Below are 72,089 nucleotides of genomic sequence, written 5' to 3'. Positions count from 1 at the left end.
AGTGACCAGAACCACTGAGGGCCCCCCTGAGGAAAGTTAACATGGATTTGTCTCATGGTGTTTCTTTGGTTTGGGCTACCTGGGAGCAGGAGGGTTAGGGGCATCAGGCTGGCAGGGGGAGGGGAATGAAAGCAGGAGAATCCTCACAGATGGGAAAAATGAGTAGAAGTTGAGAGTGGGAGTCATGATCAGGTTAAGGGCTGACTTAGTGGGAGCAAGGGAGCAAAGTAGGTTGTCCCTAGAAGGGAGAGTGTATGTTCTTAGTTTGAGTTCCAGGTGAGGCTGTTACAAATTTTGGTCAAAAGAGAGTGATGCTTGAAAAAAGTGGAAGTGAATATCTTCAGAGCATAAAGAATTAAGTAGTTGCTAAGCCGGGGTGTGATTACACATATAGAAATTGAAAATGTCATTGTGGACAGAAATCTGTGTGGAAGGAAATATTAGAATCACAGAGTGGGGGGTGGGACATGGGGTGAGTGATACTAATATGGAAGATGAGAAGTTGAAGGTATACTTGGACTACAGCAAGAGCTTCAAAAAGTGGCAGATGAAGGAAGGTGATGGAACAATGGAAGGCAGGCAGCTGAGATAAGCAAGGAGAAAGCAAACTGTGGTCTTGCCCTGAGAGAACAAGGAAGAGGGACATCTTCTTGGAATGGTCACAAGGGGGATCCCTGGGTGGCGCAGCGGTTTGGCGCCTGCCTTTGGCCCAGGGCGCGATCCTGGAGACCCGGGATCGAATCCCGCATCGGGCTCCCGGTGCATGGAGCCTGTTTCTCCCTCTGCCTGTGTCTCTGCCTCTCTCTCTCTCTCTCTGTGACTATCATGAATAAATAAATAAAATCTTTAAAAAAAAAAAAAAAAAAAAGAATGGTCACAAGGGAAGCAGAGATCTCAGGGGAAAGCCAGCAAGCAGTAGGTAAATCACAGGGCAAAGGGAGTACTCTGGGGGAAAGGTAGAAAATATAATAAATGCTATTGACAGTAAAGAAAAGCTACAGAGGGTACAACAAAATAGACCAGAGAAACTACAGAAAGCAGAGGAATGTGACACAAAAGGGAATGTACCAGGTCAGAGATGGCTGGAAATGAAGCAAAACTAGGTTTGACAGTTTTGTTCTGTGAGTTAGACTGATAGGAATGGGAACGAAGAACACACAACACCAAGACTTCAAACTGGACTCCATTGAGGGAAAGGCAGTTCTTGCCCTAGGAGGAAGGAAACTGGTGTGATTGATAAGAGGAAGCTAGAGATCCCATGAGATCTTGGTGAGACTGAGGGCTGTGCCAGTGTTTAGAAAGGCATTGATATACTTATCTAGGCTCTTGACTAATGATGACAGTACAGCTTTTTTGAGTTTTGACATCCCGCATCAAAGACCTTTATTCAAGGAGAAACGCACAAAGTGTTCTATAATTCCTGGTAATGAATGGATTCCCTATCCCTGTGGATTGGCAGTGCCTCCCAATGCCTTTGTATGAACATAAATAAAAGAGTATTTTCAGAAGTACTAGGGGGGGGAATAGGAATGAGAAAAATGAAGCAAGCTTATTTTAGGTTTCCCTCTGAGCCAGCCTTGGAAAATAGAGACATGGGGCAATTGTTCATCGTACTTGGTATTTCCCTGTCTTTCCTCTAGGTGGCCTCATTGTTGCCTGCCCACACAGTGGCAGGGCCCTCTCACAGTTTCCTGTTTAACCCAAGTTGCTTGTAGTAAGTAACCAGCCCTGCTCCAAACTCTGGCCAGGCTCTGCTCTAAAATTTTTCCCTTCCTTTATTCTAACACTAATTCTTTGCCTTCAAGGCCTTACTCTCTTCCTCCTAGGGTGTTCCTCTGGTAGCTATTAAGTGAATTGGTGCTAGGGGAGTTAAATCTAATAAGAAGTTAATGTCTTCATGGTCCCAGGGGTTTTTCCATTTCACTTACCCTAAAGAAGAAAACTGACTGTAATCATGGGAATTGGAAGCTCTAGAATAGAGGAAGGAAAGTAAGGAAAGGCTTCTTGGACCTCAAATTAAACCAGCAAGACATACAACGGCTGCTAGTTTCATTGAGGTGCAGACCTGATTGTGTTTCCAGAATACTTGGAATTAGCCCTGGTTCCCTGTGGCCTAGAATAAATGACACCCAAAATTTCTTGCTACAACAACTTGAAAGTTCTTGAGTTTTTACTTTCTGGCCCATCCACTTAGGCCTGTGTGAATTGTGCGGTTATTTTTTCTCTTCCTCAGAAACTTTATACTCCAGCCTGCTTGAGGCATAAATAAGCTAAATCTTGCTTTAAAAAGGTACTTCTCCCTAAAGCCAATGAAAAGAAGCCTTGAAAATAGACCCATTAAGTGGTTTTAACTCTGCATGAAAAACTGTATAATCAGATAAATCTAATTCTTGCACAGACTGAAATCTGAGTTTTTCCATCCATTTTATTTCCTCTAGCCAAAGAATTTCAGGTGCTCATTAAGGAATGTAAATACCAAGGTAGGCTTTTTTTGATATGCACCTTCCAGGGAGTAGGGACTGTGTCAATGGCCCTCTTGGTTTCAAGCAGTGTCTGGGGCCCTTGCCAACAATCACCGACCTGAGTGCTCACCATCTGCGGAGTCTAAAGTGGCACAAAGCCTTATCCAGAGCCAGCTAAGCAGAATGGAGATACTTTACTCTTTATTCAGAATATCTACTTAATATCTGTTGCTCAGTGTGCTGTCTCTGTGTTTCCACGTAAGAGTTGTCTGTTCAGAATGGTAAAATCTTAGGAGAATTGTTTCCATCTGTGGATTTCCCAGACTAACTTTTTCCTCGTCCAACTAAAAACCAATTTGACCATCTGCTTCACTTTCCACTTTCAGGCACCTTATACATAGAGACATTTACAAGCACACTGGCCTTTCTTCTTCAAGACACTGAATGCCTTTAGCCACCCCTTAGACAGCTCAGGGACCTCTACCATGTCCCTGGTTATGGATTTATTGTACTGCATGATATTCTGTTCTATCCAAGTATCTGCCTGCTGGCCACTATCATGTTGGAAATCAATCTGGCAAATTAATTTCTGCTTAGGTTCTAATACCTGGTAATTGCCAAAGTATGGCTTTTGTTCTTTCCCTCAGGCATATTTGTATTTGAAAAGAAAAAATTTTAAACCACAAAACCATTTTCCAAGGGATGATTCTTTATGGTATTAATTTTGGACATTGATTCTTTTAATAAATATTTAATACATGCCTACTATGAGTCAGACATTGCATTAGGTACAATAGGTATGATAATAATAAAATGTAGTTCCACTCTAGAAATTTATAGTACAGTATGAGAGATGAACAGTGGCAAAATAATTTCAATGTAGTAAGTGTTATGAGAAAGGTATTTTTAATTAGTTCATTCAACACATACTTATTGACTACCTACCATATGTCAGGCACTGTGCTAGATACCAGAGAAATAGCAGTTAATAAAGGAGGCTGTCCCCTTCCTCGTTGAGCGCCCATTCTCCTGTATACAAAGCAGTCTGGTTCAACACAAAAGGAAATGACTTACCATTCTCCTGTATACAAAGCAGTCTGGTTCAACACAAAAGGAAATGACTTAACTGGGAAGGTCAGGTGGGTTTACACAATGGTCATGGCTTTTGAGCTAGATCTGGAAGGATATAGAAATTCATCAATTCCATGAAATAAAAAAAAGTTGTGGGTGGAAGCAATATCAGGTATAAAAATGCAAAAACATGAAAGATAGATATATTGTATCTTTGAAAAAGGGTGAATCATTTGGGTGTCTGGAAATGCTAAGATTATGTAGCAGAGAATCATGACAATGAGGTTGGGAGGACTGGTTAGGGGAAGTGATAAAGATAGCAGTGATATAACTCTGTGGCTCTGGATCAGATAGAATAGGTTCAAATATAGGTAGCTATGTGACTTTGGGCAAGTTATTTAATCTCTCAATATCTTGGGTTCTCACCTGTATAATAGGGATAATAATTGTATCAACTTCATAAGATTGTAGCAAGATTAATTTAGGTTAGGTATGATTGTCAAGCATTTGGTACAAGGCATGAGACATAGTAAATGCTCAATAAGTTGTAACTATTATTCTTATGTAAAGGAAATTGAATTGTATAGGTAGGCATTGGGGACCTGTTGAACTTGGGTTCCTTTTTTTTAATTTATTTTTTATTGGTGTTCAATTTGCCAACATATAGAATAACACCCAGTGCTCATCCCATCAAGTGCCCCCCTCAGTGCCCATCACCTAGTCACCCCCCACCCACCTCCCCTTCCACCACCCCTAGTTCGTTTCCCAGAGTTAGGAGTTTCTCATGTTCTGTCTCCCTTTCTGATATTTCCCACTCATTTTTTCTCCATTCCCCTTTATTCCCTTTCACTATGTTTTATATTCCCCAAATGAATGAGACCATATAATGTTTGTCCTTCTCTGATTGAACTTGGGTTCTTGAGAAGAGGAATGACTTGATCAGATATGTATACTTTGATTTGAGAGAAGAGTAGAGAATTTAGGGGTTAGAGACTAGAGGTAAAATGCATGGTCAGGAGATTGGTACAACAATTAAGGAAAGAGATAGCAAGGTCTTGGCAAAATTGGAACAGAGTGACAAAGACTTTCCCCTTGACCAAACTAGTTAGGCTCCTCTGAGTCCTATCCTTGACTAGGCTTTGATCCTTGGACTTACATGTATATCCTTGCTGAATTTGGTTTTAGCAGGGATTCTGCTAAGTTAGTTTGGAGAGAATCCCTCACCCTTGATATCTGGTTGCCCTGGCCTGTCTTCAGCAAGAATTTCCCCTACCCTTGATGTCTCCTCTTAGTAGTTTCCATCCGTTGAGCCCCTCATTCTGCTCATAGATGGAAACCCCCAGCTGTCTTTGCTGTATTTGGGGGTGAGTCCCATATTTCCCCTTTATTACAGTATCTCTATTGCAGTAGTTTTGAATAAAGTGTCACTTACTGTATTGACAAGTGTCAGAATCATCTTTTATTTAACAAGGAGATGAGGATGGCCTGAGGGAATGGTGTTCAATGGAATTTAGAGGATTGTTTTCTTAGTTCTTGACTCCTAAGTCTAAGAACAATTATGGTCAAAGATGGAATCATAGATGATTCTGAGTAGTTAAAGGGAATGGTGATGTCTTTAACTAAAATGGAGATTGCCAGACTGTGGAATGTTTTTGGTGTGTGTGGAGGTGCTAAGTCTGTTTTAGGAAGTATTGTCAAGTTTGCATGTTTTAATAATATATTTTTACCTCTAGATGTTGGTTTAGCAAACAGAAAGAGGTGGTTGTTGATGAAAATATGGTAGATGAAATAGTACTAGGAGAGATTATCTAACAGGAACATATAAAACTATAAGAAAAGAGGACTGAGAACAGACTCCTGAGGATACCAAAATACTTAACAGATAGACAGGAAAAGAAACAAACTAAGAAAACTTAGTAAGAATAGTTAAAGGCATGGAGTAAAAATAATTAGGGCTATGTGTTATCAGGGCTAAGGAATGAGAATTTTAAGGGTGAAGGAGAGGGAACTAATCTCAAATGCTTAGATTACACAAAGTAATCTTGAATAATCAAGATTGAGAGGTCCAACTCAATTGCAAATTAGGAGGTTCCCAAGAACCTTTCCTAGAGCTGCTTTTATTGGAGAAGTGAAGACAAAAACCACATTGTTTGGGTTGAGATGTAGCCTTGACCTTTCTACACATCCTACTCTATAACAGGCAAACGGGATGAGATTACCATTAATTTGGGAGAAGGAATAAGACTTGGGTCTGGTATACATATGCAATCAAATACTCTACTGCTTTTGTAGTGGGACTGCATCACAGGTACTAAGGCTTGTGGCTTATTTTGATGACCCTTGCAAACAGTGACTCAGTAGTTGTATAGACATATTCTAGAAAAAAATCTAAGAGTTTGAGGGAGGAGAGTTGATCTTTTCAATTTATAATTCAATCAAATCAGAAACCTATTGGTTATCCTTGTTAAAATGTAGTCATAGATTAGTGTATTCTACTTTCCTTCAATGAAATGAAGTTAGCATTTTCATCTCTGAATAATCCTTTATAGAAATTTGCTGCTATATTTGCCTTCCTGAGGAAATCAAAGTTATCTCTTATCTGACTCACACGTGAGGCATAGAAATTCATGTGCAATGTAAAATTTTTCTTTTTTTTTGAACATGTATGATTTTTACAGCATCTAGATGCTTGCATAAGAGAGTGTAGACTGTATCCTTCTACCCCACCACCTTGCTATCCTTCCTTCATTTGTATTGAAACAAGATTTCTACTTTTCTTGTCTCTTCATAGTATATTAAAGAATATAAACAGAAGGAAAAAAGAACTTTCTAAAGCTACAACTGCCTTTGCCTAAAAGAGAAACGATTTTGCAAAGGACCATTGTGTAGCCGACTTAAGGTACTTATTATAATAGATTTTGGATATCAGCCTTAAAATTCATTTCTAAAAAGAAATAAAACCACTCAATTCTAGCACTTGTCTGAGAACCCCTAAGCAGAGGGGAAATTGGCCAGCAGATATGCAGATATGGGGGTCTGTGCTACCTAACTGCTGAAGTCTGGGATGGATCTTAATCACAGAGGAAGTTTGTAAGCTATAGAAAAGGCCTCTGTGGAGGCTCTTCAGGTCCCAAAGCTCATTTTACCCTAAGAATATAAGGCCCTGGAGCCTGTGTGTTCACAAGCAGTAAAGCATTCGAATTCTTCCCAAGTTGCTAAAAGAGCACACTAAAAATGATGCCTTCCTCAGCACTTCCTTTCAAATGGTTCAAGAAGAAAAACCATGGCATCTTTTCTAATACCCACATCCTATTTTCAAATCTGCCAAAAATAGTGGCTTTAATTCACAGACTTTAGACAAGAGGGAAAAATGCACTCAAAGGGACAGCTTGATTTTCTGCTAATCTTAACATTTTATAAAAATAAGTTTACTGTGAAGGCAATGGTCTTTGATAGAAAGCAATCTAATTGAGATGCCCAAGATCTTCAATTTGTTTGCTTTATTTTTGTACTTTTTTTTTCAACTGAAGTAGATGTATTTCACCAAACCATCCCCATGTCCTTAGCCCTTTGTGAGCAAAGAATCTGCTTTGCTAAACTATTGAGGGCTGGAAAGAAGGCATGGAAATTAGAAATGAAGAAGATATTGGTGATTGCCAGTTGTTTTTTGTTTTTTTTTTTTTGCCAGTTGTTTCATTAGCACCTTTGGCATATTTTCTAAAAGACAGTATAAGAGATCTGTAATAGGTGTGTACATTGAACCCTAAACTAGTGTCTCTTGGGCATAGTACATAATGTATATAATGTCAGGAAATTGCTGTTATTTACTGATTAACTGGGACAATGAAAGTGTTTGGGCTTTGCTTCAGGATAGTAGTCAAAGGACAAGCTGAAGAAATTGGCCACCCTGAAGAATATCATTGCTATTGGCCAATAGGGAGAGGCAAAGAATAGAGAAAATTAAGCTATTACCTGTGTGGATCTCAGTTCCCATTTTTCTACTTTAGAACACTATCCACTCCTCTGTTCTGGGGAAGGGGACAACCAGATGCTCCAAGAAGCTTCAAGGCTCATTCTCATAAAATCTTTTCACTGACCTGTGAATGGAACCCTATTGTAAGAGACTGGCCTGGAAGCTGACATCTCTCTCTGGTTGGTGTAGTATTTCTTTCTCAGGATTGTGCAAGATTGGGCTGCCAGACTGGTACTGCAATGTTGACTTGGGGCAACTCTCACACATTGAACACAGGATGAATTTTTTTTAAAGATTTTATTTATTTGAGAGAGAGACATCATGGAGGGTGGGAGGGGCAGAGGGAGAAGCAGACTCCCTGCTTAGCAGGGAGCCCAACTTGGGACTCCATCCTAGGACCCTGGGATCATGACCTGAGCTAAAGGAAGACACTTAACTGATTGAGGCACCCAGGAACCACACAGGATGAATTTAGAGCACTGTTGACCTATGCATTGGTTCTCTACCATCTGCATCTTAACCATGAATCAATTTTCTGCCTATATTACCAGATGGCAGTGAGAGTAGCTGCAGGCATCTTTTGACCCCCTCTGTCACTGCTGGCACCCAAGACAGTCACCCAATCTCTTTCCACAGCCTCTGTGTCATGTGTTACAAAGTTCTCTGTAGATGATCACACCTATTTCCTCTCAGGACTTTTGAGACCATTGATGTGGACTGCAAAATGGTTCTTCCTATTGATGTTCTCTCTTGGCTCTGATTGATTTGGTGATGTCATGTTTTCTGAGGCTGATATTAAGTTTTGTCAGATGAGGGATAGATGTTCTTTGCACGAATGCCACTGTTCTCACTTTTCCTATTGTTCCTGTGCCTATCCTCCAAGTGGTGGGGATATATGAAAATCAGGGGTATAATCAACACTGAAAGCAATCATATTCTAGGAATCCAATAAAGGTGACCTAAAATATTCAAAAGAAGATATGTTTGGAAGATACATTGTTCTATATTCTATAAAATCTCAGATGGTAAAAGTTTAAAAAAAAACAGGAGACAAATCATCATTCATATTTTACTGCATACCCTGGGCAAGCTTTCAATTTGTGGTCTTTATGAAGAAAACACAATAACAATTTCTGAAGGACTATGTGGAAGCCAACATTAATGGGGAGTGGGCCTTGGATGAAACAACATCATGAATAATGATATACTCACCATTAAATAGATGGTATTAGGGAACTGTAGAAACAAGAAGATCTATATCATTTCAATACAAGGAAATTCTGAAGAGCCATGGCACTGTGAATAATAACAGTATTGCTATATTTTTCTCATGGTAGCCAATATGAAGTTAGCCAAAAATGTCATATTTGACAATGAAGCACATGAAGAGATGGAGCCCAAACATTAAGAAGAATCTTCATGTGCATAAATTAGATAATAAATGAATATATAAGTACCGGGATCCCTGGGTGGCGCAGTGGTTTGGCACCTGCCTTTGGCCCAGGGCTCGATCCTGGAGACCCGGGATCGAATCCCACGTCGGGCTCCCGGTGCATGGAGCCTGCTTCTCCCTCTGCCTGTGTCTCTGCCTCTCTCTCTCTCTCTCTGTGACTATCATAAATGAATAAAAAAATTAAAAAAATAAAAAATCTTTAAAAAAAAGAATATATAAGTACCTATTTTTAGGAGGGCATGTGATGTGATGAACACTGGATGTTATATGCAACCGATAAATTATTAAAACTACATCTGAAACCAATGATATACTCTATGTTGGCTAATTGAATTTAAATTTAAAAAGTACCTATTTTATACCCAGCATTCTAAGTCTTCATTGATAAGTACTATACTTCACATGGACCCATTAATTTTATAACCCATTTTTCATGTTTTTATTAAAATTCCAGTTAGTTAACCTACAGTGTAATATTAGTTTCAGGTGTAGAACTTAGTGATTCATCATTTACATACAACCCCCAGTGCTCATCACAAGTGTTGCCTTAATCCCCATCACCCATTTAACCCATTCTCTCCCCCTACTTTCTCTCCCTGCCCACCTCCCCTTCAGTAATCATCAGTTCATTCTCTATAGTTAAGAGTCTGTTTCTTAGTTTGCCTCTCTTTCCACCTGCTTTGCTCATTTATTTTGTCTCTTAAATTCCACAGATGCATGAAATCATATGGTATTTGTCTTTCTCTGACTTATTTCACTTAGCATAGTATTCTCTAACTCCATCCATGTTGTTGCAAATGGCAAGATTTCATTCTTTTCTTATGGCTGAGTAATATTCCACTGTGTGTGTGTGTGTGTGTGTGTGTGTGTGTGTATACATAAACTACCTCTTCATCCATTTATTAGTTGATGGACATTTGGGCCCTTTCCATAATTTGGCTATTGTAGATGATGATGCTGTGAACATCAGGGTGAATGGATCCCTTCAAATCAGTACTTTTATATCCTTTGGGTAAATACCTCATAGTGTACTTGCTGGATCATAGGGTAGTTCTATTTTTAATTTTTAAAGGTATCTCTATACTGTTTTCCTGAGTGGCCACACCAGTTTGCATTCCTACCAACCGTGTAAGAGGGTTCCCCTTTCTCCACATCCTTACCAGCACCTGTTGTTTCTTGCATTGTTGATTTTAGCCATTCTAACAGGTGTGAGGTGATATCTCATTGTAGTTTTGATTTGCATTTCCCTGATAAAAAGTGATGTTGAGCATCTTTTCATGTGTCTGTTGGCTATCTGTAAGTCTTCTTTTGAAAATATCTATTGATGTCTTCTGCCCATTTTTTATTATTTTTTTCTACCCATTTTTAAATTGGATTATTCATTTTTAGGATGCTGAGTTTTATAAGTTCTTTACAGATTTTGGATATTAGCCCTTTGTCAGAGATGTCATTTGCAAATATCTTCTACCATTCCATGGGCTTTGTTGATTATTTCCTTTGCCATGTAGAAGCTTTTTATTTTGATGAAGTTCCAATAGTTTATAATCCATTTTTAAGTCAAATTGTTCATATAGACAGTCCCATAACAATTTTTTATGTTATATAGATTGCCCCATAACAATTTTTTTCATATATTTTTCTACCCCAAAAGTGGCTCTGACTGAAGAGTTAAGACTTTGACCACTTGTTATCCTCAATACTGCAATTTATTTCCCAAAAGGGTCTTTACCTGCAAAGAGCAGAGTTGAATAAGAAAGTTATAGTTCCTTTAGGTTTGTAAGATATTATCTGGAGCTCAGCCTCAAAACTGGAAACTTAGTTAGGAACTTAGTTATATACTTTAGCAAATAACATAGACTTAAGTTTCATTTTTTTAGGTAAAATCATCTTATGCTTATTTATTCAATAAATTCTGAGCACTTTGTCAAACATTTAGATATATAGTGGTGAACAAAATAAATAAGATCCAAACAAGGACCTCACAGAGCTTAGAGAAGCTGGGCAGGCAGGCATTAAGTAAAAATACAAATATTATTACAAATTTTAATACATTATAAGAAGAAGAAGAGGAAGATTCTTTGTGAGTCAATGATAAAAAGAGTCTTGCTTATATAGGAGGTTGAAGATATTTCTCAAGAAGATGACAAACTGAAACAAGAGAGGCAGGAGAGAAGATATCCTGGCAGAATAAACAGCATGTGCAAAGCACTAAGATGGTTATTTGTAAGGGATGGAAACATTTAAATATTGAAAAGAATGATATAAAATGAGGTTGGAAAGTTTGACAGAAACTAGATCATGTAGTGCTTTGAAGGAGTTTAAATTTGATCCTAAAAGCACTGGTAAACCATTGGAGAGTTTTATGTAGGAGGGAATGTGATCTGATATACATTGTTTGAAGACCACTCTGTGAAAAACTTATAGGGGTGGGACTAAGAATGGAAGTAGGATGACCAGGTAGAGGATTCCTGGATAGGTCCAGATGAGAATGATACAGGTGAGATGGAGAGAAAGAAACCAATTGGGCATATATTTTAGAGATAGAAAATTGACAAGAATTGCTGATGAACTGTATTTCTTTATTCATCTAACAAATATTTGAGTACCTTCTCTGTGTCAAGCATTTTTGTAGGTACTGAGCATACATCAGTGACCAAATATAATTTCTGCCTTCATGAAGCCTGTAGTTTAATGAGAAGATACATACAATAAATAAACAAATAAAATATAATATGTCCAATGGTGATAAAATGGATGGACTTTACTAAAGCAGGGGAAGACATAAAGGGAATATTAGGATGAGTTTGGGGTTCCTGTTTTATAATGAATGGTTAGAGAAAAGCGCTCTGAAAAGGTCACATTTGAATAGATACTTGAAGAAAAATAAGGTAGCAACCTACATGGTTATCAGAGAAAGTATTTTAGGTAAATATAATATCAGGAATCAGGAATGTAGTTGGTAGTTTGAGGGACAGTGGAGAAGCTTGTGTGGCTGGAATAGAATGTATGAGGCTGGGAGTGTTAAGGAATATTAGAGTGGTTCTGCAAAGCTCATGTTGGACTATTTTAAGAGACTTGGTTTCTAAAATAGTGAAATGGGAAGCCCTTGGAGGATTTTGAGCAGAAGAGTCATATAAGGGCTCATATTTCAACAGGAACATTCTGGCTGCTATGTTGATAACAGACTATAAAGGGGCAAGAGAGAAAGCATAGAAATCATATAAGAGGACATTTCAATAATCTAGGCTAGAGATGGTGGTGGCTTGGATTTGGGTGGCAGTAAGTGGAGGTATTATGGAGCAGTTGGATTCTATATTCATTATGGAGGTAAAGTCGATAGAACTTACTGATTCATTACCTGTGAGCATAGAAAACCAAAAAGACTCCACCCCAAGATTGCTAGAACTTGTACAGCAATTCAGCAGCATGGCAGGATACAAAATCAATGCCCAGAAATCAGTGGCATTTCTATACACTAACAATGCGACTGAAGAAAGAGAAATTGGGGAGTCAATCCCATTTACAGTTGCACCCAAAGGCATAAGATACCTAGGAATAAACCTAACCAAAGAGGTAAAGGATCTATGCCCTAAAACATACAAAACACTTCTGAAAGAAATTGAGGAAGACACAAAGAGATGGAAAAATATTCCATGCTTATGGATTGGAAGAATTAATATTGTGAAAATGTCAATGCTACCTAGGGCAATTTACACATTTAATACAATCCCTATCAAAATACCATGTACTTTCTTCAGAGAGTTGGAACAAATCATCTTAAGATTTGTGTGGAATCAGATAAGACCCCGAATAGCCAGGGGAATATTGAAAAAGAAAACCATAGCTGGGGGCATCACAATGCTGAATTTCAAGCTGTACTACAAAGCTGTGATCATCAAGACAGTATGGTACTGGCACAAAAAGAGACACATAGATCAATGGAACAGAATAGAGAACCTAGAAATGGGCCCTCACCTCTATGGTCAACTAATATTCAACAAAGCAGGAAAGATTATCCACTAGAAAAAGGACAGTCTATTCAATAAATGGTGCTGGGAAAATTGGACAGCCACATGCAGAAGAATGAAACTAGATCATTCTCTTACACCAGACACAAAGATAAACTCAAAATGGATGAAAGATCTAAATGTGAGACAAGGATCCATCAAAATCCTAGAGGAGAACACAGGCAATATCCTTTTTGAACTTGGCCACAGCAACTTCTTGCAAGATACATCTATGAAGACAAGGGAAGCAAAAGCAAAAATGAACTATTGGGACTTCATCAAGATAAGAAGCTTCTGCACAGCAAAAGAAACAGTCAACAAAACTACAAGACAACCTACAGAATGGGAGAAGATATTTGCAAATGACATATCAGATAAAGGGCTAGTATCCAAGATCTATAAAGAACTTACTCAACTCAACAGCAAAGAAACAATCCAATCCTGAAATGGGCAAAAGACATGAAGAGAAATGTCACAGAGGAAGACCTACACGTGGCCAACAAGCACATGAGAAAATGTTCCGCATCACTTGCCATCAGGGAAATACAAATCAAAACCACAATGAGATACCCCCTCACACCAGTGAGAATGGGGAAAGTTAACAAGACAGGAAATAACAAATGCTGGAGAGGATGTGGAGAAAGGGGAACCCTCTTGCACTGTTGGTGGGAATGTGAACTGGTACAGCCACTCTGGAAAACTGTGTGGAGGTTCCTCAAACAGTTAAAAATAGAGCTACCCTATGACCCAGCAATTGCACTGCTGGGGATTTACCCCAAACATACAGAGGCAGTAAAATGCCAGGACACCTGCACCTTGATGTTTATAGCAGCAATGTCCACAATAGCCAAACTGTGGAAGGAGCCTCGGTGTCAATGCAATATTACTCAGCCATTAGAAAAGACAAATACCCACCATTTGCTTTGACATGGATGGAACTGGAGGGTATTTTTCTGAGTGAAGGAAGTGAATCGGAGAAGGACAAACATTATATGGTCTCATTCATTTGTGGGATATAAAAAATAGTGAAAGGGAATAAAGGGGAAAGGAGATAAAATGAGTGGGAAATATCAGTGAGGGTGACAGAACGTGAGAAACACCTAACTCTGGGAAACGAACAAGGGGTAGTGGAAAGGGAGGTGGGCAGGGGGATGGTGTGATTGGGTAATGGGCACTGAGGGGGGGGGCACTTAATGAGATGAGCACTGGGTGTTATGCCATATTTTGGCAAATCGAACTCCAATAAAAAATATACAAAAAATTACCTGTGAGCTTTAAGACAAAGAAAGGGGTCAAAGATGATTCTATAGTTCAAATAGCTGGAAGAAATTAAAATTGCAATATACTGAGATGCAGGAGGCTAGGAGCAGTGGTTTTGGTGGGCAAGGGTATTAGATTTAGGGAGTGAGGGAAAAGGAAGTATTCAGAGGTCCTCCTGGAATTCTGTCTTGAACAATTGGGTGGATGAGCGTGCAATTTCCATAGGTAGGAAATATAACAGATTTTAAAAATCTAGTTTTACCTCCTTCCTTTGATAGAGCAGCAACTGAAGTCCTGAGAAAATAGCCACTTTGTTCAGTCATTAGAATAGCCTAAATTTGGTTCTCCATATTGAAGGGTCAAGATTCTTGCCTCTTTCTACTCTGATTTTTAAATTTTAAAATCTTTGGAATGGGGAAATTCTAAGTTTCTTAAAGGTAAGAATTGTGCTTTTAGCTACTTTTGTATGTTATGCTGTAGTGGATACCTATTATTTTATGCCCAGACTCCATCCCCTCCTTTTCCATGTTCTCTTCTCCTTACCCTACCCATATCTACAGTTTCCACAGACATCACCACTTTAATACAATATAATCCCACCTCTTGGCTATAGTGGATTGTTTGAGGAATTGGCCCCTGATTCAAGGTGGGCAAATTTCCTCTCCCCATTTATATGAGAAAGAGAGGAAAGATTTTTCTAGGTACTTAGTAAATACGTGATGACCTGAATTGAAGGAAGGGTGAAACTTTTAGAAATCCTGTGTATAAAACTTTTTCAAAACATATGAATTAGGGGATGATTATTACCATTTCAAGAAAAATCTTTGCTCTCCTAGAAGATTGACTGTAATTTTGCTTTAAATAGCAATCTTTCAAGTGCATTCAAGCATTTGTTTATGATCATTAACAACTTGACAGGCTGGGGTTGAAGGGAGAACATTTTCAAGTTAAAGCATCAGAAAATACTTCCCATTAAATTTTCTTGCTTAGGGCCTGGAGCCTGAGCTTTATAAGGGCCTCTACTGAATTATAAGCTCTCAAATGGGTTAGTACTTAGTATCAATATTGGCTAAATAAACTACTCGTGCTTTGAATTGTGAGTTCACCTTAGTATGTTTTATAGGCCACTATGTAAAGATCATTTTAAATATAGAATAAATTAATGAAAAACATTGTGTACACAGAATACTTAGGAGGTGTGTGTGTGTGTGTGTGTGTGTGAGTGTGTGTGTTACATAGTAAGGTTACCAAAGATGTATGAATCAAAACAAGGGTTGCTGATAATAGAGAATGAGAATTAACAAAACTAATTCTGTCACTGATGGGTTCATCAGAAAAAAGATGTCTATCAATGAGCTTCTGCTGGAGGATAAGAGGAGAAAAGTATTGGACACCAGCCTACTGGGCCCTAAGTCCAAAGTCAGATAATCCATGTAGCATATTCAGTAAGCCTATATTTATTCTGTGAAGACAGAGGTGATAAGTAGTCATAACCATATTAATGCCAGATAGCATAAAAAAGTTCAAAGTGGACTTGTTTGAAGAATGGAAAAATGAGGAAGAAAGAAGAGCAGAATGGAAAGGGGAAAGAAGAAAGAAGAAATGATTACTTCATAAACATGTGTAGCTGCTCAAAGCTGTGGAATCCCAACCCCCCCGCTTTATTTTATCCTGCATGGAATTGACCACCCATGCACTCAGGCACTCAGTAAATTACTTCCACATGAGTTTGTGAATAAAAACTAAATTAATGTAATGCTATTTGAATGAACTTACATAGTTTGTTGAAGATAATGTCCAAATCTGTACACTGTATCAGTCATACATATGGTAAGTCTCTTTTCATGACTTTGGAATAATTCCTTTATATTTAATAGTTGAAATTAAATCTGTCTAACTTGAGTCCTGCTGACTGAGCATATCACTTTTCTTGGTAGTTTTGGTTTCCAATGGTTTAGTCACAATATAAGAATTAAAATAGTGTTTAAGGTAGTGTCATTGGTATTAGTAAAAAAAAAAAATGTATACTCACTTGGTCTGTTTGACCAAGAGAGCTAACTATCCATGCAGGGTGACCATACATTTTCATTTACCCAGGATAGTTATGGCTTGTGGTGTTTTCATGATGTATTAAAAGTAACTTTTTTCACTTTTGAAAGTGTCCTGATTTGGAAAATCAATTGTGTTTTCCCTACATGTCAGTTCTACAGGTAATCCTGATCCAGCCAACATAGAAAAAAAAAAAATCTACAGGGAACTCAGCTAATTCTCCTGCTTTGTAATGAGGCTTTATACACAGTCCATTTTAATCCTCATTCCTCTAGATGAGAGACCATATCATTAACTCCTACTTCAGTTAAACATTTTGTCAAAGAACTAAAATTGCAGCCAAGTTGTACTGCATTCTGGTGACTTAAGTGAATGGAGATAGTGTAGAAGACCTTGAGGAATGAATGAATAACAAGTCTTTTATTCAGTTCTTGACTATTAGTTGCTTTAACTTGGCTTTTGGCAAGTACTGGATAGATATTGATTTAAACTTGAGCTATCTGACGAATGCCTCAACTGCAGAGATTTTATATTGCTGATTGAAGCAAAATGCTTAAGTTTTAGTTAATGAGAGTTTTTTTTTTTTTTTTTTTTTTTTTTTAGGATTAGGTCTGGCTACCAGTGGCAGAAAATTCAGATTTTAGGGCTTGAGCAAGATAGCTTATTTCTTACTCACATAAGACATTGGAGCTAGGTGTTACAGAGCTGTTAGGATGTTTCACAGTCTTAAGACCCAGGATCCTTCCATCTTATTGCTCAGTTGTATGCAGTATTTATTTCCAATGTCATTCTATGTTTCTGAGTGGCTGCTTTAGTTCTAGACTATGCATCCTCATTCTGGGCTGCAGGAAGTAGGCAACAGGGAAAGAAGGAAATATTTTTTCCTTTAAGGACACTTACTGAAAGTTTTATATTATGTTTGCTTGGATGCTTTGGCCAGAATGCAGTTGTATGACCCCATTTAACAACAAGGGGGTCTGAGGAATATAATCTTAATTTGGATCTTCATGTACCCAGCAAAAACATAGAAGTATTAAAGGAAGAAGGCAAAAATGGATATTGGGGAACAATTAGTCTCTGTCATAGGACCAAAGATGGCAAAATTGGTATTCTGTAATGAAAAAAATCAAGACTTGAATTATTTGTCCAGATCAAAAAGTCATCCTACCTTTTCCTGATAATGAGTCTGGAAGCATGTTTATCAGCATTTTCCCCTCAAATAAAATTTTTGTTGTGCTTGATGCCATGTAGTACCTCCTTATTTTATAGCTAAATGATTTTTAATAGTATAAAAATTTATGCAAAATAATTGAACTTCTTTAAAAGTTATTGTGGAGCAAATAGACTTGAAATACATAAAATGCTAGACTGTCTTTGGTCAAGGGATGGTTATTTGAATTCCTGCTACCAACACTAGCCTAAATAGGTCCAAGCTTGCCCAGCAGCTATTTGTAGCCACAGTTTACAAGTTATTCTCTAAGAAATGCATCGAATTGTACTTCATGTGTGATGAAGAAAAAAGTTATGAACATAGGAGTTTTCATATGCTTTCCTCTTTCTCTTAGCCCCCCACCCTCCTGGAGACTTTCTTTGGTAGACTGGTTCCTAGATCCTTTGTGAGGCATAGAAGGAGAAGTGATATGAAAAAGCCCTGAGGAGGAGGGGAATACATTATCAAGGGAGGTAAAACCAAGCTATATAATAAAGGACTTGGAGAGAGTCAGAATTTGGGGGAAAATAAAAGCCATGTGAGCTGTGGGGGGTGTGGAAGGAAGTTGTTTTTGGAAGGGATTTTTTTTCTAGTGGTATTGAGAAATAATTGACATTTATCACTGTATAAGTTTAAGAAATATACCATGATGGTTTGATTTACATATATTGTGAAGTGAGTATCACAATAGGTTCAACTGACATCCATTGTTTCACATAGATAAAATAAGAAGAAAAGAAAAAAGAAAAAAAGTATGATGAGAACTCAAAGAATTTATTCTTTTAACACCTTTCCTATATGTCATATAGCAGGGTTAACTGTAGTCATCATGTTGTACATTATAACCTTAGTACTTATTTATCTTCTAACTGGGAGTTTGTTCCTTTTGACCATCTTCTGGAGGAAGTTTTAAATGAGAAGTTCTTAAAGGTGTTGTATAAACTGTGCTTTCAAAATTTCATACCATTTACGGCCTGAACCAACTTGGTCCCACACACATTAGTTAATAAATGGAGTTGTAATTTGGTTATATTTTGGGGTCTTCTTAGAGTTAATTCCTCTAAGAATCTTACCTTATCAAAATATAATTAATTAGACTTAATGAATTTCCTACTGTGATCAACCATTTTGATACTTTATATTTAAACATGTCATTCACTTAAGCACCAAGGGGACACAGTTATCTTGCATTTTCATGGCTTGTGTTCCCTTGGAATTGTTTTGCTTAATTAGAACTATCTTCACAATGATCTCTCTGAGGTTTGCTGGTTCTATTGGACATTAACACACAAGTGTATTGGTAGGTGATTCGGGGCCTCTACAGATGGATATGTTGTTCATTGCATAACTGTAGGTGGTGGTTCTGAATATAGTAAAGGTCAACGTATTTACATTTGCTCCCTAAAGAAAATAAATGGTTCATCATTTTATAGGCAGAAACATTTTTCTTCCTATATAGAATGATCAGGATTATTTTGTCTGAAAAAAAGGTAAAAGAGGCAAAGGTGATACAATTTTAAAAAAGGTGGAGCATCTTATTGATGTGGTACTGAAGGCCACATAAGGGTCAACTGGAAATGGGGGAGAACAGATGGTCTAGAAAATGGAATGAAACGAACTAGGGGTGGTAGAAGGGGAGGAGGGCGGGGGGTGGGAGTGAATGGGTGACGGGCACTGGGTGTTATTCTGTATGTTAGTAAATTGAACACCAATAAAAAATAAATTAAAAAAAATAAAAAAAAAAGAAATAAAATACTATAAAAATAAACGTGCTATATAAAAATGAAAAAAAAAAAAAAAAAAGAAATGCCAGTAGTGTGTGGCAGGTATCCACAGGACTGAATTGTCAGATGTGTGGCAAGTATGGTATCTGGCAAGTATAATGGCAGATAATACTCTGGCATTAAGGTGAGCAATTGGTATCAGAAGTTTCAGCTACAGGTATTAAGGTAGGACTGTCACTGCATGAGAAATTCAGAAATAGGCAAGTTTCAGATTTAGGAATGGTTTGCTTTCTCTTTCATTTGATTGTGAATGTTTTCTTCTAAGTTTTAGTCTTTTTGAGATTGCCTTGCTCTGAGACAATCTTCCTGAAATGATGATTCTTTACATCTTATCTACTATTCTGAGAGTCCAGAGTAACATATGATGTCTGGCTTGATAATCACCAAAGCTCTCTTTTGCTTTGGAAGACTAAGGTTGGGCTTGACTAAACCTTCCTTGCTCATTATACTCCTTCCCTGACCCTCACCAAAGCAAACCAAACAAAACTAAATCACTTATTCTAATTGAGAGCGACTATTGTTTTTCCTATAGGAATACTTCACTACAAAAAACAAATATGTTATATGAAATTCAGATATACAAACAAGGTCAGTGAGGTAAGGGTACAGGGAAGATTGATCCTTATAAAAGCTTTCACAATAGGATTCCCTTAGGCAGAGAGCTCTCTGAGTATATTTCAAATAAGGTTTAATTTGCTAAACTCTGACTTATGTAAAACTCTTCAAAAACACAAAATATATCCCTCTACCTGTTCTTTGGCTATATCTTTGTTCAAGACAGACAGGAAGGGGAAAGACAAAGAGGAACTTACATACCAAGATTTCAATTACAAAACATGTAAAATCAGATATGTTTATACCATGACATATGTGCCATATGAACCTGTAATTGAAGCTTTGCCATGACCCAGCCAGAAGTGCCAGTGAGGTATATAAAGTGTTCTTCACTTTATAAATAAGTGTATAAAAATAAGCTGGTTCTTGGACTTGCCAAACAAAAAATTGCTAATAGTAGTTGATTTGGGTGATGATGGACAAGAAGGGATGATCTTGAATGAGAGTTAGGAAGACACTATGGAATCAGGAGCAGACATGTTGACAGTGAAATAGAAGAGAGATTTCAGTAATAGATCTATGTATGTAATGAACTTTGACATATAACAAAAGTGATATAGCAAGTCACAAGGAAAAAAAAAACTATTTAACAAACGAGACCAAACAAAACCTGCACATATGAGGAAAAATGAAATTTGATGCCTACCTAAACCATAATTAAAAAAAAAACACAGCAAATCAACTTTAGGAAGACCAGGAACTTGACTGCCAAAACCTAAAATTTAAGACTAAAAGAAACTATAGATGATTAATTTTCTGACCCTAGAGTAAGAAAATAAAAAAAGATGAAGTACATAACCCATAAAATGTTGATAAATTAAATCTTTTTTTAAATTAAATATCTTTTGATCATCAATAAATACTACAGACAACATTGAAAGAGGTTACACATTGGGAGAAAGGTATGTATTTGCAACACATAGAACCCAAAAAAGTCTTAGTATAAGAATATATAAAGAAATTCTACAAATAGGACAAAGACAAATATTCCAATAGAAAAATATAGGGAGAAATATAGGACCAGGCATTTCAGAGAAAAGGAAATATATATGGCTAACAAACATAAAGAGATATATAGCTTCACTTATACTCAAGGAAATACAGATTGGAACCACAATAGGATACCAGTTTACATTTATTGATTTGATAAAATTTAGGTAGTCTGAAAATACCAAGTGTTGAAGAGGATGTATATGTCATATTTCTTACATTGATGATGGGAATATAATATGATACAACTGCTTTGGAAAAAAAATTGTCATTATTTTGTAGAGTTGAACATTTGCACAATCTATGACCTAACATCGATATTAGATATATTAAAAGAGAAATTTTAGACTATGTACCCAAGGAGACATGTACTAATTAGACTGTTTGTAGCATTGTTTATAATAGCAAAATTTGAGGGATCACTCAAATGGCCACAAATAAGAAAATGAGTAAATGATTTGTGGAATGTTCACATAATCGAATATTAGTGAAAATGAATGTACTAAACTTACAAACAACAACATGAATAAACTTTACTAATATGATCGTGAAAAAACAACTAGAAAACAGCATAGACTATAGTACTCATTTTGTAAAATGAGTGAACAAGTAAAACAAAACATTTTTAATAAATACATGTATATTTGATAAAATTAATAAAAAGGGAAAGGAATGATAAACATAAAATATGATATAGTGGTTATTTCCAGGGAGTTGTAGGAGGTAGGATAATAGAAAAATATAGGTAATATTCCAATTTGGGGTTTGGGCACTGGGTTCATGATTGTTTATTAGGATGCTAAAATAAATAGATGAAAAGAATAATTTATAAAGCAATGATAGTATAATCTGAACCAAGAATTATGATTAATTCAATTCTGTATACATGAGGTTTGAGAAAAATCCAAAACTATAAACACCTTGCTGTAGCCTACAAATTCCTATATGATCTGGCTTTTGACTTCCCTTCTGATTTAATTTCCTGTCTCTCTTATCCTTGTACATTCAGCTTCAGCTACATTGCTTTTTCTGTTAGTCCTTGAACTTTTTAAACATGCTCTTGCCTCAGGGCCTAGAACATTTTTCCCTCAGATATCCACATGTCTTGCTCCCTCATGTCATTCAAGTTTACTCAAATATCTCAGCAAGGCCTTCTTTGAACATCTGTCTAAAGTGCATCCCTATTATGCTGTCTCCACACTCTGCTCTTTCTCTTCATACTAGACACTGATATATGCATATTATTTATTATTTGTCTTTCCCTGTATGGAAGATCCAGGGAGGCAAGTGTTTCACTTTGTCTACTACTCTATTGCTTTTTAGCTGCTTTTTTTACTTGTCCTTTGTCTCAGATCTTATTTCTTCCAGAAAATTTTTTCTGACTCCTCTAGTTTGGATTAATGTTTTTCTTCTGGGCTACACTTTTGCTCCATGATAATACAAAAATGAAACTCCTCACATTTTTTTTATGGTTGGCTGTTTACCAGTCTGTCTCTTGCTCTAGTTTGGTGCTTGCTTTCAAAACATAGACCCTATTGTGTATGTGTGTATGTATGTAGTTAATCCCAAACATGTTGGTGTCTCCCACATAGTATATGTTCAATGATTATTTCTTAAACAATAAAACAGATGTAAGAATCAGCAAGCAAGTGATCCAGCCTCAGGGCTAAGATGGCTAGCCATATAAATAAAGAGGGAGATTGGCCATGTGGAAACAGTAAATTGTAGTAGAAATAGGAGAAGCTGGATATTTTGGGGGTAAGACTTAGTTGTGTTTCTATAGAAGCCTTTTTATGCAAACTTCGGTGACTTCAGGTCTTTTAATGTAAGGTCTTAAAAGATGCCCCAGGCTGGTTATGTGCATATATCCCATGAGGAATAGAAACCCAGAAACCTTTTAATCATTCAGCATTTCTGCATAGTTATAGTTCAGGGGAAACTTATAGGCATATGATGATGCTGAGATCTTTTGAGATGTTAAAACAAGACTGTATAATCAGGTTCAGATTATCTGCTGCATACATTTCAATCCTAAATATTTGTAATTTTATAATCTATGTAAGGTATATACTTCCCTTTCTATTTACTGAATAAAATTTACCGGGCAAGTCTTTTCCTCTGCCCTGTGACCCTTGTCATGTGAATATCTGTGAGTTATCAGTTGCCTACAGATGCTTTTAATAGCTTCATGTTTTCCAAATCGAATTACCCCTTTTCTCTTTCTGGATCAGTCACTATGAGATTACCTTTCCCATCATTATCAGCATTAATGCTCTGCCATAATTATATACACAATTGGATTGTTTATTCACTTGCATAGATAATTTCATCAATATGCCTTCAGTTTTGCCAGCTACCAAATAATGTACCCAATAGCCACATGAGAGTGTGAATAAATTATTGGCACTGATTTACTTCATATGATGGACTAACTTCAAAGTTCATAGTCTGAAGGTAATTTGTTGGTAATTTGAAGGTAGTTTGTGGTAATGTGAGTTGTTCAATAAATGGATGTTACATCTTTTCTGTTTATGAATGGGCTGTGTCTATAGCATCTTCAAACTCCTGGTATGCTTATGGTGGCCTACTCAACCACTAGTACCTAGAAATACTGCTTGGTATATAGATAGTGAAAAGAAAGTACTAATTAAAAGAAGGGAATATAAAAAAAAATAAAATAAATAAAAAAATAAAAAAAAATAAAAAAGAAGGGAATATATTTTATTTCTGGGGATGAGTGAACCCTTTGTTTCCTAGTCATAAACTGCACTCTTGTTTAAATAGGCTCTCTTGGTGCCAGATAGAGCCTTAACCACAGCCATAACTAAAAGACTGGCAGTTCATGCAGATGAATATAATTAGAGACATCCCTTAAGGACATATTGGCTTGAAAGGCATTGTGACATGATGAAAGAAACTCTAGGAGTAGGAGATATGCCAAAACTCAGATGAATAGGGAGATTGTCTTATCAGAGAGGACTGGTAGATAAAATGTGCTGGGATCACTTCTGGGGTGCAGGAATGGGACTATAGTTTGAGAGCAAGATAGGGCCAAATTTTAGGGTTATCGGGGTTAAGATACAGGGGGAAATAATAGGGGTGATTACTTGAAGTGGGTTATATAGTAGTCTTGGTCATGCACTGGTGTGGTGGAACAGGCTCATACATGAAGGCTGACTTGTGCGCTTCTCTTCCTTTTTTAAAAAAATATTTTATTTATTTTCGAGAGACACACAGAGAGGTAGAGGGAGAAGCAAGCTCCCCACAGAGAGCCTGATGTGGGACTCAATCCCAGAATCCCGGGATCATGCCCTAAGCCAAAGGCAGACACTCAACCCCTGAGCCACTCAGGTGCCCCTGCAATTCTCTTTCTAACTACATGTTCAGTGACTTCACATTAGTTGTTTGATATCAGCTATGGTATTGAACTTATTTAATTCTTACTATATGTCAGGCACATGCATTATTTTACTTAAGTCTCACATTATTCCTTTTTTTTATTAGGAAATTGAAACAGAGAAGTTTAATAAGAAGTTCAGTTACTAGAATGGGTCCATGTAATCAGAACATGACTAGTAGTAAAGGTGATTCAATGATGGGCTGCTTGACTACTAAACTAGGCTTTATAAATCCTTCCTGATTAGGAAAAGCTTGTGTTCCAGAATTGAGCTTGCAAAAGTAGTAGAGCATGGCCTAGGGAACCAGACTAGTTATACCTGGTAGAATTCTAAGTAGAATGATGTCCTCATTTTACTACATACTCTTGTATAAAGTTTACTCAGGATTCACCAATTGAGGTAGGAGAGCAACAGAATGAGTCTAGGTATTCCTTTACACCAAGCAATGTACTACTTCTAATTCCTTCTCAAGGGCCTCTCTCAGCACCATACTTATGACCCTCTGTGTGACCCTAAGGTTCTAGAAAATAAAATGTATGTACTTTTCACGAAAAAAGCTTGAGAACACATGTTCTTATTTCTCTATGGCACATTCTACATTTTTATTTTATTTTTTTTTAATTATTAGCATTACCATTTATTTATTTTATTTATTTTTTTTATTGGTGTTCAATTTACCAACATACAGAATAAACCCCAGTGCCCATCACCCAATCACTCCCACCCCCCGCCCTCCTCCCCTTCTACCACCCCTAGTTCGTTTCCCAGAGTTAGCAGTCTTTATAGCCAGAAAGAATCTTCAAGATGGAGCGATTTTGTTTTCTTATAACATGTGGTTTTTAAAAATTCAGTTATTGTAGTCCAGACACATCGCTGGCAACAAGATTGAATTTAATTTGTCTTAAATTTCTTTTCCAACGAGACAAAAATAACCAACCAAAAGAAAAAATATATTAAACTGTATACATCCAAATATACAAATATCTCATAAGTCCTGACCAATTATTGGGAATTATAAATGAGGTTTTGGATTGGCATGTTTGCAAATTAATGTAAATTTTATTTAAAATAACTTATTTTTTGAACCCTAACAATGATTTTCTTTTACTTTACTGTAGCAATTCACAGCAAGTCGACTGCAAGAAGATTTAACAGAGCTTTAATATCATTTCTATTACCTTAGACACAATAGGAAACCCAGCTCTTCCAAGAAATCAGTTTTGCTCTGCATTTGGTCCATAATTTCCTACAGATCTGAGAGAATTTAGAGAAAAAACACATTTTAAGCAGGTGTAGGCTTTGTGTATGTGACATTTGTGTGGGATTTTGATTGATTTGGCATTTTACATACCATGCAAGGCCCTGTGCTATGCAGAGTGAGGATTCAGTTGAGTCTAAAGGAGGTGGTGATATTTAGGTAGCTAAATAAATATGATTTATATTACATAGGTACAAAACATCATTATACTTCTGATGTTTCAAACCTGAAGTCCCAAACCTTCCAAAACCAATGCACGAAAGTTTGAACTCTTCTACTGGAACACAAATGTATATGCATACATGTGTTGGAAGAGGAGGATTTATGACTGAACACTAGAGGTTGAAAACCTCTTTGTATTGGTAAATTACTGGGGCATACCAAACCACCTTATAGATTAGTGGCTTTAAACAACAACCATGCATTACTGATTTTGAGCCAGTGAGTTAGTGGAATAGTTCTTCTGGTCTTGTCTGGTCTCACTTGTGAATTTACAATAATCTGTGGGTCACTTAGGGGCTGGCTTGGTTAGGATGGCCTCAGCTTGGATGACTTGGCTCTTCTCCACATTATCTGGCATTTCTCTGGCAGGGTATTGTGTTGTGTTTGTATAATGATAGGAGGAGTCTAACAGAACAAGTATAAACAAGCAGAGACTCTGCTTATGTCATACTAGCTATCATTCAATTAGGAGAAGGAAGTTACATGTTCAAGCCCAAAATGAAGGGATGGCGAATAACACCTCATGTGGAATGGTAGAATACTGCATAGTCCCATAGCAAAGTTTCTGGATCCACGAATAGGTGAAGAATTTGAGCCATATGTTACAATCCATCTACCATGTTCTTCTAGTATATAGAATCTTTTGAAGCAAAATTGATGATGATCCATGAATGTGATTGCTGGTCTATATATCAGTGAAAATCAGCTTTCATGTTACCTTTAATACACATGAAACTGCTGATACACGGAGAAATGAAGTATGTTACTTTCAAAATGAATGCTACTTGGGTTATAATAGAACTGTAATGTCTAGTACAATGAAATAAATTATCCTACTGTACTTTGCATTGAGTGTGGTATGCCATTTGTTCATTCTTTCAGATAACATTTATTCTCACATAGTATATACAGTTTAGGAAGGATGTTAGCAAACTAGATCATAACCAGAAGGGGGCAAGAAAATAGTGATAAATCTAAAAACAACTTGGGAGAAATGGTTGAAGAACTTTAGTGACTTTTGGTATGCAGAAGAGAGGACATGGCAGGGATATAAGCAAGGTCTTCAAATATTTAAAGAACTTTCATATAGAAGAGGCATAACATTGATATATGTCATCTTAGAAGGCAGAACAGTCTATTGCCTTTAGAATAAATACCAAGTTCTTGAGTCTGACCTAGAAGGCCTTAACATGATTGGCTTTTGCCAATCTCTTGCCTCATTGCTTACCACTTCTCCTTTTTCACTTGTAGTGCAGCCACATTGGCCTTTATGCTGTTCTTTTTGCACACCAGGTATAATCTTACCTCAGGGCCTTTTTACTTACTTATTTCTCCTTCTTCCATGGAACACTTTTCCCCAAAATAGTTTCATAGTTAGTTTCTTCTATTCAAGTCTCACTTCAAATGTCATCTCCTCAGAGAAGTCTTCCCTGACCAACCAATTTAATATTAACCCCTATGCCTCCTACTTTTCATTATTTATCTCATAACCCCTTTTTTTACTTAATTGCACATTTCAGTCTGGAATTATCCTATTTATGTATTTATTTACTTGCTAGCTATTTATTTCCTTACAAATAGAATGTAAGCTCCATGAGAGTAAGGATCTTATCTATCTTGTTTACCATTGTCTCTCCATTATACCTAAAATGGTACCTGGCACATTGTTGGTTCCCAATAACTATATATTTAACAAATTAATAAATTTAATAATTTATATGTACACGTGGACTTTCTTGTGAAGTAATGAGTTTCCCACTCCTGTAAGTGATTAAGTAGAGGTCAAGTAGAGGTAAAATGACTATCAAGGAGCTCCTGCATTAGATGGGAATGTTAACTTGATGACCTCTACAAATCCTTTGAACTCAGATATTTTATGATGTCTGAGATTTAGTAAGAATACTAAATATGTGTAACCTAGCATTCTTAATGATTTATAAAATTCAAAAGGATTTCAAGGTTAGTTATCTCATAGTTTAAAAGGTATGCCATTTTGTCTGTGGAAAACTTTGAGATCAGTGTATCACCACTGATACACTAGACACAGTAGAATGTGTCCACAATTAGGGTTTGTTCACTTTTTCCCAACTTTTGGCTCTCAGAATTGAATTATAACCACCACAACATGAGGCTATAATATTTTAAATAAACTCTGCAGTAGAGGTCCTTTAACCATTATATTATTTCTTTCCTCTTTGAAGGAATATCTTCTTGAGAACATGAGAATGAGCTGGGTCTTGAAGGGTGGGACAGGCTGTGGATCATAGCAGACACTTTAGGCTGGGAGAAGAGCCTGAATTAAGGCATGGATGTGGAAAAGAACATAGGATGTATGCAAAAGGAATGACCAGCTGGATTTTTTTAAGGTTTGGATCTCTTATTTCTTATTTTTTTCAATATTGAGGGAAAATTAGTATATAACATGATATAAATTTCAGGTGTATAACATTATAATGTAATATTTGTATATACTAAAAAGTGATCATAACTATAAATCACTATTGAGTATCATGTTAGCTGTGAGTTTGGGTTTGTCATATATGGCATTTATTATATTGAGGTATGTTCCCTCTATGTCCACTTTTCTGAGGCTTTTTATCCTGAATTTTGTCCAATGCTTGTTCTGCATCTATTGAGATGATCATATGATTTTTGTGTTTCATCTTGTTATGTGGTATATCATGTTAATTGATTTGTGGGTAATAAACTACCTTTGCATCACTGGATTAAATCCCTCTTGCTCATGGTGTATGATCCTTTTAATATATTGTTGAATTTGGTTTGCTAATACTTTGTTAAGGATATTTACATTTATATTCATTCAGGCTATTGGCCTATACTTTTTAAAAAGTTTTTATTTCAATTTCAGTTATTTAACATACGGTGTAATTTTAATCTCAGGTGTACAATACAGTGATTCAACAATTCCATACATATATCACTTGGTGCTTATCATAAGTGCATTCCTAAATCCCCATCACCTATTTCACCCAACCCTCACCCACCTCCCTTCTGGTAACCATCCATTTGTTCTCTATAGTTAAGAGTCTGTTTTTTGGTTTAGCCCCCCACTCTTATTTTTCCATTTGCTCATTTGATTTGTTTCTTAAATTCTACCTATGAGTGAAATCACATGGCATTTGTCTTTCTTTGACTGATTTATTTTGCTTAACATTATACTCTCTAGCTCCATCTGGCCTGTAGTGTGTGTGTGTGTGTGTGTGTGTATGTTATCTTTATCTGGATTTGGTGTCAGGGTAATGCTGGTCTAGTAAAATGAATTTGGAAGCATTCCTTCTTCAATTCTTTTAAAGAATTTGAAGACAGATATTAAATCTTCTTTGAATATTTGGTGGAATGCAGTAAAGCTGTCTGGTCCTGCACTTTTGTTTGTTGGAAGTTTTTTGATGCCTGATTCAATCTTTGTGCTAATAATCAATCTACTCAGATTTTGTATCTTCATGATTGAGTCTTAAAAGGTTGTATGTTTCTAGGAATTTATCCTTTTCTTCTGGTTGTTCAGTTTGTTGGCATATAATTGTTTGTAGTTGTATCTTACAATTCTTTGTATTTCTTTGGCATCAGTTACAATTTCTCCTTTTATGTCTGATTTTATTTAATTTTTCTTTTTTTATTTTATTTAATTTTAATTAACGTTTCTTTTTTGGTGAGTTTAGATAAAGGTTTATTAATTTTGCTTATGTTTTCAAAAGAACCATTCTTAATTTCATTGATCTTTTCTATTTGTCTCTATTTCATTTATTTTTGCTCTGATCTTTATTATTACCTTGCTTTACTAACTTCGGGCTTCCTTTACTTTTCTAAGGGTACACTTTGTTTAGGTGTAGAATTAGGTTGTTTATTTGAGATTTTTCTTGGTCTTGTAAACAACTCACAATAAAAAAAGAAATATCAAACATCTTCTCTACAATGATATGACACTAGAAATCAATTACAAGAAGAAAATTGGAAAATTCACAAACAAGTGGAGATTAAAATTACTACTGAAGGGATGCCTGGGTCTCTGACACTCAGTGGTTGAGCATCTGCCTTTGCCTCAGGGCATGATCCCGGGATCCGAGGATCGAGTCCCACATCAGGCTCCCTGTGAGGAGCCTGCTTCTCCCTCTGCATGTGGTTCTGCCTCTCTCTCTGTGTTTCTCATGGATAAATAAATAAAATCTTTAAAAAATACTACTGAGGGATCTCTGCGTGGCGCAGCGGTTTGGCGCCTGCCTTTGGCCCAGGGCGCGATCCTGAAGACCCGGGATCGAATCCCACATCGGGCTCCCGGTGCATGGAGCCTGCTTCTCTCTCTGCCTGTGTCTCTGCGCCTCTCTCTCTCTCTCTCTCTATCATAAATAAATAAAAAATTTAAAAAAATTAAAAAAAAATAAAAATAAAAATAAAAAAATACTACTGAAAAACCAGTGGATCAATAAAGAAACCAAAGGAGAAATAAAAAAAAAAAACCTGCAGACAATTGACAATAGAAATCCAACAGTCCAAAATATATGGGATGCAGCAATAGCAGTTTTTTTAATAATAAATTTATTTTTTATTGGTGTTCAATTTGCCAACATACAGAATAACACCTAGTGCTCATCCCGTCAAGTGCCCCCCTCAGTGTCCATCACCCATTCACCCCCACCCCCCGCCCTCCTCCCCTTCCATCACCCCTAGTTCGTTTTAAGATGGGAGTTTATAGCTAAGCAGGCTATAACAAGGGTCTTTTGTGGTCCCATAAAAATTTCAGTATTATTTGTTCTAGTTTTGTGAAAAATACTATTGGTATTTTGATAGTGATTGCATTGAATCTGGAGATTCCTCTGGATAGTATGGATATATTTTTAAAAATATTTATTTATTTATGTATATGAGGGAGAGAGGGAAGGAAGGAGGGAGAGAGAGAGAGAACAAACTAGTGGGAGGGATTGAGGAAGGAGAGAGAATCTTAAGCAGACTCCCTGCTGATCATGGAGCCTGATGTGAGGCTTGATCTCAGGACCCTGAGATTATAAACTGTCAGATGCTTAGCTGACTATGCCACCCAGGCATCGTGGGTAGAATGGACATCTTAACAGTATTTTTCCAATCCATGAACATGGACTATATTTCCATTTGTTTGTATCATGACATCTGCAAATAGTAACAGTGAACTTCTTTCTCAATACAGATGCTTATTGTTTCTTTTCTTTTCTTTTTTTTTTTTTTTTGTATGATTGCTGTGGCTAAGACTTCCCCAGGGCGTGATCCTGGAGACCCGGGATCGAATCCCACATCGGGCTCTCGGTGCATGGAGCCTGCTTCTCCCTCTGCCTGTGTCTCTGCCTCTCTCTCTCTCTCTGTGACTATCATAAATAAATAAAAATTAAAAAAAAAGACTTCCAGTACTATGTTGAAAGTTGTGAGAGTAGACATCCTTGTCTTGTTCTTGATCTTAGAGGAAAATCTTTGTTTTTCACCATTAAGTATGATGTTAGCTGTGGGTTTTTGATATATGGTCTTTATTATGTTGAAATATGTTCCCTTCTAAACTCACTTTGTTGAGAGTTTCTATCATGAATGGGTGTTGAATTTTGTCAAATGCAGGGTACCTGGGTGGCTCGGTTGCTTATGTCTTCCTTCTGCTCAGATCATAATCCTGGGGTCCTGGGATTGAGCACCATATTGGTTTCCCTGCTTTTCCCCCTTTTTCTGCTTTTGTTCTTTTTCTCTCTCAAATAAAATATTTTTAATAAAAATAATTTTGTCAAATGTTTTTTTCTATATCTATTGAGATGATCATGTAACTTTTATCCTTCATTTTTTGATATAGTGTATAACATTGATAGATTAGTGAATATTTACCTGTCCTTGCATCTGCAGAATAAATTCCACGTGATTATGGTGAAAGATCCTTTTAATATATTGTTGAATGCCAATTGCTTATATTTTGTTGAGCATTTTTATATCTCTGTTCATCAGGGATATCAGTCTGTAGTTTTCTTTCTTTTTTTGTGGTATCCTTGTCTAGTTTTGGTATCAGGGTAATGCTGGCCTTGTAGAATATACTTAAAGCTTTCCTCCTTCTAATTTTTGGAGTAGTTTGAGAAGAGTAGGTATAATTCTTCTTTGAATGTTAGAGTTCACCTGGGAATCCATCTTGTGTGGACTTTTAATTTTTGTAGTTTTATGATTACTGATTCAATTTTATTACTAGTAATTGGTATGTTCAGATTTTCTGTTTCTTCCACATTTAATCTTGGAAGATTTTATGTTTCTAGGAATTATCCATTTCTTCTAGGTTGTCCAATTAGTTGGTATATATAATATTTCATATAATTCTCTTATAATCCTTTATATTTATTTGGTATCAGTTACTCTTTTCTTTCTTTCTTTCTTTCTTTCTTTCTTTCTTTCTTTCTTTCTTTCTTTCTTCTTTCTTTCTTTCTTTCTTCTTTCTTTCTTTCTTCTTTCTTTTTCTTTCTTTCTTTCTTATCCTTTTTATTGATAAGTTGGGCTAAGGGTTTATCAATTTTGTTTATCTTTTCAAAGAACCAGCTGTTGGTTCCATTGATTTTTTTTTTGTATTTTTTCTTTTATGTTAGGGTCATATATTTCTGCTTTGATCTTAATATTTCCCTTTTTCTACTCTTGGTTTTGCTTATTCTACTTTTCCCAGTTTCTTTAGGTAAAAGGTTAGGTTGTTTATTTGAGCTTTTTCTATTTCTTGAGGTGGGCCTGTATTGCTATATATTTCCCTCTTAGAACAACTTTCACTGTGTCCTAAAGATTTTGAACCATTGTTTTCTCATTTGTATTTGTCTCTGTGTATTTTTTTATTTCTTCTTTGAATACTTCATCAACCCATTGTTTAGTGTCATGTTGTTTATCCTCGATGTGTTTCTGTGTTTTTTTCCCCCCAGTTTTCTTCTTGTGATTTATTTTAGTTCCAGACCATTGTGTTTGGGAAAAGTGCATGGGATGATTTCAATCTTCTTAAATTTATTGCAACTTGTTTGTGGCCTAATGTGTGATCTCTTTTAGAGAATGTGTATGGTAGGTTCTCTATATATTTGTTACATCTATCTGGTCTTATATGTAATTCAAAGACACCATATCTTTATTGATTTTCTGCCTGGATAATCTTCGATTGATGTAAGTGGGGTGTTAAAGTTCCCTACTATTACTGTATCACCATTAATCTCTCTCTTTATGCTTTTAGGTGAACTGTTTTGGGTGCATAAATATTTATTTATTTTATTTTTTTAAAAGATTTTATTTATTCATGAGAGACAGAGAGAGGGGGTGTGGCAGAGACACAGGCAGAGGGAGAAGCAGGCTCCATGCAGGGTGCCTGATGTGGGACTCAATCCCAGGTCTCCAGGATCAGGCCCTGGGCAGCGCTGAACTGCTGAGCCACCCAGGATACCCGGGTGCACAAATATTTAAAAGTATTATATCCACTTGTTGGATTGATCCCCTTATCATTGTGTAATGCCTTTCTTTGTTTCTTGTTATAATCTTTGTTTTAAAGTCTATTTTGTCTGTTAAGTATTCCTACTCTGGCTTTTGTTCCTACTTCCTTTTGCATAGTAAATGTGTTTCCATTCTTCACTTTTAGTCTTTGTGTGTCTTTAGGTCTGAGGTGAGCCTCTTGTAGGTAGCATATAGGTGATTTTTTTTATTCATTCTGTCTTTTGTTTGGAGCATTTAGGCCATTTACATTTCAAGTAATTATGGATAGGTAAATACTTATTGCCATTTTGTTATTTGTTTTCTGGTTGTTTTTGTAGTTCTTTTCTTGTTCTCTTTGTGATTTTTTGTGTGATTATAATGTTATGTTTTGCTTTCTTTCTCTTTATATTTTTTATATCTAGTATACGTTTTGGGCTCATGGTTAGGATGAACTTCATATATAACATCCTGAGTGTATAGCATTCTATATTAAGTTGGTGGTCATTTAAGTTCAAACACATTCTAAAAGAAAATCTTTCGGGGCATCTGGATGGCTCAGTGATTTGGTGTCTGCCTTTGGCTCAGGTTGTGATCCTGGGGCCCTGGGATGGAGTCCTTCATGAGGATCCCTGCAGGGAGCTGCCTTCTCCCTGTGTCTACGTCTCTGCCTTTCTCTGTGTCTCTTATGAATAAATAAAATCTTTAAAAAAGAAAATCTTTCTTTTTCTTTCTACTCCACTTTTATATATATGCTATCATATTTTACGTCTTTTTATTCCTAATTTTCATATGTCTAATTATGGCTTTTTATTTTCCACTTTTAGAAGTCCTTTTAATATTTGTTGTAAGGCTGGTTTAGTGGTGATAAACTTCTTTGATCTTTTAGCTTGGAAACTCTTCATCTCTCCTTCAAATCTAAATGATAAATTTGCTGGGTAGAGTGTTCTTGGTTGTAGTTGTTTTTTTTTTTTTTTTTTTCTGTTCATCATTTTTAATATATCATGCCACTTTCTTCTGGCCTGTAAAATTTCTACTGAAAAATCAGTTGATAGCCTTATAGGTTTTCCCTTGTAGGTAACTTTTTACCTCTCTACTGCTGTTTTTAAAATTTTCTATTTATTTTTAATCTTTGATGTTTTAATTATTGTGTATCATGTTGTGGTCCTCCTTGGGTTCATCTTGTTTGACACTTTCTATTGTCTTGAACCTGGATGTCTATTTCTTTCCCTAAGTTAGGGGAGTTTTCAGCTATTATTTCTTCAAATAAGTTTTACTCCTCTTTTTCTCTTCTTCTTCTGAGGCCCCTGTAATGCTAATATTTATCCAATCGATTTTGTTCAAGGGATCTCTTAGCCTATATTTAAAAAATTTTTTGCTGTTTATCTTTAGTCCTTTCCATTACACTGTCTTCCAGATACCAGATATACTCTTTTGTATTTGCTAGTTTACTGTTGATTCCCTCTAGTGTTTTTTTTAAATTTTAGTTATTGTATTCTTTAACTATGTTTTTTTAAATATTTTCTGTCTCTTTATTGAAGGTCTCATTGAGTTATATACCTTTTTCACCAGCCCAGCATTTTTATGATTAATTATTTTAGATTTTTTATCAGACATATTTTTTATTTCCCACTTCATCTGGTTTCTGAGGTTTTTTCTTTTTCTTTCTTTTGAAGCATATTCCCCTATCTCCCTTTTTTTACTTGACTTTCTGTGTTTCTATAGATTAGATGGAACACCTACTTCTAAACTTGAGGGAATGGTGTTGTATATGGTCATCTACTATATGGATTGTGCACCTGATGAATTTTCTGGCTGACTGGAACTATGACTGGCATGGGTTGGAGGTCCTGGAGCTTTCCACACATTAGGCAGCCTTGTAGGACAGCTAAAGCTCAGTGGACACAAATTGATGTGGTTCCTGTTACCCCACACAGCAGGTTCCCTGACAGGATAGCTAAGGCTAAAGTGGGTACAAGCTGGGGATATCACAAAGGTCTATATACAGAATACCCTTTGGCAGTATAGCTCAAATTTAGATGGGTTTTATCTAGAGCACCCTAGGGCCCTCCACACAGAGGGTGCCCTGGCAGAGTTCTTAGTGCTGAAGTGGCATGTGGGCTGGGAGGTCCAGAGGCTTTCCACACAGTGGACAACCTTGGCAGGACAGCTAAAGCTGAGATTGGTGCATGTCAGAGGGTCCCAGTTCCTAAGCACTGAGGGTAACCTGGAAGGACAGGTGAAGGTAAAATGAGTGAATATTGGGTGATCTGGGGTGTCCTGTATTGAGGGTGCCCTGGCAGGGCCACTGAAGAAGAGGTGGTGTGCAGGCCAGGAGGCTTTTTGGTTCTTTATGCATAGGGTACACTGGCAGGACAGCTTAAGGTGAAATGAGTGCTAGCCAGGGGATTTGGTGGCTCTCTGCATAGCAGACATGCTGTCAAGGTAGCTAAACCTGAAGTGGAAAGGGAGGTAGGTGGGGGGATGGGGTGACTGGGTGATGGGCACTGAGGGGAGCACTTGACGGGATGAGCACTGGGTGTTATGCTATACGCTGGCAAATTGAACTCCAATAAAAATATACAAAAAATAAAAACAAATACTTTTCCAGCAAGAAAAAATACTTTAAATGGATGTAGGCTAGAGTTTTTTGGTGTTCTATGTGCTGAGGGAACCCTGGCAAGTCAGGTAAAGCTAGTATTGGTGAAAATAGGGGTTTGGGGTCAATCTGTATAGGGGGTCCCCTGGTAGGGTGACTAGAGCTGAGGCAGTGTGTGAGCCAGAGGTCCCTGAACTCTCTGCTCAGATTTTGCCCTGGCAACATCACTAAAACTAAAGTCAATGCAGGTTGTGGGGTTGTATGCATAGAGGGCATCTCTGCGGGATAGCTGAAACTAAAGTGGATATAAACAGGGGTGTTCTGGTATTCTCTGCATACACGGTTCCCTGAATGAGCAGTTGAGGCCAAGGTAGGATACAGACTGGGAAGTCCTGGACTGCTTCATGCAGGACACCTAAATTTAAAGTGATTACATACTGATATGGTCTAATTTCTTTGTGTAAAATGTGTCCTAGCAGGAAGATAAAGCTGAAGTGGTTGGAAGCTGGGTTTTTCCAGGGCTCCCCACAATGAGTATGAGCTGGCTGGATAGCTGAAGATGAATTGGGTACAAGCCATGGTGTCTGAATGTGTGTTTTGCACAAGGGGTGCCCTGGCTGGGTGGCTAGAGTTGAGGCCACTGTAGGTGGAAGTGTTCTGGGGCATTCTGTGCAGGAGGTGCCCTAGTAGGGTGACTGAAACTGATGCAGGCATGAGTTGAGGGTTCCTGGTGGGACACTCTGCTGGGCTGCTGGATCTGAAGCAGACATCAACCAGGGGTTTCTGGTATTCTGTATCAAGAGTGCCCTAATCAACCACTTGAAGCCAAAGTGGTATGGGCCTGAAATGTTCTGGGGTCCTTTGCTCTTGTGTCACTTTGGCATGAAGGGTGGTGGTGTAGTGAGCTCTAAGCAGGGTGTTCCATATGCCCTGCCCTGTAGCTGCCTTGGTGGGTTGGCTGGAGCTGATGTGGGCTAGGGCCCCAGGGCTCACTGAGGTGGCAGGCTGTAGAGAATCTAGACTACTCATTGATATGTGCTTTCAAGGTAGGTGGGGACCATTTGTTGCATCTGTCAGCCCCTCCTACCTGGAGAGGGTTCTAGCATCTCTTCTAAATGGCAGAGTTCTAGGGCTGGCTCTTTTATATGCTAACTGCTCTTTTAAATTGCAGCATTTCTTCTGTGCCCCAGCATGAGCAGGGCTACAAGTGGGCTTGTGGGCCAGGGGCTCACTGAGGTGGCAAGCTGGTTGTGGTGACTGGACCTCACTCTGGTCTAAGCTTTTAAGGTGGAAGGGGAACATAAACCTGTCACTCTTCAGTGCCACTGTTCAGGAGAGTGTTCCTGCAGGTCCTTTGCTCTTTGGCAGCATTCTAGTGCTGTGTTGTAATCTAGTTGCTCTTTTGAAATCATGACTTTTTTCTGTGCCCAAGGATAGAGGAATCTTTTCCTGGTCCCTTATATATTCCTTTCCTAGCATCATGGGTAGAGGTTGTTCTCTTTGTTACCATATCTTTGTCTCTCTTGCTATTCTTTTTTGCTTTTTTCCTCAGTCTTTTCTTGCACAGAATCTGTTTAGTCAGCCCTCAGTTCTAGGTATTGTTCTATAAATAAGAGCAATTTGGTGTGTTTAATGTAAGAGGTAAATTCAGGGTCTTTCTACATTGCCATCTTAGACTGGATGGTAATTATTGATAAGTATATACTTATTACCATTTTGTTCGTTGTTTTCTGGCTGTTTTTGTAGTTTTTCCTGTTCTTTTCTCCTTCTTTTGTCTTCTTCCCATGTGGTTTGGTGATTTTCTTTACTGTTTCTTTATTCTTACTGTTGGATTTCTTTCTTATTTTCTTTTGTGAATATGCCATAGGTTTTTGCTTGTGGTCACCATGAGGTTCAGATATAACATTCTCCATATATAACAGTCTATTTGAAATTGATAGCATCTTAAGTTTGGGTGCATTCTAAAAACTCTGTATTTTTACTACCTCCCAACATATGTTCTGTTTTTTTTTCATATGTTCTGTTTTTTATGTCCTATTTACATCTTTTCGTTTTGTGTATCCTTTAACTCATTATTGTAGCTTTAGTTAATCTTACTTCTTTTGTCTTTTAGCTTTTGTACTAGTTCTCTAAGTAGTTAATCCACTACCTTTCCTATGTATAATTGCATTTACAAGTGAGGTTTTAACTTTTATATTTCCTTATGACTAGTTAGTGCCTTTTCTTTTTCAGCATCAATTAAATCCATTTAACATTTCTTATAAAGCTTGTTTAATGGTGATAAACTCCTTCGGTTTTTGCATGTGTGGAAGACTATCTCTCCTTCAGTTCTGAATAATAATCTTGCCAGGTAAAGGATTCTTGCTTGGAAGTTTTTTCCTTTTAGTGCTTTGAATATATTATGTTACTCTCTTTTTGGCCTGCAAAATTTCCACTAAAATTCAGCTTATAGTCTTATAGGAATTCCTTTGTATGTAATAAGTTATTTGTTTCTTGCTGCTTTTAATATGATTTTTGTCTTTAACTTTTGGGATTTTAATTACAATATTCCTTGATGTGGATCTCTTTGGGTTCATCTTGAGAGTATTCTGTGCTTTCTGGAAATGGAAATCTGTTTTTTCAAGTTTAGGGAAATTTTCAGGCATTATTGCTTTAAATAAGTTTTCTACCCCTTTCCCTCTCTCTTCTTCTGGTGCCCCTATGGTGCAAATGTTATTCTGCTTGATATTATCTTAATGGTAATAAACATAAGTTAATAGACATAAGTCTCATAAGCTATCTTCTTCTTTTTTTTGCTTCTTTGTCTATATGATTTCCACTGTTTGCCTTCCAGCTCACTGATCCATTCTACATCATCTGGTCTACTGTTGAACCCCTGTAGTGTATTTTTGTTTAAATATTGTATTTTTCAGCTCTATGACTTCTGTGTGGTACTTTTTAATGTTTTCTTTCTCTTTGTTGAGGTACTTACTGTGTTCATCTGTTCTTCTCCTTAGTCTGATGCGCATCTTTGTGATCATTATTACCTTGAACTCTTTATCTGGTAGATTACTTACCTTTGTTTCATTAAGGTGTTTTTGTGAAGTTTTATCTTCTTCTTTCATTTGGGACATATTACTCTGTCTCCTTGTTTTGCTTGACTCTGTTTCTATGTCTGAGGCAAAACTGCTATCTCTGCCAATCTTTAAAGAGTGGCTTTGTGTAGGAGATAAACTTTTTAATTCAATCTTGCCTAAGCCTGTGGTTGTTTCTCAAACCTTTATGATTGTCTAAGTAGCCTGATTTATTTTTCATCCCAGTTTTTGAGGGTATGTCAAGACCTGTCAGTGTTCCACAGGGAGAGATCTCAGACAGTGCCTAGTTTTAGGCTAATTATAAGTCAGATCATCAGACAGCAGCATTTAAGGTAGGTAAATATATATAATGTTATAGGCTTGCAGTCATAAACCCTGCTGACTTTTAGATCAGGAGGTCTAGAGGTGTCCCCTAGGCAACAGTTGTAAAAATTGTGGCTTTAGATATATGTATAAACTTTTTTTCTGGGAAGTATTAGTGAACTGTGGCAAGATCAAGGGAAGGTGCTAATATGGTGTCTCCCTTCCTTTGTTCCCTGTGGGTATCTCTGTACCCTCATGATACTTGGCAAACACGAAGCCTGCCCTTCAGGTTGAAGCCCCAGAGCAATAAAAAGGTCTTTTTCTTTTTTCTTTTTATTTTTTTTTCTTTTTTAAAAAAGATTTTATTTGTTTTAGAGAGAAAGAGACTATGAGTGGGTTGGGGGAGCAAAGGGGTAGGGGAAAGGGATAAACAGACTCCATGCTGAGTGTGGAGCCCATTGAGGGACATGATCCCACAATCCTGAGATCACATTCCCAGCTGAAACCAAAGTTAGACACTTAACTGCTTAACCAACTGAGCCACCCAGGTACCCCAGGCCTTTTTCAAATGAATACTGTGGGTAGTTTTCAGTCCACTGTTTGTATAGTGTCCTGAGGGCAGTGGTAGCCTGACAAGGACTATCTCTCTGATTGTTTCAGGTATGCAAGATTGAGAAATGCAATTCCTCAGATGTTCAAGGGGTGTCTCCTTTGTGGGCTGTGTGTGCCCAGTGGCTGTGGTGGAGTGGGCTATGGCTGCAGTGCATGGAAGCTGGGTGTTTGGCCAGCTTGGGTGAAGTGTGGTGGTTTGTGGCTGCAGTGTGCACGGGCAATGTGCTCAGCTACTTAAAAGCCAGCTTAATAAAAACATTATGTTTTTAAGAAAGGTTGGGTGATGGAACAGGACAGACAAGGTTATCTTGAATCACAGAGAAGCTTGAATGGTTTGCATTTTAACCATAGAGAGTAAGATTCTGAATTATGGAAGGGATGTGCATTTGTGAAATAATGGGTAATTCTACTTAAGGATTTTGGATGACTTTAAACCTAACTCTTTATCTCCTTTTTTTTTTGGAGGAGGAAACTGAGATGAAGGGAGGAGAAATAACTTCCCCAAGGGTTACCCAGCCAATTTATAGCATTAACATGGAGATAACGGAAGCTTTCTAATTGCTATTTCAATGTATTTTCTACTATATAATGAAAGTGAGAAAATGACAAAGGTACTTGCATTTTTAGGTATTACATGCTTATTTAAACATGAAGTAATTTGTTCAGATGAATTCCTTACTAATTGATGTTCAGGAGTAACTCCTGAAGGCTTTCAGGGTAACTAATGTCTGGTAGTGACTACTTTGATGAAAAGCAGTACCATAGGGCACTGTGTTCCTTTGCAACTAGAAGACCTTCTATACTGTGCCCACTGTGGGTGGCCCAGCTGGGGAGATGATTAAATTTAGACATTAGATGGGAGTGATCAAGTACCTCTCACCACCTGTTCAGTGGTTTTCTTTAATTTCCAAATGCTGCATTGGCTAGAATCCCTCTGTTTTAATTAATGGCTATTATGTGGCTGCTCAGTGAACTCCATTTCCAAAGGCCATCACTATTCATCACTGTTTTGAGTTAGATTAGATATATTTAGTATTGCTGGAGCTGCCATATTGATTGAGAAATCTAGAATGAAATTATGGGTGACAAGGCAAATGGTCATGCCTGTTTCAAATGCATGATTAATGTTTTCTTGAAGAAAGGAAACTGGAACTATTTCTGATGTACCTTGGGGGTTCTGGAGAACTTATCTCTTATGACATACTTTATTATCCTTCTGTCACTGAATTGCTCTGAATCTAAAAACTTTACTGCTCAAGAGGCTTAGAGTCAGACTTTGTTTCAAATCATTGTTCTACCATTTACTAACTGTAACTTTAGGCAATTGACTAAAATTATTGTTTTCTAAGCTGTGAAATGAGAATAATAATAGTATTGACATAATATGGTTTTGTAAGGTATCAAATGAGATGATATTTCTAAATGTGTGGTGATATAAGGTCAGTATGTTAAAATTGCCAGTATGATTATAGAGATAAATAAAACTGAAATCGAACAACTTTGTTTCAGTGACCCACATTTTCATAATAGTAAGATTAAGTTTATCCTACCAAAGAAAATAGACCCTTGAAAGAAAGAGATGATGGGTGGGTAAATTTAGATAGAATGTAAGAGATAAGTAATACAAGTCTTATTCAAAAGATATTGTCTGGAGAAAGTTTGGATATGGTATCTTATGGAGGCATTAGGTAGTCAGAAAGTATCATGAGGTCATATGTCATGAAGATTTGTGCCTAAAGGGAGATGAGTATAGAGAAGACATAACAAATTCTATTATAAAGGGCTTTTAAAAGTCTAATATATGTCCTATTTTGGGGAGACATCAAGAACACTAGACTGGTATTTATGAGACCTGACAACTAGTCCTGACTCTGTTATTCAGTAGTTTTGTGACTATATACAAGTCACTTGATATCTCTAGACCATAATCTCTTCATCTGTAAAATGAATGTTAGACTAGACCAGGAGTTGGTAAATATGTTTCACAGCTCAACTTTGTTCTTTTTTTTTGTAAAACCTGCAAGATAATAATGGCTTTTAAAAAGCTGTTTAAAAAAAGACAAATATTTGAGGTGGTCCTTAAAGCCTAAAATATTTGCTATCTAGCTCTTTACAAAGTTTGCCAATCCTCAGAATAAATGACCAGGTAGGTCCTTTACAATGTTGACAGTCTATTATTCTAGTCCTTGGTTGATTTATAATTGTTTGAATGGACAGAGCATGTTTTATTTCTCTTTCAACTTTCACATTTACACCAAAATTTGTATAATCCATCAAATAATATATAGTTAGAATTAAAAAGGCCTTTAGAGTTCATTTCATCCACTCCTTTACTTTCAGATGAAGAAATTGAGGGTCAGAGAAGTTACTGTATAACCATCTCTTAAGTTATTAGGGTCAGAACCAAGACCAAAACCTTTCTTATTTAATTTAATTTCTTATTAATCTTTTAATTTCTTATCTAGTCATTTTTATATTACATTCTCATAATTCAATAGCAGCAATTCATAGAGCTTAAGACTTTTTCATCCCCTCACTCTTTTACCCACCAAATCAACTCCTTTCATTTCTGGTGCCACTATATAAATATTGTTATCATCTCAATGGCTTACAAATATTGCTGTAAGAACATGACAGATATGAAAAACTAAATATTTAAATGAAGTTGCTATCATATTAATTTAAAAATTGTATTTATTCATGAGAGACACAGAGACACATAGGCAGAGGGAGAAGCAGGCTCCCTGAGGGGATCCTGATGTAGGACTCAATCCCAAGACCCTGGGATTATGACTTGAGCCAAGGGCAGATGCTCAACTACTGAGCCACTCAGATGCCCCTGTATCACATCACTTTTATAGCTAGCATTACAATATCTTATGATTTTGAGATAAAGTTTTGAACAGAGTAAGGCTAAAGAAAGCTCATGGACTTTGATGGTTAAAGATTGCTTTGGTATGTATTAATATACTCAAGTGATGTTTATACTGGCAAATAACAAGATAGCAAATATATATCATATTGAATTTTACATGGTGACAAAGAGAACAGATTTAGCTCACATGAACTTCTCTGAGATCTGAACACTTCTTGCCCTAGAGAAAATAGCCTGGTAGAAAAATTAAGGAGAGGTTAACCTGGAGGGAGGTATTGAGAGCATCTAAAGTCTCATCTTAAGTCACCATTTTTTGGCAGCCCTGGTGGCTCAGCAGTTTAGCGCCGCCTTCAGCCCAGGGTGTGATCCTAGAGACCCTGGATTGAGTCCCATGTCAGGCTCCCTGTATAGAGCCTGCTTCTCCCTCTGCTTGTGTCTCTGCCTCTCTTTCTGTGTGTCTCTCATGAATAAATAAATAAAATCTTTTTTTTAAAAAAAGTCACCATTTTCCTGTGAAACCACCAAATTTTATTCCTATTTTAGCTCTCTTTCTTCTTTGTTAGATGTCAATTTAATAGCTTTTGGGAGAACTACTGTGAGGCATATGTTCAAAATTCTAGCGATGTCACAAGTGAAATCATGTTACCTTCATAAGATTTTAAGGTTCTTGAAGGCAGAAACAATGCCTTCTTAATACTGTATCCCATAGCACATGCTTTCACTTAGTCCTTGTTTTATATTTGTTGAGTTGAAGTCCATGCAAGTGCAGTACAGAAGGCTTCCCCATAGGGCCTACCTCATTCCATCCATTAGAATTAGACAATTCTAATTCTCTTGAAAATTCCTGGAATACCTGCAACTCTCATTGATCCCTCCCCATCTTCATTTTTTGTCTTTTGCTCAAAAGAGTTGATATCTTGGTGCCTCATCTATAAAATGAAGGAGTTAGATGAGGTGATCACTCAGTGCTTTTTCTAGTTGTGTCATTTGGCGACTAGTTAGTCCCTTTCTAAGTATAAGATATTAGTCAATTTGTGAGCTAAATCTAGCCCAAATGTGTTTTTGTACTGCCTGCAATCAAAGAGTATTTTTTTCACATTTAAAGGTTTATATAAACAAAACAGTAAGAATATACAGTAGAGACCTATATGGTACACAAAGCCTGAATACTTACCATCTGGTCACAAGCAGGAAAAGTTTGCTGACCACTGGCATAAGGGAAATGACCACAGTCTCTCATCTCTGTCCATTTAACAGCTCCATCACCTAAGGTATATTTTGTCATTTTCTGTGCTTCAGTTTCTTTTTCTATAAAATGAGGATACAAGAATACCTACAAATATGGTTGTTGTGAAGATTAAATAAATTTATATTAAAAATTTTTAAAAGGTTCCTGCCATAGAATCCTTCTCAGTAAATATTAGCTGTTAGCATTTTGTATTTCCTTGTAAGAGGTAATCAGCTAGTTGAAGAGAAGGAGTTTATGGAGGGCAAGTAAGAGGACATTGAACTATGACATTTTAGAATTGGAATGGAACTCAAACACCATCTAATCAGCTCATTTTTATTAAAGATGGTATAACTGAGACACAGGGAAATCAAGTAGTTTGTCCAAAATCATATAGTTTTTGACCTGAGCTTGTACACTTTTCTTTTATCAGAGTCACATAATGATTCTTAACCCTAGATCTTGGATCATGGGCTCGTTTATTTTTATCTCTTTATTTTGAAATAAATTCAGACTTACAGAAAAGTTGCAAAAGTAGTACAAAAGTTTCCATGATACCCTTTACTCAGATTTCCCAAATGTTGACATTTTACTGTATTTGTTCTCTCTAAATCTTTCTCTCTTCCTGTACATAGGTACATAAAGACTTTTTTTTTCCCCTCAAACTGTTTGAAAGTAAGTTATGATGTCCATTTACCCCTAAAACTTCAGTTTGTGTTTACTAACATCAAGGGCAATCTCTTATATAACCACAGTACAATTATCAAAATAAAAAAAATACTGACACAGGATTATTTAATCTATAATCCTTATTCAGTGTTGCTGATTGTCTCACTAATGTCCGTTGTAATGAAAACATTTCTTGGTTGGTTCCTTGAGGCTACAAATTTAGTTTTTAATGGGGAACTTGTCCCCAGTAGTTTTTAAGATTCCCTAATGAACTGTCTTTCTAAACTCCTCAACATGCTGACTCCATGCTTTTTACGGACAGAGATGAATTTCCTTTGAAATATCTTTTTTTTTCTTTGTCTTCATCAATCCAAAGCGGTCAGCAAGATACAAGTAACATTTCCTTATAGGCTAGCGGAAGCCATTAGCAAAAGTGACATGTTCCTGGGTTCTTAAGTGGTTCTGTATAGTATGGTCCAACACTTAGATGAATGGTTATTCATATTTAAACCTCAGAGTGAAAATGAAGTAAGAATTTGGCACATTTTACTTCTGCTGGAAGCAGACAAAACTCATACAATCAAGACTTAAATCAAATCTGTTTTAGTTCCTTAGCAAACATGAGGCAGTACCAGTTCTTAGAACACTTTCAGAGGTTTGTCTGAGTCTGATGTAAATGGGGATGTCTAAGAGAAAGGCCCCCTTTTGCATATGTCTTTGATTTATCTTGTTTAGCCATATTCCAATTGGAAATATTTAAGTCTACTATTGTTTATTCAGACAAATGGGAAAAGTACACTTATGTCTTATTCTAGCATGGCCATGGGGGCCCATTATGAAGTGTCACATTATACTATAAACAGGTTCCTTTGATTTGTTGGGTAAAAACCTTTGAGAGGGGTTCTCAGTGCTCCAATGTTATTCTGAGTTAGCTTCACAAGGTACATCTTTCTAGTGGGGGTTCTTCTTGTCTTACAAATGCTATTTGTTTTACAATTATTTTTAAGCAAAATAAGCTAAGATATTGCTGCTTTTCTTTTTTTTATCTCCTTGGTTTGTTTTTTTTTATAATAAATTTATTTTTTATTGGTGTTCAATTTGCCAACTTACAGGATATTGCTGCTTTTCAAGAAGCCTTTCAATCATTAGTATTTGGTACTTCTTTGCTCAGTACCTGGTATTTTCTGCTCTTTTTAAAAAACAAACAAACCTTTTTTTTTTTTGTAAAATATAATAGACGCAAAATCCAGAGCTCATGTAAACGCTCACATGTAACTACCACAAAGTTCATACCAAGAGATTAAAGACCACCATGCTCTCCAGAAGCGACCTTGCACTCTTTCCAATAACTCATTCCTCCTTACAGATGACCATTCCTTAATTTTCTTTATAGTTTTACCATCTGAATTTTATAATCCTAAAGTCTATAGTATTGCCTATTTTGGACTCTATATAAATGGAATTATATATTATATATTCTTTAGTGTCTTTTTTTCCTCAATAGTATGTTTTTGAGATTCATTCATGTTGTGTGTGTAGTTTGTTCTTTTTTGTTTTTTTGGTGAGTATACCACATTCTCCTACAGTAAGTAGATATTGACTTCCTTCCGTCTTTAGCTATTATCAATAATGCTTCTGTTGTATAAGTGCATGCATTTCTATAATACACATACTTAAGTGTGAGAATTATGGGGTCGTGGGTAGGGCCATTATATCCTGGTTTGCTTAATTCCGTTCTTGTTAATACCCAAGACAGGTATCTTAGCTGCTGTTCTTGCAGCATAGCCTTCTATTCCTAGGTCTGTTGGGAAAGATAAGAAAGCTATTCAGGCATCAATTAGATGCAGTAAGGAAACCAAAACAGTTTGGCCAGACTGAATAGTGAATTGCGGTAACAATTAAAGGATGTTACTGAAGAGAGAATTTCTCTGGAGGTTTCAACTGGAACAGCTTTGACCATTCTCTCATCTATAAGCCAATTGCTATAAATTGCGAATATACCCATTCTTAAGCAGTTTTGGTTTCAAGACAATTTGGAGACCTAAACATTTAGCCTAATGCTTAATTCAACATTAAATTTTATGATTCTATTTTGCCTATATGTTCACCTCCACTTAAGTATCTTTTATTTTTAATTTCACAATAAAAGGGTCAGGATGAAAAAAATCCTATTGTCCTATAATTATTTTTAGTACCCCATTTCATTCTCAAAATCTCTTTGAATGATGAACTAGGACATCATAATCATGGGATATATTTTGAAGGTTCAAATTTAAGATAGATAATGCCAAGTGATTTTTCAACGTAGTTATACCAATTTACATCCATTACCAGTAATGTGATATTTTCTGTTGCTCCTCATCTTCAATGCATGTTTCATTCAGTCTTTTTAATTTTAGCTCTTCTGGTGTGTATGTGGCAGTATTTCATTATGATTTTAATTTTAATTTCCTTGATTACAATTGAGATTGAGTACTTTTTCAAACATTTATTAGCTATTTGGATTTTTGCTTTGTGTTTGTGTAGTGAGAATTATTTGAGTTCTGTCACTTTTGCTTTGTATATTAATGACTGTATTATTATTTAGACTTGTTATATTACTTGTTATTGTTCTTATCTGTAATGTTGTTCTTTGCATAAACATCTATTGTGTTTGCTGAAAATAAAGCTATATCTACTTCCTAGGTTATTGTTTGAATACTATATCTTTTCTAATCATTTTACTTTTCATTAGTTCTGTATCTTTATGTTTTGGGTATGCATCTTGTACATAGTATATAAGTGTTTTAATACAGTCTATGAGTCTTTTTCTTTTAATTGATATGTTGAACTCATTGACAAGTAACTGTAAAAACTGATACATTTGGATTTAAATCCATTATCTTACCGTATGCTTTTTTATTTATTTTTCCTGTTGTATTTTCAATTTTCCTTCATTCTTAAACATACTTTGTGTTGATTGATTTCTTTATTCTTATTTTCCCTTGGTATTTATATATTATTTTGTTATTCTATAGATAATTAACTTAGAAATTATAACATTCAACCTTGACTTACTTTACTGTAGTAAGGATAATTACCTTGAGATTTATCCTCTTAAAAATGTAAGTGTACATCATTATTGACTATCAGTACAATTTTGTGCAGATTTCTAGAGACTATTCATCTTGCTTGGCTAAAATTTTATGTCCATTGACTAGTAACTTCCCATTTATCCCTGCCTTCAGTCACTGGGAACCATTGCACTCTTTTATCAGAGTCACATAATTTATTCCTAAGTATTTTATTGTTTTTAATGCTATTTTAAATGGAATTATTTCTTCCTCTGTGAGATTTCTGTTCATGTCTTTTGCCCATTTCATGATTGGATTGTTTGTTTCTTTGGTGTTGAGTTTAATAAGTTCTTTATAGATCTTGGAAACTAGCCCTTTATCGGATATGTCATTTGCAAATATCTTCTCCCATTCTGTAGGTTGTCTTTGAGTTTTGTTGACTGTATCCTTTGCTGTGCAAAAGCTTCTTATCTTGATGAAGTCCCAATAGTTCATTTTTGCTTTTGTTTCTTTTGCCTTCGTGGATGTATCTTGCAAGAAGTTACTATGGCCGAGTTCAAAAAGGGTGTTGCCCGTGTTCTTCTCTAGGATTTTGATGGAATCTTGTCTCACATTTAGATCTTTCATCCATTTTGAGTTTATCTTTGTGTATGGTGAAAAGAAGTGGTCTAGTTTCATTCTTCTGCATGTGGATGTCCAATTTTCCCAGCACCATTTATTGAAGAGACTGTCTTTCTTCCAATGGATAGTCTTTCCTCCTTTATCGAATATTAGTTGACCATAAAGTTCAGGGTCCACTTCTGGATTCTCTATTCTGTTCCATTGATCTATGCGTCTGTTTTTGTGCCAGTACCACACTGTCTTGATGACCACAGCTTTGTAGTACAACCTGAAATCTAGCATTGTGATGCCCCCAGATATGGCCAACATGCATATGAGAAAATGCTCTGCATCACTTGCCATCAGGGAAATACAAATCAAAACCACAATGAGATACCCCCTCACACCAGTGAGAATGGGGCAAATTAACAAGGCAGGAAACAACAAATGTTGGAGAGGATGCGGAGAAAAGGGAACCCTCTTACACTGCTGGTGGGAATGTGAACTGGTGCAGCCACTCTGGAAAACTGTGTGGAGGTTCCTCAAACAGTTAAAAATATACCTGCCCTAAGACCCAGCAATTGCACTGTTGGGGATTTACCCCAAAGATACAAATGCAATGAAATGCCGGGACACCTGCACCCAGATGTTTATAGCAGCAATGGCCACGATAGCCAAACTGTGGAAGGAGCCTCGGTGTCCAACGAAAGATGAATGGATAAAGAAGATGTGGTTTATGTATACAATGGAATATTACTCAGCTATTAGAAATGACAAATACCCACCATTTGCTTCAATGTGGATGGAACTGGAGGGTATTATGCTGAGTGAAGTAAGTCAGTCGGTGAAGGACAAACATTATATGTTCTCATTCATTTGGGGAATATAAATAATAGTGAAAGGGAATATAAGGGAAGGGAGAAGAAATGTGTGGGAAATATCAGAAAGGGAGACTGAACGTAAAGACTGCTAACTCTGGGAAACAAACTAGGGGTGGTGGAAGGGGAGAAGGGCGGGGGGTGGGAGTGAATGGGTGACGGGCACTGGGGGTTATTCTGTATGTTAGTAAATTGAACACCAATAAAATATAAATTTAAAAAATAAAAAAAATAAATGGAATTATTTTCTATATTTCTTTTTCAGATAGTTGTTAGTATATAGAAACACAAATGATTTTATATGTTGATTTTGTATCCTGCGACGTTACTGACTTTATTAGTTCTAACAGTTTTTTGATGACATCTTTTTGGGTTTTCTAATATATAAGATCATGTTACCTACAAACAGATAATTTTAATTCTTTCTTTCTAGGTTTGGATACCATTTATTTCTTTTTTTTCTTGCCTAATTCCTCTGGATTGGACTTCTAGTACTATGTTGAATCATAATGTTGAGAGTAGGCACCTTTCTTTAGTTCCTGATGTTAGAACACTTTCAATCTTTTACCACTGAATACAATGCAGGCTGTGGGCTTGCTATATATGGTTTTTATTACGTTGTGTTTCTTCAATACCAATTTTGTTGAGATTTTATCATGAAAAAATGTTGAAGTTTGTCATATGTTTTTTCTGCATCTATTGAGATGATCATATGATTTTTGGCTTTGATTATGTTAATGTGTTATATAACATTTATTGATTTACATATGTTGAAATATGTGTGTACCTGAGGGATAAATATCAGTTGATCATGGTGTATAATCCTGTTAATGTGCTGATGAATTCAGTTAGCTATTTTGTTGAGGAATTTTGTATCTGTATTCATCAGGGATATTAGCCTGCAGTTTTCATTTCCTGTAGTGTTCTTTTTAAAAAAAAAAAATTATTTAGGGCATCCCCGGTGGCGCAGCGGTTTAGCGCCGCCTGCAGCCCGGGGTGTGATCCTGGAGACCCTGGATCGAGTCCCACATCGGGCTTCCTGCATGGAGCCTGCTTCTCCCTCTGCCTGTGTCTCTGCCTCTCTCTCGCTCTCTCTTAATGAATAAATAAATAAATCTTAAAAAAAAATAAATAAAAAAAAATAAAAAAATTATTTATTTGAGGGAGGGAGCAAGAGAGGAAGCATGAGCAGGAGAGGGATCAGAGGGCAGGGTAGAAGCAGACTCCCCACTGAACAGGGAGCTGGACATGGGGCTCTATCCCTGGACTCCAGGATCATGACCTGTGTCAAAGGCTTAACCAACTGAGCTACCCAGGTACCCCTCCTGTAGTGTTCTTATCTGACTTTGGTAGGTAGGTAATGTTGGTCTCATAAAATGATTTTGGAAGTGTTTCTTCCTCTGTAAATTTTTGGAAGAGTTTTAAGAAGGATTCACATTAACTTTTCTTTGAATGTTTGGTAGAATTTACCCATGATCCCATCTGCTCTTGGGCTTTTCTTTGTTGAGAGGTTTTGGATTATTTCTTCAATCTCTTATTACTGACCTGTTCAGATTTTCTATTTTCTATTTCTTGATGGTTCAGTCTTAGTAAGTTGTATGTTTATAGGAATTTATCCATTTCTTTTAAGTTCTCTAATATATTGCCATATAATTATTCATAGTAGTCTCATGATTCTTTTTAAATTTACTAGTTATAATGTCTCTTTCATTTCTAATTTAATGAATTTTCTCATTTTGTTTATTAGTCTAGCTAACAGTTTGTTAATATTGTTTTACTTTTCAAAAACAAGGTCTTTGTTTCATGGATCTTTTTTATTGTTTTTCTGGTTTCTATTTTATTTATTTCTACTCTGATTTTTGTTATTTCCCTCCTTCTGCTAACTTGGGCATAGTTTATTCTTCTTTTCCAGTTTCTTACTATGAATTTAGGTTATTTATTTGTAATCTTTCTTTTTTAAGGTAGATGTTTATCTCAATAAAATTCTCTTAGAACTGTACCCCATAAGTTTTGGTATATTGTATTTCAATTTTTGTTTGTATCATGATCTTTGGTGATTTCTGTTTTGATTTCTTCTCTTTTATAAGATTTACTTTTTTATTTTAGAGAGAGAAAGACAGCATGCTTAGGAGTGGGGGGAGGGACAAAGGAAGAGGGAGAAGGAGAGAAGCAGACTCTCTGCAGAGTATGGAACCTGATGTGGAGCTTGATTCGAGGACCCTGAGATGATGACCTGAGCTAAGATCATGACCTGAGCTAAAATCAAGAGTCAGGGGCTTAACTAACTGAGCTATCCAGGTATCCCTTGATTTCTTCTTTTATGCACTACTTATTTAGTTCTGTATTGTTTAATTTCCACCTACTTGTGAATTTTCCAGTTTCTCTCCTATTACTGATTCCTAGTTTCATACCTTTGTGGTCAGATGACCTGAGCTAAGATCATGACCTGAGCTAAAATCAAGAGTCAGGGGCTTAACTAACTGAGCTATCCAGGTATCCCTTGATTTCTTCTTTTATGCACTACTTATTTAGTTCTGTATTGTTTAATTTCCACCTACTTGTGAATTTTCCAGTTTCTCTCCTATTACTGATTCCTAGTTTCATACCTTTGTGGTCAGAAGAGATACTTGGTATGATTTCAGTATTCTTAAATTTGCTGAGACTTGTTATGTGATCAAACATATGCTCTATCTTAGAGGACGTTCCATATGTATTTGAGAATAATGTGCATTCTATTGCTGTTGTATGGAATGTTCTATAGATGTCTATTATGCTCATTTGGTCTAAAATGTAGTTCTAGTCCAATATTTTTTTAAATTTTATTTCTGGATGGATCTATACAGGGTTCTAGATGAGGTATTGAAGTCCCATACTATAATTATATTGTTGTTTATTTCTTTTGTAATTTACTCAGTATCTTTAAGTGCTCCAATTTGGGTATATATATCTATTTTTTCAATTGTTACATTCTCTTGATTAATTGACTTCTTTTTCACTATATAATGACCTTCTTTTTGTCTTACAGTTTTTTTTTAATTTTTATTTATGATAGTCACACAGAGAGAGAGAGAGGCAGAGACATAGGCAGAGGGAGAAGCAGGCTCCATGCACCGGGAGCCCGACGTGGGATTCGATCCTGGGTCTCCAGGATCGCGCCCTGGGCCAAAGGCAGGCGCTAAACCGCTGCGCCACCCAGGGATCCCTGTCTTACAGTTTTTTACTTAAAGTATTTTGTCTCATAAGAATAGCTGTCTTTGTTCTCATTTGGTTTCCATTTGCATGGAATATCTTTTCCATCCCTTCATTTGAAGCCTATGTTATGTCCTTAAAGTTGAAATTAGTCTCGTATATGCAGCACTTAATTAGATCTTATTTTTTTGTTTTGTTTTGTTTTTTCCTTAGTACATTCAGCCATGCCTTTTGACTAGAAAATTTATTCTATTTACATTTAAAGTAATTATTTATATCTAAGGACTTACTAATGATATTTTATTGTTTTCTAGCTATTTTGTAGTTTGTTTGTTTTTTTTCTTTCTGAATTGATGATTTTCCATAGAAGTGTGCTTTTATTGCTTTCTTTTTTCTTTTTTTGTATCTATTATAGGTTTTTGTTTTGAGGTTTCCATGAGGCTTACAAACATAAAATATCTTATACATTTAACTGAGCTAATAACAACTTCAATTGCACTAAAAAACCTTACCCTTTTATTACTCCTTCAGCACTTTTTTTGTTTTTGATGCACAATTTACATCTTTTTATATTGTATATCCATTAACACATTATTTTACCTATAGTTGTTTTTAATACTTTTGTCCTATAACCTTTATACTAGGATTAAGTGATTAACACAAACCATAGTATGATATTGGAGTATTCTGAATTCAATTATATACTAATTTTTACCAGTGTGTTTTATATTTTTATATTTTTCATGTTACTACTATTTTCCTTTCATTTCAGCTTGAAGAACTCCTATTATCATTTTCTTATAAGTCAGGTAATGAACTCCTTCAGATTTTGTTTGAGAAATTCTTTATCTCACCTTTATTTCTGGACAATTTTGCTGGGTAAAGTATTTTTGGTTGGCAGCTTCAACACTTCAAATATATCAAAGCAGTCTTTCCTAGCCTGCAAGATTTACTGAGAAATTCAACAATAGCCTTATGGATGTTCCCTTGTATATGAGGGATTTTTTTCTCCTGCTGCCTTAAAAAGTCTCATTGTCTTTGTTTTTAGCTGGTTTCATTGTAATGTGTCCTGGAGATCTTTTTCATTTGAAGATTTATGGTGACCTCTAGGGGTTTAATGAATTTAGATGTCCATATCTCCTCTGATTTTGGAAGTTCTCAGCCATTATTTCTTTAAATGTTCCTCTTTTCTACCTCACTTCTCTTTCTGAGACTCCAATAAAGCATAGGTTGTTTATTTTATTTTATTTTATTTTATTTTATTTTTTAATTTTTTAAGGTTATTTATTTTAAAGGTATCCCATTCATGTAGGTTTCCTTTGGCCTTTTTTGTTATTTGTTCTTTGTTTTCCTCTGATAGAATAATGTCAGATGTCCTGTCTTGAACTTCATAGAATCCTTCTTTGCTTGATCCATCTTTTTTGTTTTCTTTCTGGGATTCAGCTTTTACATGTGTTAGCTTTCCTTGTGTGTTCTTTATATCTCTTCTCTTATTTGCTTTCCATTTTATCTTTCAATTTGTCTCCTGGAAAGGGTTTTTTAGGATACATTTTCCATTTCATTAATTTATTTTCATCTGTTAAGCTCATACACTGCATCTGTGTATGTATTAGTTATTAGTTCTAGAATTTCTACTTGATTTTTTTCAAGCTTTCGTTGTTTTTAAAAAAATAATTTATTATAATTGTCATTTTTTGTGGTGAGAACACTTGAGATCTACTCTTTTATCTAATTTAATGGTAACAGAAAGTAGAATGGTGGTTACCAGAGGCTGGTGGATGGGGGAAAATGGAAGAAGTTGATTAAAGGGTTCAGACTTTCAGTTATAAGATGAAGAAGTTCCAGAGATCTAACGTACAGCATGATGACTAAACTTAATAGATGGGTGATAAGTATTAAGGAGGCCACTTGTTATGATGAGCACTGGGTATTGTATATAAGTGATGAGTCATTGTTTTATACTCTAGAAACCAATATTGTGCTGTATGTTAGCTACCTAAAATTTAAATACCAAATAATAATGTATACTTTTTATGATGTCAAATTCCTTGCTAAAAGATTCAAGTTGAGTGTTTATTCACATGAGAATATTTTTTACCGAAAGATTTTATTTATTCATGAGAGACACAGAGAGAGACAGAGAGAGGCAGAGACACAGGCAAAGGAAGAAGCAGGCTCCATGCAGGGAGCTTGATGTAGGACTCGAACCTGGGTCTCCAGGATCACACCCTGGGCTGAAGGCAGCACTAAACTGCTAAACCACCCAGGCTGCCCTCACATGAGAATATTAAGCATATTTGTGTTGCACTTTTAATCTTATGTTCTATAAGTTTTGTGAATTTCCTTTTCTATCTGTTGTTTGTGCTGTTTTTCTTTTATGTTGTAATGTCTCTTTTGTGCCTGGTTATCTTTGATGGTTTGCTAGACATTGTATTTTTCAAAAGTTTTAGAATAGTTTTTAACTTTATGGAGAAATTACAAAGATAACATAGTGTTCCTCTATATCCTGTATCTACTATCTCCTATGTTAATATTTTTAATATGATATGTCTGTCACAATTAATGAATCAATTATTGATGCATTATTAACTAATGTCCATACTTTATTTAAACTTTCTTTGTTGTTACCTAATTTCCTTTATCTGTTCCAGCACCCTATCTAGGGTACCATGTTACATTTACTTGTAATGCATCTTTAGGCTCTTATTGGCTGTGACAGTTTCTCAGGCTTTCCTTCCTTTCATGACCTTGACGACTTTGAGGACTACTAGTCAGGCAACTTGTAGAATGCTCATTAGTTAGGATTTGTCTGGATTATGCTATCATGTGGTTTAGATATAGTTATCATAAAAATATCATACTAATTTTGAGGTAAGAAATGATTCTTCAAACAGCTATTATATGAATGAAAGCAAGTCTATCACAAAGAATTAGCAGTTTGTCTGAGGGAGTCAAATTGTGAATAGAAGATGATGATTTTCAGTGGCTATTCTATTTTATTGGATATTTTACTAAATGATACACGTCTTCACATAAGGTGTAGCATTTACCAAGGGGGTCAGTGCTAAAGTTCCTTTCACATGATCAAAATGAGATATAGATATTTGAAGAACAACACTTAAAATTATCAGAAATGGAAGTAAAATCACAAAATACATGATATTTAAGTAGCAACGGTTTTGTGTTGTTATATCTGTGGATAGTGCCATCATTAACTGCTTCTTCAATTGGAGGAACCATTTTGAAATAATATATAGTCAAATATAAGTGTGTTCAATAATAGTAACATTATGGCTAAAGTTAGAATTATGGATAACTGGAAAATATTCAGTATTCAGTATTTTTGGAAAGCCAGTACGTTTTGTATTGAATGAATCTATAGGTGATAATAACTCTCTTTAGCCTCAAGCTTACATTTTCCAACTAATTCTTGAACTAGGACCCTTTCCTGTATCATTTGGGATAACCATTTTCAAAATTTAGGAGCATTAAACTTTTTAAAACTCCAGCCTCTGTTAAAGGAGTTAACCTGAGGAAAAAAGGCCTTCCTGCTATAAGCATTCAAAATGGTGAGGTGATTATAGGCCAGTTTCTCAGAAAAGGAGTTTTTTTATGAAAGAGGATAATGGCATATGAAATTGATGATGCCAATTGAAAAGAAAGAAAGTGGTAATATGATATCAACAAAACACCAAATTAAAACTTAGGAAAACAAAGGATGACAAACTGAGGGGCAAACTACCATCTAACTATGATGGGATCAGCTAGGGTCTCTCAAGCATTTTATTGCTGTACCTCAGCTCATTGTGACCCTCAGGAGGAATAATGACTTTTCCATGACACAGTCAGTGTCCTGTGGTATCCCTGATTTTCTTCATTACATAATTATGACCAAAAACCTATCTCTTCTAAGGGCAGGTTCTAATTTATCAAAGATAAGCAATGCTAGGTAAATGACAGGTCCTATAAAGGAATGGTAAAATTTTATATTTACCACAGTAAAAGCAGATACTTATTTTTTAAAATGCCCATTATAGTTCTTGAACATGGAAGAGAATTCAGAGATGCTGCGTACCAATACAACATTAACCAAACTGAGTTATTAAGCTGATAGCTGCTGGAATTTTGGGGCTTTTGGGGGGATCATGAACACTGGATTGTTAAAAAAGATATTTGGTAGTGTTGGTAGTTATAATCAAGCTGGTTAATGAAGCCTTATTTCCCCATGCTATTACTATATGCATCCTATTTCGTGAGCCATCAGCTTCTGTTCCTCACCTTTTATGTCCTTATCAATCAAGAGTTAGTCAACAACATTGATGGGACTCTTTAAAAGCATCATTATATTAACCACCTTCATTTCACAGCTTTATATTTGGCCAGACACTTTGCTATTCCTTATCTCATTTGATCCTCAGCATAATACAGAGAAGTATGTTTGACAGAGACTATTTTTTAAATATTTTATTTATTATTCATGAGGCACACACACACACACACACAGAGAGAGAGAGAGAGAGAGAGAGAGAGAGAGAGAGAGGCAGAGACACAGGCAGAGGGAGAAGCTCCATGCAGGGAGTCCGACGTGGGACTTGATCCTGGGTCTCCAGGATCAGGTCCTGGGCTGAAGGTGGCACTAAACCGCTCAGCCACCTGGGCTGCCCAGAGACTATTTTTCTTTGTTTAAATGTAGGCTCAGAAAAAAGTTCGATGACTTATGCAAAATTGTATAACTAGTGAGTGGCAGCAATTGGACTATATATCTCCTGACATCTATTTCTGTTCTCTTCCTGCCACACTACGCTTTCATTTTTAAAGTTCTTGCTACTTTGATTCTTCATTTATTATATTTCTTTCTTCTTGTCTTCTTTATAATTTCTCTATTGCTAAGACAGAAACCAAAGCCATATTAGAGATTGGTCTTTTTAAATAACATGGAAATCCCTTGCAAGATGAGTTGCTAAGTTTAACACTGAATTTATGGCTAGATAGAATGGATAAATTACACTATTTACATACATTCATACCTGTATTAATGGATTCCTGATCTCTTGAACTCCAGTCTTTTCCTCCCTTTTCCTTGTTGTTCTGTGTGTATTTGTATGTACAGAAGAGAAAAGACAGTTGGAGAAAGACCAATTTATTACTGTAGATGATTAGGGGATTTTGGATTCCATCTCTTTGAGAGTTAGATATCTTAAAGATTATTAGCTACCATGTATTAATCACCTACTATGTGGCAAACACTGTATTAGGTTTTTGTATATAAAGAACAGTGTGATATTCTAGTTGCAAGGGGCATTCTTCATCCCAGTATTACTCTGACATTTAGGTAACTTCTTTGAAAAGTAGCCTATATTCTTTTAATTAATAATCTCTATAAGAGGTACATTTTTAACAACTAGGCAATCTGAGATTTTTCTTCAGTTATATCAACTTGCTTGTTTGTTGTCTGAAATCAGTACTATGCAGAGGGCTGAGCCTAGATAGGTCAGTGCACATTCCATGAAGCCTGAAGATGACTTCCTTTCCAGCTACAGGAGAAAATGTTTTATATCATTGCCAAAGACATAGAACTTGATTCTTTTGTTTTTTTCTTTTTTTTATTTATTTATTTATTTATTTATTTATTTATTTTTATTGGTGTTCAATTTACTAACATACAGAATAACACCCAGTGCCCGTGTTTTTTTCCCCTGAGTGACTAATGCCAGGCTTGATGGAAGATCTGGGCAACACACCTTGGAAAACCAGGATAGAATAGAGACCCTGAGTATTTTACAGACCTGGAATATAGCAGAGAGTAGCACTTAAAGGGAGATAGGAAGGTAGGGAAGACACATTTTGATTCCATACATTTTTTTAGAGTCAGTCTCAACTAGAAAAACTGTAGTGCCTTAATTACAGAAGCTGTGAAGAGGATTTCCAAATTTAGGAGAACTAGAATTTCTCCCATATTCACAAAAGTGTATGCTTAGAATCTAACAGGATGAGGCAACATAAAAGGGATGGCCCTACCTTTTATGATATATGACATAAATGAATAGTTTGATTTAATTAAAAATGCTAAAGTTGGTATAACCAATTGAATGATATTGTCATTTACACAAATCCCTTGCAGTACTAAATCTTATTATAATAAGGCTGTCAGAGTTCTCACCATTGCTGAAACTCAGCCTTGGGAATTGCCTTCTGATACTGTGACACAACTTTTTAAATATCCTCCTTTGTGAAAAACCTTATTCTTTAAGGATATATTTAAATATTATACATAAATAAAAGCCATTTAAATGCAAACTTTATGAATAATATATCTGATTAAACTGAATAAATGCCACTTGTGAGTCAATAAAACATGACTTGTGTGCTTATAAAATGGTGCTGAAGTCTCTTTACTAGGCATATTTTAAAAAACAATACTTTGAATGACATTTTTGCAACAAGCTACAGCCTCCCAGTCTGGTCACTTTGAAAGATACCATCCCTATTTGAGAATATTAGTCTTAGTATATCATGGCCATACGTTGCTTAGCTTCCCTTTAAGCTCTTACATTGTAAATTGTCATTATAATCTGTTTGGCTTTACCCATTTCTCATTTCTTACTCTCATATAAATAAGCATGCATTTTCAGCTATGAGTTTTTCTAAGGGAAGCTTAAGTGAGAATAATCAAATTAATACATTTTCATTTGCATTTTAAATAATTCTAGATTAGGGCAGTATTTTCCAACTGCTAGTCTTGAATCCCCATGTTGGCTAATGTGTTCTAGTTAAGTATCCATTTTGTTAAAGGCAATAACAACAGGCATCTGTCTCTCAGTATCTAATTAACAACAATAAAAAAACCACATTAGTTAAAAAAATTTCCCTTCAATACAGTTCAGTTTGAGAGGCATCTAGCATTCACTGAAAGAACATGTCTGGTGATAATCAGATGGGCATGCTCAAGTCCTAGTTTCTGTGTTGGCAATCATTCAGCTCAAATACTGCAAATTTCTAAGATGATTATGATTTTACAATTTTGTTTCTAATTCATATATTTACAGAAATTTATACACTAAATAAAATTGTTAGTTTAAGGCAGGAAGCATCAAAAACACCAACATTAAAATTTAAAATGTCAAAAAAAGAGAATGAATAAATAGTAATATATATATCTTAAGATGCTTTTTTACTAGATTCATAAATTGTCCTCATCTGATGAAATTCTTTTTCCTTAAGATTTATCTATTCACAAGAGACAGAGAGAGAGAGAGGCAGAGACCTAGGCAGAGGGAGAAGCAGGCTCCATGCAGGAAGCCTGATGGGGACCCGATCCCAAGACCCAATCCTGGAATCCCAGGATCATGCCTCCAGCCAAAGGCAGATGCTCAACTGCTGAGCTACCCAGGCATCCCATCTATGAAATTTTTGTTCAGTATATATATATATTTAAATTTATTTATTTGAGAGGGAGTTTACATGTGAGTGTGCAGGGGGGAGGGGGAGAGGAAGAGGGAGAGAGAAACTCAAGCAGACTATGCACTGAGCATGGAGCCCAATGTGGGGCTTGATCTCATGACCCTGAGATCACAGCCTAAGCTGAAACTAAATGTTGGATGCTTAACTGTGCCACCCAGATGCTCCTCTTATTCAATACATTACAAGTTTTTTGAAAGGTAGACTGATATTTTAGTGAAGAAATAAAATATTAATGAAATTCACTTTTTCTTTTTTTTGAGAATGAAGACCACATGCATAGTAAATTATGTGGAGAGAAAAGGTGGTAAATAAAATAGCAAAACTTTCTTCAGTTGTGATTTAGAAAAGGCAACAGAATTATAAAAATAAAGCAGTTCTTTTTGCAAATATAAAATGCAGAAGCTAAAAAATAGTTGTCTATTTTTGATGCTGTAACATTTAGCAACATTTCAACTTTCCTTTATGTAAACATTTGACTCTAATCGGAGAAGGACAAACATTATATGGTCTCATTCATTTGAGGAATATAAAAAATAGTTAAAGGGAATAAAGGGGAAGGGAGAGAAAATGAGTGGGAAATATCAGTGAGGATGACAACATGAGAGACTCCTAACTGTGGGAAACGAACAAGGGGTAGTGGAAAGGGAGGTGGGTGGGGGGTTAGGGTGACTGGGTGACAGGCACTGAGGGGGGCACTTGACGTGATGAGCCCTGGATGATATGCTATATGTTGGCAAACTGAACTCCAATAAAAAAAATTTGACTCCCAAAACAAAAATGACCAATCATTTAGGAATTTATAGTTTGACATTATGCTAATATTACATGAAGTAAATTATCATTCCTTATTAAATTATGATTATTAAACATGTTAGAAACAAATTTTATGTTAATTTGTATAACTATACTGATCAAAAGAGCATTTTTTGACTAAAATATTTTCCTTATTACTTCACAGAAACAACAAAAAATACTTTTTTAGTATTTCCTGAATGATTTCTTATGTCAAAAAAGGGGAGAAAATAATTTTCTAGAAGAAATTGTATAAGAAATTAGTCTGACAAATTGTGTTTTATTTATGTATTTGGTGACTGGAATGTTTTCTGTAATTGAAGTAATATTTGTTCTGAGATGGATGAGGTTTCATTTTATGATGTGAGTCTCTCTTTTTAAAGTTTATTTATTTTGGGGGTGCCTGGGTGGTGCAGTTTGTTAAATGTCTGACTCTTGGTTTTGGCTCAGGTTGTAATTTTGGGATCAGGAGATCGCCTGCATTGGACTCTGCACCCAGCTGGGAGTCGGCTTGGGATTCTCTCTCCCTCTTCCTCTCCACCATTCTCTCTCTCTCTCTCTCTCTCTCTCTCTCTTTCTCTATCTCTCATAAATAAATAAATAAATCTATCATCTATCTATCTATCTTTAAAAAAATAAAGTTTATTTTTAAGTAGTCTCTACACCCAATATGGGGCTTGAACTCATGACCCCAAAATCAAGGGTCACATGTTCTGACTGAGCCAACCAGGTGCCCTTGAATTTGAGTCTTTTATCAAGGAATCAACATCGAGATTTTTTTTTCCTGTTTCCAAAATGAAATGGAATGGGAGTGAGTACCTAACTTCCTGGACAGAGCACACAGACAAGATTTCTTCCCTATGAGAGCAGAGAGCTGCAAGGTAATAGGATTGATATCTGTGGAATAATAAAATCATTGGAAAGGGGAATCAAGAAATGTTTTGATACTCCCAGAATATTAGACCTCAATGGCCTCCTCTTGTGTCTTGAAAGGTCATTTTAGGGTAAATGAAAGACAAAACTTTAAACAGGGGGAAAAACTTAAGGAACTCATTACACTGACATGTGAATAAGTCAGGGAACATAATCTCAAAAGAGACTTAGGTAAACATTTCAATGATCGATCTAGAATAACTGAGGACAAGAATGTTTCTCACTACGATGAATTTTTAATAATTCATAATATATTTCATTGTATTGTGTGTATTAAGCTGCTTACATTTTTGTGGTTACTGATTTAGATAAATTAAAAAAAAATAATTTAGATAAATTTTTACCATCTTATGTTTTATATGTCTACTTTTTCTATGCTTATTTTCTTATCTGTTTTTTGTCTCTTTTGGATTGACTAAATTTTTTAAAAAAATCATTTTGACCCTTCTACTATAGTTCTCCTATATTATTGATTTGCCTTAAAATTTCATCATGTATATTTATCAGTTTCTAAACAGTGTTCCCACGAAAAATATAAAGATGTTAAAGAACTTGAAATTCAAATTCTGATCCTACATACTGTGGTTGTCTACTAATTGTAGACTTTTTAAATCTCCATAATTAGTAATTAATGTTTTTACTGTCTATGCTTAGATTTTTTTTCACTTGTTTACCAATTTATTTATCTTTTTTCTTGTAACTCAGTCATACTTTTGGAATAATGTGCTTTCTTCTTAAAGAGCATCTTTTAGACTTTGTTTTAGTGGGTTGTTTTTAGTGGTAAACATTTTTTTCTTTGAATTTTTGCTCTCATTCTTCAATATAGTTTTATACCTACATAATTCTAGATTGATTGATTTTTCTCAGCAGTTTGTAGATACTGTTTCACTATCTTCTGGAGTTCATTGTTGCTATGGAGAATCCTATTCTCAGTCCGGATATCTTTATAAGTTACCCCTCTCTTCTCTGTAGCTGTATTTAAGATCTTTTCCCTCTTTGATGTTTTACAGTTTCATTATGATGTATTTACTTGTGCGTGGGATATGCCATACTTCCCAAAGCAGAGGATGCATGTCTTTAATTCTGGAATCTTCTCATCCCTTATCTCTTTGAATATTTCATCCATCATTTTCCTCATTCTCTCTTTCTAGAACTTCAATCAGATATATATATATAAAGCCTTTCCATTATATCCTCTGTATCTCTAAATTTCTGGTTCATGGTTTTTTAATTTGTTTCTTTGTATTTTATTCTGGTATTCAAATCTGTTTAGTTTTTCAGTTCACTTATTCTTTTCAGCTTCTCTAATTTGTTTAACCCATCCAGTGAGTTTTAATTTCAGTCACATTTTTAGTTCTAGATATTTTATTTTCCTTTGAAATTTGCCTGTTTTTATCTTGTATCATAAAGTTTTTATATTTGAGATCTTTGATTGACTAAAAAAGTAATTTCTTGTTTCTGCTAATTATAAGCCTGATTTTGCTCTAGCTGAATTAATTTTGTGTGAAGTTTGAGGGTCCAGGTTAAGGGTGCTTTCCACCAGAAGAGATTCGTGTTTGCTTCTTCTAGGTGCCAAGATGTGTTAACAACCTGAGGTGTCTTTAACTTAATTTCTTGGCTTAGGGTTTTCTGACGATGATATAAATAAAAACCCCAGATATAACTGAGGGAAGGCCTATTGTTTCTCATCTCAGAATAGATCATTTATCTACACCTGGAACTATTGAGGAGAGAGGCAGTATTTTTTCTGGGCTTCTGCTACCATCAGGCAAATTTATTTCTAGCGTTAACTAAGGTGTGATCTCCTTCTGGGCTTCAGCAGGTTTTTCAGTTAAGGGGCTCAACTTGCTCTTGCTTTGGCCCAAGGCCTAATTTTTATTACCTAGAACATATGTTAATTCCTCCAAATCTGGGTTTCTGGTACCTTCAGAGCCCCTCATCAAGTCCTGGATTTTTGTTAGGACTCTGTTTTCAGCCTGTCTGTCCTGTTTCTCTGCCTCAGTCTCTCCCTCTCTCTTCTTTAGTTCACTCTGTCTCCTTGCCCCCGACCACCACCCCCAACTCTTAGAGCTTTTCCTTTCTTGCAAACTTGACAATGCATTTATAATTATAAATATTGTTATTTACCTACAGTGTAGGTGTTTTGAAGGAGAAGGGTTTTTTAGATTATCCACTCTTCATACTAATGAAAGTAGAGTCTACTTTTGTGTTAAGTAGTCAATAAATGTTTATTGAATAAAGAAATGTCAAGGAAGACAAGAGATTTTCTTCTGAAGTGGCTTTAAAACTCTGTGCCAGGATTCTGGGATGGATGTATGAGGGGTGGGAATTTTTATTTTTTTTCTAGTGTTTTCCCTTAGAATGCATACTTTGTTTCTCTCCTTCTCATTGCTATAAGTTCAGTAAGGAATGTTGAGTACTTTTTAAAAATACTTATCAGAGTATGGAGTTATTTGGAGCAGTATCAGTATGGGGGAAAACCTCAGTCTCCTTAAATTCAAAATAAGACTTATTCTTGATAAGTATTTTTTATTCTTCATATTTTTTTTACTTTTAGACTTTGTTATACAAGAAAAGGGAGTTAAGTAAAAGGAAATTCATATTAGCATCCTGAAACAAGTCCTGAAAACCAAAACTATGATAACCAGGAATATCTGTGTCAGATTTTCAGCGACAAAGAAAGAAGGCCAGGATTCTTTTAGAAATCATGAGCTATTATACTTGGTATCAGGTACTGTGGTACATAATTTTTGGAAGCATTGAAAAACTTTATTATTGTTTATGTGATTTCATGACAGTTTTCTTTCCTCTACAAAACCTGTGAGGAAAAAAAAAAGTGGGCCCTGACTGCTGTCTGCTTATTGGGGGCATGACACTCATAAGTAGAACTTGGTGTTCTGTTAAACATGAATTTCTCAGGTTACCAACATCAGATAAGGTCATTCTGTGACCATGAAAGAGCAAGACAAAACAAGACTACTTTGTAATCATGTTTAAACACAGACAAAAACACATTCCAAACCACAAAAATGACCAAACATTTTTGGTCTCCTGTTCTGGTGAATGAGTGACTACTACTTCTTAGCCAATTTTAGTTTTGGCCTCAATGCATTCCCTATACCTCCTGCATGAAAAGTACTGGGTTCAAAACAGAATTACCACTGCTTTCTAAAAGAGCCTAATCCTGAGCAAAACGTTGTATACTGAAGCCATCCCCAGAGTAACGCAACACAAACCCAAATCCTGTAATAAGTTTCTTTCACTAAAATGCCCTCATAGTTATCCCACTGTGTGCTGTCTTCTCATTGCAATGAGCCAATATATTTTAAATTTGTTTAATGACAGGTGTGTTTCTGATGGCCTTTGGCTAGAGGGCATTGACTCCTGGATGACATACAATGGCATTTTTCCCCATTAAGACAGATTTTATCTTATAAATTTTATTAAAATTTTTCAACAGGCTTTGAAAGACTGGTTTCAAAAAGCATGAATCTGAACACTTCCATGACTTATTGTCACTAATGATGTACATATGTATGGGAGTGTAATCGTACTCTATCTGTCAAAACAATAGGGAAGAGGTTGAACTTAGACTACTTTTAGGAGATTTAGCTGATTCTGTATTGGTAACACTCTTAGCTGATATTAATTTTCTAGTCTGGTTTTCCATTAGCATTATGGCAGTATTCACAACTGGTTATTGACTTTCATCTGTGCTCATCCTACTCCATTTCCAGATAACTAGGACAATCACTTTAGAACCATCTAGTTCTCTATAAAGCAGAAGAGAAATTAGAATTACACATTTGCCTTTTAAATTTCTAGTAGCATAATCTCATGGGTCAGGTAAAACCAATTTCATGTAAATTTGGAGTGTAATAAATTATGGTTTGTGAACCTTTCAGAGGAAGAAGGAAGTTTGATGTGCTGAGATAGCAAAGGGAACTGTGGAAGTCTGAGTTTATTTCTCGCCCTCACAGCATTCTGCCTCGATTTGTGAAAATGTTACAAATGATGAATGAGCTGTAAGTAGAAGATTTCTCTGTGAGCCATAAACAGTCATAAATGGATTAGACTGAACAGCTGGGAGCAAAATCATGGGCATTATGCAGGCACACAGGACAGGCTGTGGACTGTAACTAGCATCCCACCCTATTGATTAGCTGTTCTGTGGACCATAATAAAACTATCATGGTTAATTGCTAGAAAGAAGCACACACCCAGAAATAGGCAAGTTAAGGTGTCAGCCCTCCAGTTTATTGCTCAAAGTCAACATAATTTGTGTTTCATTATAGCACTTTCACTGCAGGATCTATAGGGTTCAATCAACTCCTCCCTCCACCATGACTTTCTTGGGCACCAGAAAAGTTATTTTATTACATTTTGTTGCCTTCTAGTTATGGATCAGTAACTTTTCTAGCCAGGCCTATTCTGATTTGCAAGCATTCTAAAGAACAGCTTAGATTTTTACAATGTGGTACAGCCTGGGTAATACTGAAAGGGTGTATTCTAATTTCAGGCTACCAATTTTCTTCACCAGGTTAGCTTGTGTTCTTTTAATTTTGTACACATTTTTACTTACACCGAAACCATAAGAACAGCAGTCCTCTAGACCATATAGTTATGAAGGGGAGATTAAGCCTTTTTCGTTATTGTTATTTATACCCGAGGGAAAGTGACAAGTGTTTGATAAGGGACTGTGGAGTTTCTCTTCCATTTAAGACTTGCAGTATATAGAATGGAGAATGTTTTGGTTTATGTCATATAATGTTATAGAAAGGACTAATGGGCTATTTAGTTTTGTGTTCTATCAGAGCCTTCCTGTTTAAAAAGGTGATGCATCTTTTGGGGCTTTATTATAATAAGAAATATGAGGAATATTGGCTATTTCCCTTAATACTTTTACCCTAGAGTGAAGCATATGTGTATGTGCTGGAATCATAGATCACACGTGTCATTGGCACTGGTGGAAATGGATGTGTCTTGCTAATGTGAAATGTGATGTGAAGGGAACTTATTTCCAGATATCATGCATATCTATACCTGACTTACTGCCATATTTTGGAATATATACTCTTCCTTCTGCCAAATTCCTTAGGTTTGCACACTTGGTAGCCAAAAGCACCATTCATTTCATTGGTCATGCATACTCTCATTGATATTTTTGACCCTGTTTTTCTTTTCTTTACTTTATGGCATGGGAAACAAGTTGTTTACTAGTGGGGTACAACTTTTATGAGCACAACCACCTAGCCTGCCTAGAAATCTGGTTTGCAGCTCTGGCCTCTTGGTTCCCTACTCTCACAACTGAGCCTCGAATATGGGCTTAAACACAATAATCTGTGTTTAATTAAGAATTAATATGTATTCATTCAGCACCCACTATATGCCCAACAGCTTGGCATTGACAGACAGCAGACATTATTGGACTCATTATCTAAGCACCTTTACTTTTATTTAGGATGCTAATATCACCATCACACATTCATTTCTTTACTAGTACCATGATATATGTACCCATTAGGAATTTTGTTCTAGTTTTTGTGAAGCAAAACATGAACTTTGGCAAAATAGGTTATGCATCTCTTAGAATCAGAGGGATGGGGCAGGATGCAGATGTAACAGCCTCAAGGACAGAACTCTGGAAAAACTGCATTTTTAGAGTTAGTAACTCTCCCCCTTTAAGAAAGCCTTGGAAGAGTTAAGCCCATAAAAATGAAGAATTCCCCCAAGACAAGGGGATGCATAGCTCTTTGATAAAGAGTAAAAATTTAGTTGTTAAACTGCCTCCACTAAGCAGGTTTATCTTTTTCCTATTGAACATCTCTGAAGTAAATTGAATTGTGTTGCTGAAAACACAGGTCCAGGGGCATCTGGGTAGCTCAGTGGTTGAGTGTCTGCCTTTGGCTCAGGTTGTGATCCTGGGATAGAGTCCTGCATCAGGCTCCCAGTGGGGTAGCCTGCTTCTCCTTCTACCTATGTCTCTGCCTCTCTCTCTGTGTGTCTCTCATGAATAAATAAAATATATTTTATAAAAAAAACATAGGTCCAAATCCTAACTTCCATACCTGTGAATGTGACCTTGCCTGGAAATATGATCTTTGTGGATGTAATTAAAGTAAGGATCTTGAGATGACATCATCCTGGGTTGGCCCTAAATCCAGTGCTCAATGTTCTTACAACAAAAAAGGAAGGATTTGAGATACAGAGAGAAGGAAAGTCCATGTGAAGGTGGGAGCAGGGATTCAAGTGTGGAAGCTGCAAACTAAGGAACCCCAAGGGATACTGGCAGCAACCAAAAGCTAGGAGAGAGATATAGAATGGATTCTCTCTCAGAGTTTCTAGAAGGAACCAACCTTGCTAATACCCTGTTTTCAGACTTTTATCCACCAGAACTGTGATAGAATACATTTCTTCATTTTAAATCATCAAGTTATGGTATTTTATTATGGCAGCTCCAGGAAACTAACAACCCCCATGCTTTATTCTATACGAATTTCCCTAGAATGCTTTGAATATGAATAGAGATGGTTTATTACCTTTGGCCAATCAACCTTTACTAGTTTTCTCCTGTGCTGAAGAAATCTAATATCATTTTCTTATATGCCAAACTCTACCAGCAACCTGATCATTATACTATTTGGATTAGATACAAGTATATCATAACAGCAATTTTCTTTTTCTTGTAACCATTACCATTATCAATCTTAGAAACATACAGCACCATTCATTCTGGGCATGATAACATCCTTCTGAAGTGCCTTTCCTCGTCCATATATGTTATGTATATTCAGGTGTTTTTTTAATTGTATTAATAGGAATGCTTGATTTTTAAAAATGAATACTTCTAGAATTCAGATATTAGTGAAATTCTTTCTCCGAGCTGACTCACTAGTCTTGGAATTAGTAAGTCAGACTCTAAGTCCTCTTTTTCATAAAAGCTATGATATTTTGTTGTAAGAGATTCCTTCTTTCTGGCTCTTTTGATAACTTTTTCTTTTCTGGGGCATAGTTTAGAGAAAGGCAAATCATTTATAGTTATGAGGGTACCTTTTGTCTTTGCTGTGGCCCTCCTTATGTGTTTCCCAGAGAGAGCTGGCTTAACTCTCAGCAGGTCATAGATGTCTGTCTTTTGCTTCTTGCTTTAAGTTGGTATACACTCAGTTTAACAGAAAGCAAGAAATATGTCTAGTGTATGATCATTTTGAGTCCACATTTTGGTATACTCTGGAGAGATGTGGCATGAAGTGAAATATTTCCTCTTGAGTATTCTTTCCACTGTTCCCTTATAGGTAATGCATGCTGCTCCCCAGGATGGGACTGCATCCTTAGCTATAATAGGTCATTAGCTTAAGTTTTCCCAGCCCTTTTCATCTAACTTAAGTCTTACCCTGTTGGGCTGCTTATAACAGGATTGGGCTCTTATTGCTTCATCTCCAGCTTCCAAAACTTTATGGGCACATCTTATCTGGGGCATCTTCAAATAAAATGGCAGAGTGTACTGGATCCCTTTTGTGATATTACTGTACAGAAATATGGTAGGGAATTTGAAGACAGAAGTTTATGCAAACTGGTCAAGGCCTGTCAGCAAAAGTGATACAATAAATTTAGTTTTTTTTCAGTCTGTGATGGGAGATTGAAAGTTTGAAAGGTATATTTTGATCAGAATAGGGAAGACCCTGAAAACTGGGTGGAGGAATTTAGAATTAAATGATAGGATTAATGTATTTGTTTATCCTATATATCCGGCCCAATCATTTACAAGAAGGATATAGGTAAACACACATACAAGGGCAATAAAAACAAATTTTCAAAGAGAGATCGACATAGTTATCACTACTTCTCCCCTCTGTAATCCCTGCCCTAGCAATTGTTATTTTGCAACTCTATGTTATTCTCATCTGTAGCCTGCACCACCATTGGTGCATATATTTACTTGTAAATACATACCATATATTTACTTGTTTATTTTGTTTGTTATCTCATTCTCCTAATTGGAATGTGATTTGCATCCAAGTTAGTATTTTTGTCTATTTTGTTCTCTGTGCTATCCTCAGTATCTAGAATGGTGTTGGGTAATAATAGACATCTAAATACTTGTTCTTGAATAAATAACCAAACTAGGAACCAGGAAGGGAGTTTTTCTAGATTATTGAGTCATGACAAAATGAAATAGTTTGAGGGCACTGATAGTGATGATGGTTGGCTAGAACAGGTGAAGCCACTAAGGTGGCACTTGACGTATTTCTGTCCTGTCATGAGCAAACAGAGCCTGGTCCAGGTTGGTAGCAGGAATAATTAGAGCAAAAAAAGGAGAATCCAGAATCAGTGGTGTGACTCCCATCCTCATTTTTCTATAGAATTCTTCCTTTTCCCATCCTTCCTGCCCAAAAGGATATAAGAGAAGGTGGCATAATTAGCTCAGAATGTTTTCCACAACCTACGTTCAGGCAATATGATGTGCAAGATCATCTTATCTGAGTCCTTTTCAGGAGTATGGTGCTTTAATGCTGTGATTTAATCATCTCCAACTTCCAAGCAAAGCTTGCTTTCCTGAAGCAGGAGAGATTCTAAGAGCATTTCTGACTGAGACACATAGACAATAAATAAAGTTGGGTGAATTTGGTTCTAGCACTGTGAGAACAGGGAGGATTTGTAAAACTGATATTTTGGGGCAGCCTGGAGACATGACTCCTTACTCTTTCTTACTAGTAGGCTAACAGTAATCATGCAACAAGCAAGACCATTGTGAACAGAGCAAAGGCAATAGTGGGGAATTTTGCCAGAGACTCATGAGAAACAGATTGATCTATTTACAGCTGAGATCTCTGATACTGTTGTGTTTTCTTGTTTTCATTTCTTCACCTAGTAACTGCTATCACTGAGTTGATGTTCCTGAATTAAAGGGTTTTCCTAGAATTGGAAGTATCTAAATTCGCTTCTCTTCAAGAGCAAATTCTCACCTTTTGAAAGAATGTTTTCCATATGCTTCCTGAGTTGCTGAAAATTTTTATTAGTGGGATTTCTATCATTCTCCCTTGCTGACCTACAGAGCAAAAGAATAAAAGTCTTAAGGAAATAGAATTAATAACTCCATTGTAATGCATCAAGATAAGCCAGTAATTGCAAGGTCAGATGGGCACACACAGATAGATTGTTAGCTGGTTATACTATAATGAAAGAGCAGACCTTTTACATAAGTTTATGAATAATGTTTCTCATAAAGACAGGAGATTGATTATTCCAGAAAAGCTACCCCCTGAACCTGAGACCATCAGCAATTACAATAATGAAATATTAATAACAAATTTGAGAATCTATCAGGAGTAAATTTCATAACCCACTATAATGAGCTTCTTGTTTCTAATTTTGGAGGGGAACTAAATGAAATATTGAAGGCAGAAACAGGAGAATGTATTTTACATTGGGGTTCAAATCAAGATTATTTCATCACAAAGAATATATTTGAAGAGGTAGTGGGTGGGAGAGAACAATAGGAAGTTCAGCTAATTCTCCTATTATCATGTTTACTGCTATTTCCCTTTGTAACTTTATTTTAGTATTTTTTTATTATTTACTTATTGTAACTTAATTTTATTTTCCCATATAGAGATGATTGCATTACTTAATATCCTTTTAGGGAAAATAGTCATTGGATGTCTTTTTTTCTGTAGGAAAATGTAAAATTATACCTTTATACTATAAGAGCTTGAAGAATTATATTTGTTGGTTCCCTAGCAACTATAGGAACTCTGGATTTTACAGCTGGAGATCAAAAATAGAATCCTTAACATAGAAGTAAAATAGATGCTTATTAGTGAAAATACTACACGTGGTAATTTTGAAAGATGACCAGAAAAAAAAAAAAAGGAAAACGATCCCATCAACATGTCTCTATTTTTCTGATCAATATAAAACTATGTGGGTGGCACCTAACACAAATCTAATTTTCAGCTGCTATATTTAGCATACGCATTCAGCTTGCCTTCTTTGTGGTTTTAATTACTCACAGAGACATCTGAATGTATCAGTACCACATAAGTATATTTTCTCTAGGTATAAAAAAAAAGATGGTGTGTCACTTTAATATAAACCAAAAGAACATAATTAAGAACTAGTGCATATGTTACTGCTTTTATATATGTTGATGTTTATAATCTTTTGTACTTTAGGGTGTATCTCCTACAGTAGGGCTAGGCTCATATTGCATACTTTATTTCTCAGTCTTATTTATGACTGAAAGCATTCATCAAAAGGCAGTTGGGAGTGCTCTAAAATTAAACTGTGGTGATGGGTATACAATTCTGTGAATATACTAAAAATCATTGAACTAGCACTTTAAAAGGGATAATTTTATGGTATGTGAAATATATCTCAATAAAGCTGTTAATCTTTATTTTTAAAACAGTTAAAAGGATAACTCAGTCCCTGCAATTCTTATTCCCCATTCTCTTATTCATCACTGCCTCCGGAGGTAGCAGCATCTTCTGACTGGCCTTATGGCCACTCTGATATACCTCATGTAACCTAAGTTTGCCAAAAAGAGAAACAATACATTCAGCTGATACCAGTCCCCAACTTCTATCAAAATTAAGCCTAACTGGAAGAAATTGAGAGGCATTGTTGGCAGGATG

Source organism: Canis lupus, chromosome X (genome assembly GCF_011100685.1).
Source record: "Canis lupus familiaris isolate Mischka breed German Shepherd chromosome X, alternate assembly UU_Cfam_GSD_1.0, whole genome shotgun sequence".
NCBI lineage: Eukaryota > Metazoa > Chordata > Mammalia > Carnivora > Canidae > Canis > Canis lupus.
This window is presented reverse-complemented; position numbering follows the sequence as displayed.